The following is a 72,089-nucleotide window of genomic DNA, read 5'->3' as shown; positions in this document are numbered from 1 at the left end:
GGGTTGGCATCATCCCCGACTCCTCCTGATGTCGAGGGTAAATGGGCGAGATTTAGGACTGTGACCCATGCAGCTGCAATGGCTGCTTTGGGTACGCGGTCCAGACCTCCCCAGAGACCCTGGCTCACAGAGGAGATGTTCAGGATGGCTGAGATAAAGCGACAGGCCCAATCTCAATCGGCTACAGCATCCCACGTAAGAGAGCGAGGAGGATCGGAGAGCCGTGAGACGCTGCAAGGATGGGTGGTGGTCGCGTGTTGCTGAGGAGATGGAGTCTGCCTCAATGGCGCATGATCACAAATCCCTAATTAACTATCAAAAAGTTACCTGCAGTGCCACAACTATTACCATTATTATGGGAAAAAACAGTGATCCAATCTCCAACCCCCAGGAACAGGTTGGCAGATTTGATGTGCATTTCTGTGAAGTCCTGGGGAGTGGAAATCCGTGAACATGGAAAACATCGTGGCACAAAGTGGGGATGACCATGCTGAGGCTGTGGTGCCTCAAATATTGGAAGAAGTCACCCCCTGTGAGTGGCTGGCTGAGGTGCCATCCGTTGAGGACGTGTTAAAGGGGATTAGAGTCGGGGACCAGGAAAGGCAGCGGGCAGAGATGATCTTCCAAGCGAAATGCTGAGGGAGGGTGGCGTTTGTGCACAGACTGCCCTACATGACATCATAACAACAGTCTGGACCACTGGACGGGTTCCGCAGGATTGGAAGGATGCCCTGGTGGTCTCCCTCCTTAGGAAGGGGACCGCACAGACTGTAACAACTACAGGGGTATCTCACTCCTCAATGTGCCGGGAAAGTTCCTGGCAAGGATTATTTAACATTGCCTTGCCAGGCACGCTGAGGAGAGGCTTGCGGAGCCCCAATGAGGTTTCAGGAAAGGGCGGTCCTGCACAGATGCCATATTTTCTGTCCGTTTGCTACAGCAAAGATGTAGGGAATTCCAATAAGACCTACATCTCTGCTTTATTGACCTGGTCAAGGCCTATGATAATATCAGTAGGCCTGGGCACTGGGTTGTTCTTCGTGCTTTCGGAGTCCCTGACCATCTGATCACGATCATTAAGGAGCTTCATGATGGTGAGCGGGTACGGGTAAAACTACGTGGCCGGGAGTTGGAGCCATTACCTCTTCACCTTGGGGTGCGACAGGGATGTCCTCTGGCTCCCACATTATTTAACATCTATTTTGACCACGTAGTTCGTGAAGCCTTCAATAGCTGTACAGGGGGAATCTCCATTTGGTACAGATAACATGGGAGGCTGATCGATGCCCGGGTGCGGTCAAGGGATGGCTCCCTATTGCTCAACCACGTTATGTATACCGATGATTTGGTAATAGCTGCTCATTCAGAGGAGGAGTTGGAGACGCTGCTGCTGAGACTGGAGCGTGCCACTAAGAGATTGGTCCTTACCACAAGCCCCACCAAAACTAAGGACCTGCCTGGGTATTTTGTACCATCGGACACTCCACCCCCAGAACTCCCAATCGGAGATGGGGCAATTGTGGAGAGAGTGGAGAGTTTCCCATACCTAGGCAGTGTGCTTATGACCGGCTCTGGTTTGACAGCAGAGGTCTCACTCAGAATCAGTCGAGCGGCAATATCTTTTCATCGGCTGCATAACGCTGTGTGGAAGCTATCTGGTCTGTTCCTCCGCACAAAGCTTCAGGTCTTCTCGGCCACGGTCATTCCCTCCCTTCTCTTCGCTTGCGAAACGTGGACTCCCCTAATGGAACATCTTCGCCGGTTAGAAACATTTAGGCTAGCCTACCTACGATCTATCCTGGGTTTAACCAGGCTGGATCGTGTGAGGAATTCACAAATCTTTGAAAGATGTGGACAAAGTCCCATCGGTGAGCTCTTCCGGCTGGCAAAGCTGCATTGGCTGGGTCATGTAGCCCGCATGCCCCGCCACCGCATGCCGAAACAGATTTTGTTCGGCCGGATTGAGGGGGGTAAACGGGTGTGGCACGGGATACAGAAGAGATGGAGTGATGTGGTACAGGAGGATGTGGAGCTGAGTGGACTTGCCGATGACTGGTACCAGCAGTGTCAAGATTGGCCTCTTTGGAGGAGGCTCGTGAAGGACGCTACTGGGCAGTTGGAGGCAGTCGCCCTCCAACAACAACGGAGGGTGGAGGAGCGACGCTCACAATAACGGGCGGAGCGCCGGGTGGCTAAAGCACAGCAAGTTGGCACAGTAGGGGGCACAGGTGGTGCATCAACCAGTCATCTCAGTCAGTCGACCTGTGGCACCTGGGTCTGCCCCGTGACCTCCTGCCAGCGGGCGTTCGACACCTCATGTGGCCTCAAGGTGCACATAGCCTGGCACAAGCGTCGTGGTGACGTCACCACCACTTAGTGGCGAATGGCGGTTGTTGTTGTTGTTGGTGCTAGCTAACAGCACTTGCCACTGCAGTAGGTTAGAGGCTACACGGGTGATCATTGTCTGTGTCTGTGTGTGAGGTGCTAGCTAACAGCACTTGCTCCAAACAGTCTGTTAGAGGCTACACGGGGGATCTTTGTCTGTGTCTGTGTGTGAGGTGCTAGCTAACAGCACTTGCTCCAAACAGTCTGTTAGAGGCTACACGGGGGATCTTTGTCTGTGTCTGTGTGTGAGGTGCTAGCTAACAGCACTAGCCCCTGCAGCTTGTTAGAGGCTACACGGGGGATCTTTGTCTGTGTCTGTATGTGAAGTGCTAGCTAACAGCACTTGCCCCTACAGTCTGTTAGAGGCTACACGGGTGATCTTTGTCTGTGTCTGTGTGTGAGGTGCTAGCTGACAGCACTTGCCCCTGCAGTCACTTAGAGGCTAAACGGGTGATCTTTGTCTGTGCCTGTGTGTGAGGTGCTAGCTAACAGCACTTGCCCTTGCAGTCACTTAGAGGCTAAACGGGTGATCTTTGTCTGTGTCTGTCTGTGAGGTGCCAGCTAACAGCACTTGCCCCTACAGTCTGTTAGAGGCTACACGGGGGATCTTTGTCTGTGTCTGTGTGTGAGGTGCTAGCTAACATCACTTGCCCCAAACAGTCTGTTAGAGGCTACACGGGGGATCTTTGTCTGTGTCTGTGTGTGAGGTGCTAGCTGACAGCACTTGCCCCTGCAGTCACTTAGAGGCTAAACGGGTGATCTTTGTCTGTGCCTGTGTGTGAGGTGCTAGCTAACAGCACTTGCCCCTGCAGTCTGTTAGAGGCTAAACGGGTGATCTTTGTCTGTGTCTGTCTGTGAGGTGCCAGCTAACAGCACTTGCCCCTACAGTCTGTTAGAGGCTACACGGGGGATCTTTGTCTGTGTCTGTGTGTGAGGTGCTAGCTAACATCACTTGCCCCAAACAGTCTGTTAGAGGCTACACGGGGGATCTTTGTCTGTGTCTGTGTGTGAGGTGCTAGCTAACAGCACTTGCCCCTGTCGTCTGTTAGAGGCTACACGGGGGATCTTTGTCTGTGTCTGTGTGTGAGGTGCTAGCTAACATCACTTGCCCCTGCAGTCTGTTAGAGGCTACACGGGGGATCTTTGTTTGCATTCTGACCATAAGCATTGTGGTTAATGCAGTGACTATGATTCCTCGTTAAAAAAGTTTGGTGTTTTAACACCGCAACACAACGGTTTTGTAGCCAGAAACAAAGGGCAAAACCTATTCTCATTTTCATTACTTTGTATTCACATTAATTTCGATTTTCATCATTTTATTGTACATTTTTTTTCCTATCCCACGCGACTTTTACCGAAAGAGCCAGAGAATGTGAATTTCTGCAGTCGCCAAAGCTTCCAGTGCGAGATTGAACGTCCATCCTGGGCGAGCGAGCACGCCTCAAAGCCACCCAGCTCAGGGGTCTCTCCGGTGTGGCCGTGGCTACATTGACACGCCAATATCTCGCGATACAACGGCCTAGCCAACGTCTTTGTTGTGACATCGATATCTCCCCTTCTCTCAGCCCGCCCACTAAACCCCCTCGGCTTCGCCCATCTCAGGCCTAGATAACACCACCCACCCACCCACCCACCACCCCCCACCCACCCACCACCCCCCCCCCCCCACCACCACCCCCCACCCACCACCCCCACTACCCCCCAATGGTTCAGAAGCTCTCTTGCTGTAACTTTTTCACCCGAGGACGATGGCTGGTGTTGCGATCGAAATGTCGTGATTTCACCTCTTCCCATTCACCTTCAAACCCACTTCGCTTTTTTTTCCTTTGGCTCTTTCGGCAAAGTCACCGCGTATAATGAAAGTAAAATGATAAATTAATAATAATAATAAAAATATAAATAACACGGTAAAATTCTCGCGACGTTTCGGCCACAACACAAGCGGCCTTCATCAGGTGAAGGGGACGAGACTCTCTCGAGGACAGCGCTGGAGTGAAACACAGTCAAGCTTAGATCGCGACCTTTAAGCTGTGTGAGAAGAAACAAAGCGCCTTGACAAAGGAATTAGCGTAGAATTTAGCATTGAAATGGCTGAGTGATTAGCTTGTGACTGGTCACCAAAAAGGCTATGTTAAAGTTAAAGCATACACATCCACAGAGGCACCCCTTGACAAAGGAATTAGCATAGAATTTAGCCTTGAAATAGCTAAGTTAAAGCATACACATCCGCAGAGGCACCCCTTGACAAAGGAATTAGCATAGAATTTAGCATTGAAAAGTCTGAGTGATTAGCTTGTGACTGGTCGCAGAAATGGCTATGTTAAAGTCAAAGCCTACACATCCACAGAGGCACCTAGTACAAATCAAACAGGAGAATTTAGCATTGAAATAACTGCGTGATTAGCTTGTGACTGGTCACAGAAATGGCTATGTTAAAGTCAAAGCCTACACATCCACAGAGGCACCTAGTACAAATCAAACAGGAGAATGTATCATTGGAATAGCTGCGTGATTAGCTTGTGACTGGTCACAGAAATGGCTATGTTAAAGTCAAAGCCTACACATCCACAGAGGCACCTAGTACAAATCAAACAGGAGAATTTATCATTGAAATAGCTGCGTGATTAGCTTGTGACTGGTCACAGAAATGGCTATGTTAAAGTCAAAGCTTACACATCCACAGAGGCACCTAGTACAAATCAAACAGGAGAATTTAGCATTGAAATAACTGAGTGATTAGCTTGTGACTGGTCACAGAAATGGCTATGTTAAAGTCAAAGCCTACACATCCACAGAGGCACCTAGTACAAATCAAACAGGAGAATTTATCATTGGAATAGCTGCGTGATTAGCTTGTGACTGGTCACAGAAATGGCTATGTTAAAGTCAAAGCATGCACATCCACAGAGGCACCTAGTACAAATCAAACAGGAGAATTTAGCATTGAAATAACTGAGTGATTAGCTTGTGACTGGTCACAGAAATAGCTATGTTAAAGTCAAAGCCTACACATCCACAGAGGCACCTAGGACAAATCAAACAGTATAATTTATCATTGGAATAGCTGCGTGATTAGCTTGTGACTGGTCACAGAAATGGCTATGTTAAAGTCAAAGCCTACACATCCACAGAGGCACCTAGTACAAATCAAACAGGAGAATTTAGCATTGAAATAACTGCGTGATTAGCTTGTGACTGGTCACAGAAATAGCTATGTTAAAGTCAAAGCCTACACATCCACAGAGGCACCTAGTACAAATCAAACAGGAGAATGTATCATTGGAATAGCTGCGTGATTAGCTTGTGACTGGTCACAGAAATGGCTATGTTAAAGTCAAAGCCTACACATCCACAGAGGCACCTAGTACAAATCAAACAGGAGAATTTATCATTGAAATAGCTGCGTGATTAGCTTGTGACTGGTCACAGAAATGGCTATGTTAAAGTCAAAGCTTACACATCCACAGAGGCACCTAGTACAAATCAAACAGGAGAATTTAGCATTGAAATAACTGAGTGATTAGCTTGTGACTGGTCACAGAAATGGCTATGTTAAAGTCAAAGCCTACACATCCACAGAGGCACCTAGTACAAATCAAACAGGAGAATGTATCATTGGAATAGCTGCGTGATTAGCTTGTGACTGGTCACAGAAATGGCTATGTTAAAGTCAAAGCCTACACATCCACAGAGGCACCTAGTACAAATCAAACAGGAGAATTTAGCATTGAAATAACTGAGTGCTTAGCTTGTGACTGGTCACAAAAATAGCTATGTTAAAGTCAAAGCCTACACATCCACAGAGGCACCTAGTACAAATCAAACAGGAGAATTTAGCATTGAAATAACTGAGTGATTAGCTTGTGACTGGTCACAGAAATGGCTCTGTTAAAGTCAAAGCCTACACAACCACAGATGCACCTAGCACAAATCAGACAGGAGAATTTATCATTGAAATAACTGAGTGATTAGCTTGTGACTGGTCACAGAAATGGCTCTGTTAAAGTCAAAGCATACACATCCACAGATGCACCTAGCACAAATCAGACAGGAGAATTTATCATTGAAATAACTGAGTGATTAGCTTGTGACTGGTCACAGAAATGGCTCTGTTAAAGTCAAAGCATACACATCCACAGAGGCACCTAGCACAAATCAAACAGGAGAATTTAGCATTGAAATAACTGCGTGATTAGCTTGTGACTGGTCACAGAAATGGCTCTGTTAAAGTCAAAGCCTACACATCCACAGAGGCACCTAGCACAAATCAAACAGGATAATTTAGCATTGAAATAACTGAGAGATTAGCTTGTGACTGGTCACAGAAATGGCTATGTTAAAGTCAAAGCCTACACATCCACAGAGGCACCTAGCACAAATCAAACAGGAGAATTTATCATTGAAATAACTGAGTGATTATCTTGTGACTGGTCACAGAAATGGCTCTGTTAAAGTCAAAGCCTACACATCCACAGAGGCACCTAGCACAAATCAAACAGGAGAATTTAGCATTGAAATAACTGAGTGATTAGCTTGTGACTGGTCACAGAAATGGCTCTGTTAAAGTCAAAGCCTACACATCCACAGAGGCACCTAGTACAAATCAAACAGGAGAATTTAGCATTGAAATAGCTGCGTTATTAGCTTCTGACTGGTCACAGAAATGGCTATGTTAAAGTCAAAGCCTACACATCCACAGAGGCACCTAGTACAAATCAAACAGGAGAATTTATCATTGGAATAGCTGCGTGATTAGCTTGTGACTGGTCACAGAAATGGCTATGTTAAAGTCAAAGCATGCACATCCACAGAGGCACCTAGTACAAATCAAACAGGATAATTTAGCATTGAAATAGCTGAGTGATTAGCTTGTGACTGGTCACAGAAATGGCTCTGTTAAAGTCAAAGCATACACATCCACAGAGGCACCTAGCACAAATCAAACAGGAGAATTTAGCATTGAAATAACTGCGTGATTAGCTTGTGACTGGTCACAGAAATGGCTCTGTTAAAGTCAAAGCCTACACATCCACAGAGGCACCTAGCACAAATCAAACAGGATAATTTAGCATTGAAATAACTGAGAGATTAGCTTGTAACTGGTCACAGAAATGGCTATGTTAAAGTCAAAGCCTACACATCCACAGAGGCACCTAGCACAAATCAAACAGGAGAATTTATCATTGAAATAACTGAGTGATTATCTTGTGACTGGTCACAGAAATGGCTCTGTTAAAGTCAAAGCCTACACATCCACAGAGGCACCTAGCACAAATCAAACAGGATAATTTAGCATTGAAATAACTGAGAGATTAGCTTGTGACTGGTCACAGAAATGGCTATGTTAAAGTCAAAGCCTACACATCCACAGAGGCACCTAGCACAAATCAAACAGGAGAATTTATCATTGAAATAACTGAGTGATTATCTTGTGACTGGTCACAGAAATGGCTCTGTTAAAGTCAAAGCCTACACATCCACAGAGGCACCTAGCACAAATCAAACAGGAGAATTTAGCATTGAAATAACTGAGTGATTAGCTTGTGACTGGTCACAGAAATGGCTCTGTTAAAGTCAAAGCCTACACATCCACAGAGGCACCTAGTACAAATCAAACAGGAGAATTTAGCATTGAAATAGCTGCGTTATTAGCTTCTGACTGGTCACAGAAATGGCTATGTTAAAGTCAAAGCCTACACATCCACAGAGGCACCTAGTACAAATCAAACAGGAGAATTTATCATTGGAATAGCTGCGTGATTAGCTTGTGACTGGTCACAGAAATGGCTCTGTTAAAGTCAAAGCCTACACATCCACAGAGGCACCTAGTACAAATCAAACAGGAGAATTTAGCATTGAAATAGCTGCGTTATTAGCTTCTGACTGGTCACAGAAATGGCTATGTTAAAGTCAAAGCCTACACATCCACAGAGGCACCTAGTACAAATCAAACAGGAGAATGTATCATTGGAATAGCTGCGCGATTAGCTTGTGACTAGTCACAGAAATGGCTATGTTAAAGTCAAAGCCTACACATCCACAGAGGCACCTAGCACAAATCAAACAGGATAATTTAGCATTGAAATAGCTGCGTTATTAGCTTCTGACTGGTCACAGAAATGGCTATGTTAAAGTCAAAGCCTGCACATCCGCAGAGGCACCTAGCACAAATCAGACAGGAGAATTTATCATTGGAATAGCTGAGTGATTAGCTTGTGACTGGTCACAGAAATGGCTCTGTAAAAGTCAAAGCCTACACATCCACAGATGCACCTAGCACAAATCAAACAGGAGAATTTATCATTGAAATAACTGAGTGATTAGCTTGTGACTGGTCACAGAAATGGCTATGTTAAAGTCAAAGCATGCACATCCACAGAGGCACCTAGCACAAATCAAACAGGAGAATTTAGCATTGAAATAACTGAGTGATTAGCTTGTGACTGGTCACAGAAATAGCTCTGTTAAAGTCAAAGCCTACACATCCACAGAGGCACCTAGCACAAATCAAACAGGAGAATTTATCATTGAAATAACTGAGTGATTAGCTTGTGACTGGTCACAGAAATGGCTCTGTTAAAGTCAAAGCATACACATCCACAGAGGCACCTAGCACAAATCAAACAGGAGAATTTATCATTCAAAATAACTGAGTGATTAGCTTGTGTCTTTACCGAAAGACCCGCTGAGAGTTTATCACATTCACAGCAACAGCACCGGCATCGTGGCAGGGGGGGGGTGGTGTGGGTGGTGGGTGTGTGGGGGGCACAGCTCACGGAATGACCCAGGGGAGGGAGAGAGAGAGAGGGTGGGTGGATGGGTGGGTGGGTGCAGCTTCTAAGATCTGGACCGGAAGAATCCGCACGGCCCAAAAGGTCAAATTCCACCGTCGACAAAGGTCAAATTCCACCGTCGACAAAGGATGAGGTCGCGCGAACGGTAGACGCTCGGAGGGCGACCATTGCCCCCCGCGGTGATGGCGTGGAGCCTCGTTTGGGAGGTCATCCGAGCTCGAGGGATAGCACCACGGGAGGAGGTGGAGGAGGAGGTGGTGGTGTAGGGAACGGGATGATGATGATGATGATGTGGTGGTGGTGGTGGTGGAGTGATAGCGAAGGCACTCCCAAGCCTCTGGCAGATATTTTAGAGCGATGAGTTGCTGCTGGCTGGGGGTGTCCAATTAGTTTGGGTGGGTGGCAGGGGTGGAGGGGAGTGGTCGCGGTGGTGGGAAGTGGGTGGGTGGGTGGGTGAGTGGGTGGGTGGGTGGGTGAGTGGGTGGGTGAGTGGGTGGGTGAGTGGGTGGGTGGGTGGGTGAGTGGGTGGGTGAGTGGGTGGGTGGGTGAGTGGGTGGGTGAGTGGGTGGGTGGGTGAGTGGGTGGGTGGGTGGGTGATTGGGTGGGTGGGTGGGCGAGTGGCTGGGTGAGTGGGTGAGTGGATGGGGAGTGGGTGAGTGGCTGGGTGAGTGGGTGGGTGAGTGGGTGGGTGGGTGATTGGGTGGGTGAGTGGGGGGGTGAGTGGGTGGGTGGGTGGGCGAGTGAGTAATTGGGTGAGTGGGTGGGTGAGTGAGTGGCTGGGTGGGTGGGTGAGTGGGTGGGTGGGTGAGTGGTGTGGGGGGTGGGTGAGTGGGTGGGTGAGTGGGTGAGTGGGTGGGTGAGTGGTGTGTGGGGTGGGTGAGTGGCTGGGTGAGTGGGTGGGTGAGTGGGTGGGTGGGTGATTGGGTGGGTGAGTGGGGGGGTGGGTGGGGGTGGGTGGGTGAGTGGCTGGGTGAGTGGGTGAGTGGGTGAGTGAGTGGGTGAGTGGGTGGGTGGGTGGGGGGTGGGTGGGTGAGTGGCTGGGTGAGTGGGTTAGTGGCTGGGTGAGTGGGTGAGTGGGTGAGTGGGTGGGGGGTGGGTGAGTGGCTGGGTGAGTGGGTGGGTGAGTGGGTGGGTGGGTGATTGGGTGGGTGAGTGGGGGGGTGAGTGGGTGGGTGAGTGGGTGGGTGGGTGAGTGGGTGGGTGGGTGAGTGGCTCGGTGAGTGAGTGGGTGGGTGATTAGGAGGGTGGGTGAGTGGGTGAGTGGGTGGGTGGGCGAGTGAGTAATTGGGTGAGTGGGTGGGTGAGTGGGTGAGTGGGTGAGTGAGTGAGTAGGTGGGTGGGTGAGTGGGTGGGTGAGTGATTGGCTGGGTGGGTGGGTGGGTGAGTGTGTGGGTGGGTGGGTTTGGGTGGGTGAATGGGTGGGTGGCTGGGTGAGTGGGTGGGTGGGTATGTTGGAGGGTGAGTGAGTGGGTGGGTGAGTGGCTGGGTAAGTGATTGGGTGGGTGAGTGGGTGAGTGAGTCGGTGGATGAGTGAGTGAGTGGGTGAGTGAGTGGGTGGGTGGCTGGGTGAGTGGCTGGGTGAGTGAGTGGGTGAGTGAGTGAGTGAGTGGGTGAGTGGGTGGGTGGGTGGGTGAGTGGGTGGGTGAGTGAGTGAGTGAGTGGGTGGGTGGGTGGGAAAGTGGGTGGGTGAGTGAGTGAGTGGGTGGGTGGGTTGGAGGGTGAGTGAGTGGGTGGGTGAGTGGGTGAGTGGCTGGGTGAGTGTCTGGGTGAGTGGGTGGGTGGGTGAGTGTCTGGGTGAGTGGCTGGTTGAGTGGGTGATTGGGTGGGTGGGTAATTGAGTGAGTCGGTGGGTGAGTGGGTGCGTGATTGAGTTAGTGAGTGGCTGGGTGAATGGGTGAGTGAGTGGGTGAAAGAGTGGGTGAGTGGATGAGTGGGTGGGTGGGTGAGTGGCTGGGTGAGTGGCTGGGTGAGTGGCTGGGTGAGTGGGTGAGTGGCTGGGTGAATGAGTGGGTGAGTCAGTGAGTGAGTGAGTGCGTGAGTGGGTGGGTGAGTGGCTGGGTGAGTGGGTGAGTGAGTGGGTGAGTGGCTGGGTGAGTGTCTGGGTGAGTGGGTGAGTTGCTGAGTTAATGAGTGGGTGAGTCAGTGAGTGAGTGGGTGGGTGAGTGGCTGGGTGAGTGGCTGGGTGAGTCAGTGAGTGAGTGAGTGCGTGAGTGGGTGGGTGAGTGAGTCGGTGAGTGAGTTAGGTGAGTGGCTGGGTGAGTGGCTGGGTGAATGAGTGGGTGAGTGGCTGGGTGAGTGTCTGTGTGAGTGGGTGAGTTGCTGAGTTAATGAGTGGGTGAGTCAGTGAGTGAGTGGGTGGGTGAGTGGGTGGGTGAGTGGCTGGGTGAGTGGGTGGGTGAGTGGGTGAGTGAGTCGTTGGATGAGTGAGTGAGTGAGTGGGTGAGTGAGTGGGTGAGTAGGTGGGTGGCTGGGTGAGTGGGTGCGTGATTGAGTGAGTGAGTGGCTGGGTGAATGGGTGAGTGAGTGGGTGAGTGGGTGGGTGAGTGGATGAGTGGGTGGGTGGGTGAGTCAGTGAGTGAGTGAGTGCGTGAGTGGGTGGATGAGTGGCTGGGTGAGTGGGTGAGTGAGTGGGTGAGTGGCTGGGTGAGTGTCTGGGTGAGTGGCTGGGTGAGTGGGTGAGTGGCTTGGTGAATGAGTGGGTGAGTCAGTGAGTGAGTGAGTGCGTGGGTGGGTGAGTGGCTGGGTGAGTGGGTGAGTGAGTGGGTGAGTGGCTGGGTGAGTGTCTGTGTGAGTGGGTGAGTTGCTGAGTTAATGAGTGGGTGAGTCGGTGAGTGAGTGGGTGGGTGAGTGGCTGGGTGAGTGGCTGGGTGAGTCAGTAGGTGAGTGAGTGCGTGAGTGGCTGTTTGAGTGGGTGGGTGTTAATGTTGACTTTAGAGACATTCCACGACCCAGCTACTCCGCGCGGGTTTTAATTCGGACCGTGCGCACCTCCGTACCTGCAAGCCGGACAAAACCAACCATGAAATAGTTTACATATTTTACTTGTCCACACTGGAGGTCTATTTGGCGGCTTAGATCGCGTAAATGTATAAATGTTGAGTCGTTAAAACCCGCCACCAGCCGACACAGCCAGCGAGTAAAACGGTTTGTCACGTGAACAGAACGTGGCCAATTCGTCACTAGTACAGCACTAGTGTAGTGTGTAGTGTATAGTAGTGTAGTGTGTAGTGTATAGTGTAGTGTATAGTGTAGTGTATAGTAGTGTAGTAGTGTAGTGTATAGTAGCGTATAGTGTAGTGTATAGTGTAGTGTAGTGTGTAGTAGTGGTGTGTATAGTAGTGTAGTGTGTAGTGTATAGTGTAGTGTATAGTGTAGTGTATAGTAGTGTAGTAGTGTAGTGTATAGTAGTGTATAGTGTAGTGTGTAGTGTAGTGTATAGTGTAGTGTATAGTGTAGTGTATAGGAGTGTAGTGTGTAGTAGTGTAGTGTATAGTAGTGTAGTGTGTAGTGTATAGTGTAGTGTATAGTGTAGTGTATAGTAGTGTAGTGTGTAGTAGTGTAGTGTGTAGTGTATAGTGTAGTGATTAGTGTAGTGTATAGTAGTGTATAGTAGTGTATAGTGTAGTGTATAGTGTAGTGTATAGTAGTGTAGTAGTGTAGTGTATAGTAGTGTATAGTGTAGTGTGTAGTGTAGTGTATAGTGTAGTGTATAGTGTAGTGTATAGTGTAGTATATAGTGTAGCGTATAGGGTAGTGTATTGTGCGGTGTATAGTGTAGAGTTTAGTAGTGTATAGTAGTGTATAGTGTAGCGTATGGTAATGTATAGTGTAGTGTATAGAGTAGTGTATAGTGTAGTGTATAGGAGTGTATAGTGTAGTGTATAGTGTAGTGTGTAGTGTAGTGTATAGTGTAGTATATAGTGTAGTGTATAGTGTAGTGTTTAGTCGTGTATAGTAGCGTATGGTAATGTATAGTGTAGTGTATAGTATAGTGTATAGTGTAGTGTATAGTAGTGTATAGTAGTGTAGTGTATATGGTAGTGTATAGTAGTGTATCGTGTAGTGTATAGTGTAGTGTATAGTGTAGTGTATAGTAGTGTACAGTGTAGTGTATTGTGTAGTGTATAGTGTAGTGAATAGTAGTGTATAGTGTAGTGTATAGTAGTGTATAGTATAGTGTAGTGTAAAGTGATATGTATAGTGTAGTGTATGGTAGTGTAGTATGAAGTGTAGTGTATAGTGTAGTGTGCAGTGTAGTATAGGATTGTGTACTGTATATTGTAGTGTATAGTTTAGTGTATGGTAGTGTAGTGTAAAGTGTAGTGCATAGTGTAGTGTACAGTGTAGTATAGGGTTGTGTAGTGTAGAGTGTAGTGTATAGTGTAGTGTATGGTAGTGTAGTGTAAAGTCTAGTGTATAGTGTAGTGTAGAGTGTAGTATAGGGATGTGTAGTGTAAAGTGTAGTGTATAGTGTAGTGTATAGTGTAGTGTATAGTGTAGTGTATGGTAGTGTAGTATAAAGAGTAGTGTATAGTGTAGTGTATAGTGTAGTGTATGGTAGTGTAGTGTAAAGTGTAGTGTATAGTGTAGTGTACAGTGTAGTATAGGGTTGTGTAGCGTAAAGTGTAGTGTATATTGCATCTCAAAGCGCGCGATGCGGTTACTGCTATTACTAAACAGGGTGGCCCAGAAGTCAGGACACATAGTGGGTGTTGTACCACAGCGTGTTGCCCAAAAGTCAGGGCACATAGGAGTACCGTATAATAATCACAGGCGAGTTATCGGACAACCAGACATCTAGGCCTCCAGTGGCAGAGTGAGCGGGGGGGGGGGGCTGGGGGGGGGGGATGACTCAGCCAATCATCACCTCCCCTCCCTCGGGGAGACGATAAATTCAGGATCACTCTGTGTGAGGTGTTATGTTGCCCCGTTCAGATCCACGTTTTTCGCTGTCATAGTATAGGGAGACGGGGTGAGGAGTAGTTGGCTAGACCACACTATTCACCTGGTACACAGTGCGGTCAGCCCTGTCAGTGAATAGAGAGACAGGGTGAGGAGTAGGCGGCTAGACCACACTATTCACCTGGTACACAGTGCGATCAGCCCTGTCAGTGAATAGAGAGACAGGGTGATGAGTAGCTGGCTAGACCACACTATTCACCTGGTACACAGTGCGATCAGCCCTGTCAGTGAATAGAGAGACAGGGTGATGAGAAGTTGGCTAGACCACACATTCACCTGGTACACAGCCGTCGACCCTGTCAGTGAATAGAGAGACAGGGTGATGAGTAGCTGGCTAGACCACACTATTCACCTGGTACACAGTGCGATCAGCCCTGTCAGTGAATAGAGAGACAGGGTGAGGAGTAGCTGGCTAGACCACACTATTCACCTGGTACACAGTGCGGTCAGCCCCGTCAGTGAATAGAGAGACAGGGTGAGGAGTAGCTGGCTAGACCACACTATTCACCTGGTACACAGTGCGATCAGCCCTGTCAGTGAATAGAGAGACAGGGTGAGGAGTAGCTGGCTAGACCACACTATTCACCTGGTACACAGTGCGATCAGCCCTGTCAGTGAATAGAGAGACAGGGTGAGGACTAGTTGGCTAGACCACACTATTCACCTGGTACACAGCGGTCGGCCCCGTCAGTGAATAGAGAGACAGGGTTAGGAGTAGGCGGCTAGACCACACTATTCACCAGCTACACAGCGATCAGCCCTGACTGTGAATAGAGAGACAGGGTGAGGAGTAGCTGGCTAGACCACACTATTCACCTGGTACACAGCGATCAGCCCTGTCAGTGAATAGAGAGACAGGGTGAGGAGTAGCTGGCTAGACCACACTATTCACCTGGTACACAGCCGTCGACCCTGTCAGTGAATAGAGAGACAGGGTGATGACTAGTTGGCTAGACCACACTATTCACCTGGTACACAGCGATCAGCCCTGTCAGTGAATAGAGAGACAGGGTGATGAGTAGATGGCTAGACCACACTATTCACCTGGTACACAGTGCGGTCAACCCTGTCAGTGAATAGAGAGACAGGGTGAGGAGTAGATGGCTAGACCACACTATTCATCAGCTACACAGCAGTCAGCCCCGTCAGTGAATAGAGAGACAGGGTGAGGAGTAGCTGGCTAGACCACACTATTCACCTGGTACACAGTGCGGTCAACCCTGTCAGTGAATAGAGAGACAGGGTGAGGACTAGATGGCTAGACCACACTATTCACCAGCTACACAGCGATCAGCCCCGTCAGTGAATAGAGAGACAGGGTGATGAGTAGCTGGCTAGACCACACTATTCACCTGTTACAGAGCTATCAGCCCCGTCAGTGAATAGAGAGACAGGGTGATGAGTAGCTGGCTAGACCACACTATTCACCTGGTACACAGCGGTCAGCCCTGTCAGTGAATAGAGAGACAGGGTGATGAGTAGCTGGCTAGACCACACTATTCACCAGCTACACAGCGGTCAGCCCCGTCAGTGAATAGAGAGACAGGATGAGGAGTAGCTGGCTAGACCACACTATTCACCTGGTACACAGAGATCAGCCCCGTCAGTGAATAGAGACACAGGGTGAGGAGTAGCTGGCTAGACCACACTATTCACCAGCTACACAGCAATCAGCCCCGTCAGTGAATAGAGACACAGGGTGAGGAGTAGCTGGCTAGACCACACTATTCACCTGGTACACAGTGCGGTCAGCCCTGTCAGTGAATAGAGAGACAGGGTGAGGAGTAGCTGGCTAGACCACACTATTCACCTGGTACACAGCGATCAGCCCTGTCAGTGAATAGAGACACAGGGTAAAGAGTAGCTGGCTAGACCACACTATTCACCAGCTACACAGCGATCAGCCCCGTCAGTGAATAGAGAGACAGGGTGAGGAGTAGCTGGCTAGACCACACTATTCACCTGGTACACAGCCGTCGACCCCGTCAGTGAATAGAGAGACAGGGTGAGGAGTAGCTGGCTAGACCACACTATTCACCTGGTACACAGCCGTCGACCCCGTCAGTGAATAGAGAGACAGGGTGATGAGTAGCTGGCTAGACCACACTATTCACCTGGTACACAGTGCGATCAGCCCTGTCAGTGAATAGAGAGACAGGGTGATGAGAAGTTGGCTAGACCACACTATTCACCAGCTACACAGCGATCAGCCCCGTCAGTGAATAGAGAGACAGGGTGATGAGAAGTTGGCTAGACCACACTATTCACCTGGTACACAGCGATCAGCCCTGTCAGTGAATAGGGAGACAGGTTGAGGAGTAGCTGGCTAGACCACACTATTCACCAGCTACACAGAGATCAGCCCTGTCAGTGAATAGAGAGACAGGGTGATGAGTAGCTGGCTAGACCACACTATTCACCAGCTACACAGCAATCAGCCCCGTCAGTGAATAGAGAGACAGGGTGATGAGTAGATGGCTAGACCACACTATTCACCTGGTACACAGAGCGGTCAGCCCTGTCAGTGAATAGAGAGACAGGGTGAGGAGTAGGCTGGCTAGACCACACTATTCACCTGATACACAGCGATCAGCCCCGTCAGTGAATAGAGAGACAGGGTGATGAGTAGTTGGCTAGACCACACTATTCACCTGGTACACAACGATCAGCCCCGTCAGTGAATAGAGAGACAGGGTGAGGAGTAGCTGGCTAGACCACACTATTCACCTGGTACACAGCGATCAGCCCTGACAGTGAATAGGGAGACAGGATGAGGAGTAGGCTGGCTAGACCACACTATTCACCTGGTACACAGCCGTCGACCCCGTCAGTGAATAGAGAGACAGGGTGAGGAGTAGCTGGCTAGACCACACTATTCACCAGCTACACAGCGATCAGCCCTGTCAGTGAATAGAGAGACAGGGTGAGGAGTAGTTGGCTAGACCACACTATTCACCTGGTACACAGTGCGATCATCCCCGTCAGTGAATAGAGAGACAGGGTGAGGAGTAGCTGGCTAGACCACACTATTCACCTGGTACACAGCAATCAGCCCCGTCAGTGAATAGAGAGACAGGGTGAGGACCAGTTGGCTAGACCACACTATTCACCTGGTACACAGCCGTCGACCCTGTCAGTGAATAGAGAGACAGGGTGAGGACTAGTTGGCTAGACCACACTATTCACCTGGTACACAGCCGTCGACCCTGTCAGTGAATAGAGAGACAGGGTGATGGGTAGTTGGCTAGACCACACTATTCACCTGGTACACAGCGATCAGCCCTGTCAGTGAATAGAGAGACAGCGTGAGGAGTAGCTGGCTAGACCTCACTATTCACCTGGTACACAGCGATCAGCCCCGTCAGTGAATAGAGAGACAAGTTGAGGAGTAGCTGGCTAGACCACACTATTCACCTGGTACACAGCCGTCGACCCCGTCAGTGAATAGAAAGACAGGGTGATGAGTAGATGGCTAGACCACACTATTCACCAGCTACACAGCGATCAGCCCTGTCAGTGAATAGAGAGACAGGGTGAGGACTAGATGGCTAGACCACACTATTCACCAGCTACACAGTGATCAGCCCTGTCAGTGAATAGAGAGACAGGGTGAGGACTAGATGGCTAGACCACACTATTCACCTGGTGCACAGAGCGATCAGCCCCGTCAGTGAATAGAGAGACAGGGTGATGAGTAGCTGGCTAGACCACACTATTCACCTGGTACACAGTGCGGTCATCCCTGTCAGTGAATAGAGAGACAGGTTGAGGAATAGCTGGCTAGACCACACTATTCACCTGGTACACAGCGATCAGCCCCGTCAGTGAATAGAGAGACAGGGTGAGGAGTAGATGGCTAGACCACACTATTCACCTGCTACACAGCGATCAGCCCTGTCAGTGAATAGAGAGACAGGGTGAGGAGTAGCTGGCTAGACCACACTATTCACCTGGTACACAGCGATCAGCCCTGTCAGTGAATAGAGAGACAGGGTGAGGAGTAGCTGGCCAGACCACACTATTCACCTGGTACACAGTGCGGTCAGCCCTGTCAGTGAATAGAGAGACAGGGTGATGAGTAGTTGGCTAGACCACACTATTCACCTGGTACACAGCAATCAGCCCCGTCAGTGAATAGAGAGACAGGGTGAGGAGTAGCTGGCTAGACCACACTATTCACCTGGTACACAGCCGTCGACCCCGTCAGTGAATAGAGAGACAGGGTGAGGACTAGTTGGCTAGACCACACTATTCACCTGGTACACAGCGATCAGCCCTGTCAGTGAATAGAGAGACAGGATGAGGAGTAGCTGGCTAGACCACACTATTCACCTGGTACACAGAGATCAGCCCTGTCAGTGAATAGAGAGACAGGATGAGGAGTAGATGGCTAGACCACACTATTCACCTGGTACACAGCGATCAGCCCTGTCAGTGAATAGAGAGACAGGGTGAGGAGAAGATGGCTAGACCACACTATTCACCTGGTACACAGTGCGGTCAGCCTCGTCAGTGAATAGAGAGACAGGGTGAGGACTAGTTGGCTAGACCACACTATTCACCAGCTACACAGCGATCGGCCCCGTCAGTGAATAGAGAGACAGGGTGATGAGAAGTTGGCTAGACCACACTATTCACCTGGTACACAGCGATCAGCCCTGTCAGTGAATAGAGAGACAGGGTGAGGAGTAGCTGGCTAGACCACACTATTCACCAGCTACACAGCCCGGTCAGCCCCGTCAGTGAATAGAGAGACAGGGTGAGGAGTAGTTGGCTAGACCACACTATTCACCTGGTACACAGCGATCAGCCCTGTCAGTGAATAGAGAGACAGGGTGAGGAGTAGTTGTCTAGACCACACTATTCACCTGGTACACAGCGATCAGCCCCGTCAGTGAATAGAGAGACAGGGTGATGAGTAGCTGGCTAGACCACACTATTCACCTAGTACACAGCGATCAGCCCTGTCAGTGAATAGAAGCCCCGTCAGTGAATAGAGAGACAGGATGAGGAGTAGCTGGCTAGACCACACTATTCACCAGCTACACATCGATCAGCCCCGTCAGTGAATAGAAGCCCCGTCAGTGAATAGAGAGACGGCGTGAGGAGTAGGCTGGCTAGACCACACTATTCACCTGGTACACAGCCGTCGACCCTGTCAGTGAATAGAGACACAGGGTAAGGACTAGTTGGCTAGACCACACTATTCACCTGGTACACAGCGATCAGCCCCGTCAGTGAATAGAGAGACGGGGTGAGGAGTAGCTGGCTAGACCACACTATTCACCTGGTACACAGCGATCAGCCCTGACAGTGAATAGAGAGACAGGGTGAGGAGTAGCTGGCTAGACCACACTATTCACCTGGTACACAGCCGTCGACCCCGTCAGTGAATAGAGAGACAGGGTGAGGAGTAGCTGGCTAGACCACACTATTCACCTGGTACACAGCGATCAGCCCTGTCAGTGAATAGAGAGACAGGATAAGGAGTAGCTGGCTAGACCACACTATTCACCTGATACACAGCGATCAGCCCTGTCAGTGAATAGAGAGACAAGGTGATGAGTAGCTGGCTAGACCACACTATTCACCTGGTACACAGTGCGATCAGCCCTGTCAGTGAATAGAGAGACAGGGTGATGAGTAGCTGGCTATACCACACTATTCACCTGGTACACAGCGATCAGCCCTGACAGTGAATAGAGAGACAGGGTGAGGAGTAGCTGGCTAGACCACACTATTCACCTGGTACACAGCGATCAGCCCCGTCAGTGAATAGAGAGACGGGGTGAGGACTAGTTGGCTAGACCACACTATTCACCTGGTACACAGCGATCAGCCCTGTCAGTGAATAGAGAGACAGGGTGAGGAGTAGATGGCTAGACCACACTATTCACCTGGTACACAGCGATCAGCCCTGTCAGTGAATAGAGAGACAGGGTGAGGACTAGTTGGCTAGACCACACTATTCACCTGATACACAGTGCGGTCAGCCCTGTCAGTGAATAGAGAGACAGGGTGAGGACTAGTTGGCTAGACCACACTATTCACCAGCTACACAGCGGTCAGCCCCGTCAGTGAATAGAGAGACAGGGTGAGGAGTAGCTGGCTAGACCACACTATTCACCTGGTACACAGTGCGGTCAGCCCTGTCAGTGAATAGAGAGACAGGGTGAGTTGTAGTTGGCTAGACCACACTATTCACCAGCTACACAGCGATCAGCCCCGTCAGTGAATAGAGAGACAGGGTGAGGAGTAGGCTGGCTAGACCACACTATTCACCTGGTACACAGCCGTCGACCCTGTCAGTGAATAGAGACACAGGGTAAGGAGTAGTTGGCTAGACCACACTAGTCACCTGTTACAGAGCTATCAGCCCCGTCAATGAATAGAGAGACAGGGTGAGGACTAGTTGGCTAGACCACACTATTCACCTGTTACAGAGCTATCAGCCCCGTCAATGAATAGAGAGACAGGGTGATGAGTAGATGGCTAGACCACACTATTCACCAGCTACAAAGCGATCAGCCCCGTCAGTGAATAGAGAGAGGCGGTGAGGAGCGGGCGGTGTTGGGTGGTGCAATCGACAGCTGCCAGGTGTAGTGAGCACGGCAGTTGCAGGGGCTGCGCCTTTATCCCCACACGTCGCGTTTTACGTGAGCGCGTTGGAATGGCGCAGAGAGGGGGGCTGGAATCTCGCCACGGCAGAGACCTCGCCGAGATAACAATCACGGGGCAAAGACAAAGCGGTCCCGTGTAGCCTGCAGGAGGCTGCAGGGGCAAGTGCTGTTAGCTGGCGCCTCACACACAGACACAGACAAAGGTCCACCGTGTAGACTCTAACAGGCTGCAGGGGCAAGTGCTGTTAGCTAGCACCTCACACACAGACACAGACAAAGGTTCACCATGTAGACTCTAACAGGCTGCAGGGGCAAGTGCTGTTAGCTAGCACCTCACACACAGACACAGACAAAGATCCCCCGTGTAGCCTCTGACAGGCTGCAGGGGCAAGTGCTGTTAGCTGGCACCTCACACACAGAAACAGACAAAGATCCCCCGGGTAGCCTCTAACAGGCTGCAGGGGCAAGTGCTGTTAGCTAGCACCTCACACACAGATACAGACAAAGATCCCCCGTGTAGCCTCTAACAGACTGCAGGGGCAAGTGCTGTTAGATAGCACCTCAAACACAGACACAGACAAAGGTCCCCTGTGTAGCCTCTGACAGACTGCAAGGGCAAGTGCTGTTAGCGAGCACCTCACACGCAGACACAGACAAAGATCCCCCGTGTAGCCTCTAACAGACTGAAGGGGCAAGTGCTGTTAGCTAGCACCTGAAAAACAGACAAAGGTCCCCCGTGTAGCCTCTAACAGAATGCAGGGACAAGTGCTGTTAGCGAGCACCTCACACAGACACAGACAAAGATCCCCCGTGTAGCCTCTACCAGGCTGCAGGGGCAAGTGCTGTTAGCTAGCACCTCACACACAGACACAGACAAAGGTCCCCCGTGTAGCCTCTACCAGGCTGCAGGGGCAAGTACTCTTAGCTAGCTCCTCACACACAGACACAGACAAAGATCCCCCGTGTAGCCTCTAACAGGCTGCAGGGGCAAGTGCTGTTAGCTGGCACCTCACACACAGACACAGACAAAGGTCCACCGTGTAGACTCTAACAGGCTGCAGGGGCAAGTGCTGTTAGCTGGCAACTCCCACACAGACACAGACAAAGATCCCCCGTGTAGCCTCTAACAGACTGCAGGGGCAAGTGCTTTTAGCTGGCACCTCACACACAGACACAGGCAAAGATCCCCCGTGTAGCCTCAAACAGACTGCAGGGGCAAGTGCTGTTAGCTAGCACCTCACACACAGAAACAGACAAAGATCCCCCGTGTAGCCTCTAACAGACTGCAGGGGCAAGTGCTGTTAGCTGGCACCTCACACACAGACACAGACAAAGATCCCCCGTGTAGCCTCTAACAGGCTGCAGGGGCAAGTGCTGTTAGCTAGCACCTCACACACATACACAGACAAAGGTACCCCGGGTAGCCTCTCACAGACTGCAGGGGCAAGTGCTATTCGCTAGCACCTCACACACAGACACAGACAAAGGTCCCCCGGGTAGCCTCTAACAGACTGCAGGGGGCAAGTGCTGTTAGCTAGCACCTCACACACAGACACAGACAAAGATCCCCCGTGTAGCCTCTAACTGACTGCAGGGGCAAGTGCTGTTAGCTAGCACCTCACACACAGACACAGACAAAGATCCCCCGTGTAGCCTCTAGCAGACTGCAGGGGGCAAGTGCTGTTAGCTAGCACCTCACACACAGACACAGACAAAGGTCCCCCGGGTAGCTTCTCACAGACTGCAGGGGCAAGTGCTGTTAGCTAGCACCTCACACACAGACACAGACAAAGATCCCCCGTGTAGCCTCTAACAGACTGCAGGGGCAAGTGCTGTTAGGTAACACCTCACACACAGACACAGACAAAGATCCCCGTATAGCCTCTGACAGACTGCAAGGGCAAGTGCTGTTAGCGAGCACCTCACACACAGACACAGACAAAGGTCCCCCGTGTAGCCTCTAACAGGCTGCAGGGGCAAGTGCTGTTAGCTAGCACCTCACACACACAGACACAGACAAAGATCCCCCGTGTAGCCTCTAACAGACTGCAGGGGAAAGTGCTGTTAGCTAGCACCTCACACACAGACACAGACAAAGGTCCCCCGTGTAGCCTCTAACAGGCTGCTGGGGCAAGTGCTGTTAGCTGGCACCTCACAAACAGACACAGACAAAGGTCCCCCGTGTAGCCTCTAACAGGCTGCTGGGGCAAGTGCTGTTAGCTGGCACCTCACACACAGACACAGACAAAGATCCCCCGTGTAGCCTCTGACAGACTGCAAGGGCAAGTGCTGTTAGCGAGCACCTCACACACAGACAAAGGTCCCCCGTGTAGCCTCTAACAGGCTGCAGGGGCAAGTGTTGTTAGCTAGCAACTCACACACTGACACAGACAAAGATCCCCCGTGTAGCCTCTAACAGACTGCAGGGGCAAGTGCTGTTAGCTTGCACCTCACACACTGACACAGACAAAGATCCCCCGTGTAGCCTCTAACAGACTGCAGGGGCAAGTGCTGTTAGCTAGCACCTCACACACAGACACAGACAAAGATCCCCCGTGTAGCCTCTAGCAGACTGCAGGGGGCAAGTGCTGTTAGCTGGCACCTCACACACAGACACAGACAAAGATCCCCCATGTAGCCTCTAACAGGCTGCAGGGGCAAGTGCTGTTAGCTAGCACCTCACACACAGACACAGACAAAGATCCCCCGTGTAGCCTCTCACAGACTGCAGGGGGCAAGTGCTGTTAGCTAGCACCTCACACACAGACACAGACAAAGATCCCCCGTGTAGCCTCTATCAGACTGCAGGGGCAAGTGCTCTCCTTAGTAGCGTCAACTGCGCCACACAAATTTGTGGTGGTGGTGGTGGTGGCCGGAACCACGCCCGTCCAGTAAACATCGCAGCGCTTTCCTCCAGACGATCTCGTCCCTTCACCTGATGAAGGCCGCTTGTGTTGTGGCCGAAACGTCGTGAGAATTTCATCGTGTTTTTTTGTTTTATTAATTTATTATTTTATTCTCATTCCACGTGGTGGTGACTTTGCCGAAAGAACCAAAGAAGATGAATCCTTGCAGTCACGAAAGCTTTAAATCGAAACAACAATCAAGTGGCGGTGACGTCACCACGGCGCTTGTGCCAGGCTAGGTGCACGCTGAGGCCACGTGAAGTGTCGAACGCCCGCCGGCAGTAGGTCACGGGGCAGACCCAGCAGGTGCCATGGGTTGACTGCTGTGCCAGGCTAGGTGCAGGAGGAGGTCACGTGACAAACCCAGCAGGCGCCATGGGTTGACTGCTGTGCCAGGCTAGGTGCAGGAGGTCACGGGACAGACCCAGCAGGTGACACGGGTCGACTGACTGAGATGAGTGGCTGATGCACCACCTGTGCCCGCCACTGTGCCAACTTGCTGCGTTTTAGCCACCCGGCGCTCCGCTCGTTGTTGTGAGCGTCGCTCCTCCGCCCTCCGCTGTTGCTGGAGGGCGACGGCCTCCAACTGCCCAGTAGCCTCGTCGTGCACCTAGCCTGGCACTGCCCAGTAGCCGCATGGTGCACCTAGCCTGGCACTGCCCAGCAGCAGCGTCCTTCACGAGCCTCCTACTCCACAGAGGCCGGTCTTGACACCGCTGGTACCGCGTCCTCCGTGTACCGCATCAGCTCCATGTCTTCTCTAGCACGTGTCACTCACTCACTCATCCACACACTCACCCACACACTCACCCACTCACTCACTCACTCATCCACAAACTCACCCACACACTCACCCACTCACTCACTCACTCATCCACACACTCACCCACACACTCACCCACTCACTCACACACTCACTCACTCACTCATCCACACACTCACCCACTCACTCACTCACTCACACACTCACTCACTCACTCATCCACACACTCACCCACACACTCACCCACTCACTCACACACTCACTCATCCACACTCACTCACTCACTCATCCACACACTCACCCACTCACTCACACACTCAGCCACTCATCCACACACTCACCCACTCATCCATCACTCCATCTCTTCTCTAGCCCGTGTCACTCACTCACTCACACACTCATCCACACACTCACTTACACACTCACTCACTCACCCACACACTCACTCACTCACCCATCGCTCCATCTCTTCTCTAGCCCGTGCCACTCACTCACCCACTCACTCACCCACCCACCCACTCACCCATCGCTCCATCTCTTCTCTAGCCCGTGCCACTCACTCACTAACTCACCCACTCACTCACCCACCCACCCCTCCCACTCAGACACCCACTCACCCACTCACTCACTCACCCACTTACTCACTCACCCACCCACCCACTCACTCATCCACTCACTCACCCACTCACTCACTCACACACTCTTCCACACACTCACCCACTCACTCATCACTCCATCTCTTCTCTAGCCCGTGTCACTCACTCACCCACACACTCACCCTCTCACTCGCCCACACACTAACCCACCCACCCACACACTCACCCATAACTCCATCTCTTCTCTAGCCCGTATCACTCACTCACCCACTCACCCATAACTCCATCTCTTCTCTAGCCCGTGCCACTCGTTCACCCACACTCACCCACACACCTACACACTCACCCACTCACCCATCGCTCCATCTCTTCTCTAGCCCGTGTCACTTACTCACCAACTCACCTACACACTCACCCACTCACTCACTCATACACTCAGCCACCCATCCACACACTCACCCACTTACCCATCACTCCATCTCTTCTCCAGCCCGTGTCACTCACTTACCCACTCACCTACACACTCACCCACTCACCCACACACTCACCCACTCATCCACACACTCATCCACACACTCACTCACTCACCCACTCACCCATCACTCCATCACTTCTCGAGCCCGTGCCACGCCCGCTTAGCTCCCTCTATCCTCCGTACAAGACGCAGACACGCACACACACACACACACGCACACACACAGACACACATACCGCACACACGCACACACGCACACACACACACACGCACACACACACGCACACACAAACGCACACACACAGACACACACACACGTTCACACACACGCACACCAACATGCAGACACACACACGCACACACGCACACACACACACACACACGCACACACGCACACACACACACACACGCACACACAAGCGCACACACACAGACACACACACACGCACACACAAACGCACACACACAGACACACACACGTTCACACACGCGCACACACACACACACATGCACACACACAGACACACACACACGTTCACACACACACACGCACACACGCACCTACGGAGGCGTGTAACCAGGCAACGAACAGTGGACACAAAACAGATACCCGCATAGGCAAATACACACAGACACAGACAAAGATCCCCCGTGTAGCCTCTAACAGGCTGCAGGGGCAAGTGCTGTTAGCTAGCACCTCACACACAGACACAGACAAAGATCCCCCGTGTAGCCTCTAACAGGCAGCAGGGGCAAGTGCTGTTAGCTAGCACCTCACACACAGACACAGACAAAGATCCCCCGTGTAGCCTCTAACAGGCTGCAGGGGCAAGTGCTGTTAGCTAGCACCTCACACACAGACACAGACAAAGGTCCCCCGTGTAGCCTCTAACAGACTGCAGGGGCAAGTGCTGTTAGCTGGCACCTCACACACAGACACAGACAAAGGCCCCCCGTGTAGCCTCTAACAGACTGCAGGGGCAAGTGCTGTTAGCGAGCACCTCACACACAGACACAAACAAAGATCCAGCGTGTAGCCTCTAACAGACTGTAGGGCAAGTGCTGTTAGCTAGCACCTCACACACAGACACAGACAAAGATCCCCCGTGTAGCCTCTAACAGACTGCAGGGGCAAGTGCTGTTAGCGAGCACCTCACACACAGACACAGACAAAGATCCCCCGTGTAGCCTCTAACAGACTGCAGGGGCAAGTGCTGTTAGCTAGCACCTCACACATACACACAGACAAAGGATCCCCGTGTAGCCTCTAACAGACTGCAGGGGCAAGTGCTGTTAGCGAGCACCTCACACACAGACACAGACAAAGATCCCCCGTGTAGCCTCTAACAGACTGCAGGGGCAAGTGCTGTTAGCGAGCACCTCACACACAGACACAGACAAAGATCCCCCGTGTAGCCTCTAACAGACTGCAGGGGCAAGTGCTGTTAGCTAGCACCTCACACACAGACACAGACAAAGGTCCCCCGTGTAGCCTCTAACAGACTACAGGGGCAAGTGGTGTTAGCTAGCACCTCACACACAGACACAGACAAAGATCCCCCGTGTAGCCTCTAACAGGCTGCAGGGGCAAGTGCTGTTGGTAGCGAGTAGCAGCAGCAACCTATGAAGGCTACCGGCACTGTGGCACACACAGAGGGGGTGGGTGACCAGCACCACGCCCGGCCGCCTTTGTCTCTCCCCCAGTGCTAGCGATGTTCACTGCCCACCCGCTACACCAGCTACTCAGTTGAGGCTGAGTCGACCTAGGGGAGAGAGGGAGTGAGGAGGTGGGGAGGGGAGGGAGGGGAGGGAGGGGAGGGAGGGAGGGGAGGGAGGGAGGGGAGGGATGGAGGGAGGGAAGGAGGGAGGGACGGGAGGGAGGGAGGGGAGAGACCGCCACTGATGATAGCCGAATCGAGTTCTCCCCGCCGCGCTAACCGCTGCACCACCGCTCCCCACCCACGGGAATTCTCCACCGGGCGTGGCGGATATTCGAGCATCCCGAGCGATTCTCCTTATCGGCACCATCACGCCTCTTGATCTATCACACACACACACTGGAATTCGCCACACCTGCAAACACCACCACCACCACTACCACCACCACTGCCACTACCACCACCACTACCATCACCACCACTACCACCATTACCACCACCACCACTACCACCACTACCACCACCACAACCACCACCACTACCACCACTACCACCATCACTACCACCACCACTACCACCACTACCACTACCACCACCACCACTACCACCACCACCACTACCACCACTACCACCACCACTACCACCACTACCACCATCACTACCACCACTACCACCACTACCACCAATACCACCATCACTACCACCACCACCACTACCACCACTACCACCACCACTCCCACCACTACCACCACCACCACCACTACCACCACTACCACCACCACCACTACCACCACTACCACCACTACCACCACCACCACTACCACCACTCCCACCACTACAACCATCACTACCACCACCACTACCACCACTACCACTACCACCACCACCACTACCACCACCACCACTACCACCACTACCACTACAACCACTACCACCACCACCACTACCACCACTACCGCTACCACCACCACTTCCACCGCCACCACCACTACCACCACCACCATCACCACCACTACCACCACCACTACCATTACCACCACCACCATTACCACCACCACCACTACCACCATTACCACCACCACTACCACCACTACCACCACCAACCATCATCATTCACTCACTCGTATCAAACAAAAAGTTCCCCGTGTAGCCTCTAACAGGCTGCAGGGGCAAGTGCTGTTAGTAGCGAGTATCAGCAGCAACCTCTGAAGGCTACCGGCACTGTGGCACACACAGAGGGGGTGGGTGGCCATCACCACGCCCGGCCGCCTTTGTCTCTCCCCCAGTGCTAGCGATGTTCACTGCCCACCGCAACACCAGCTACTCAGTTGAGGCTGAGTCGGCCTAGGTGAGAGAGGGAGTGAGGAGATGGGGAGGGGAGGGAGGGAGGGAGGGAGGGGAGGGAGGGAGGGGAGGGAGGGGAGGGATGGAGGGAGGGAGGGAGGGAGGGGAGAGACCGCCACTGATGATAGCCGAGTCGAGTTCTCCCGGCCGCGCTAACCGCTGCACCACCGCTCCCCACCCACGGGAATTCTCCACCGGGCGTGGCGGATATTCGAGCATCCCGAGCGATTCTCCTTATCGGCACCATCACGCCTCTTGATCTATCACACACACACACACACTGGAATTCGCCACACCTGCAAACACCACCACCACTGCCACTACCACCACCACTACCATCACCACCACTACCACCATTACCACCACCACCACTACCACCACTACCACAAACACTACCACCACTACCACCACCACTACCACCACTACCACCACTACCACCACGACCACCATCATCATTCACTCACTCGTATCAAACAAAAAGATCCCCCGTGTAGCCTCTAACAGGCTGCAGGGGCAAGTGCTGTCAGCGAGCACCTCACACACAGACACAGACAAAGATCCCCCGTGTAGCCTCTAACAGACTGCAGGGCAAGTGCTGTTAGCTAGCACCTCACACACAGACACAGACAAAGATCCTCCGTGTAGCCTCTAACAGACTGCAGGGGCAAGTGCTGTTAGCTGGCACCTCACACACATACACAGACACAGGTCCCCCGTGTAGCCTCTAACAGGCTGCAGGGGCAAGTGCTGTTAGTAGCGAGTAGCAGCAGCAACCTATGAAGGCTACCGGCACTGTGGCACACACAGAGGGGGTGGGTGGCCAGCACCACGCCCGGCCGCCTTTGTCTCCCCAGTGGCGATGTTCACTGCACACCGCTACACCAGGCTCTCAGTTGAGGCTGAGTCGACCTAGGGGAGGCCCAGGACCCGCTCAGATAATCATCACTGGGTGGTGTTGTTGGTGCCGTGAGCGGGAATCGAACTCATGCCGCAGGGTTCATAGCTCAGTGCGCTAACCGCTGCGCCACCACTCCCCACACACTCGTACAGACACAGACGCACATTGCACCACCACCACCATCATCACCACCACCATCATCACCACCATCATCATCATCACCACCATCATCACCACCACCACCATCACCACCATCATCATCATCACCACCACCATTACTCCCTCCATCATCATCATCACCCCTTCAACCATCATCACCACCACCATAATCACCATCATCATCGTCATCCTTTCAAACATCATCACCATCACCACCACCACCACCACTACCCCCTCTTTTACCACCACCATCACCACCACCACTACCATCACCACCACCATCACCACCACCATCATCACCATCATCATCCTTTCAAACATCATCATCACCATCACCACCATCACCACTACCCCCTCTTCTACCACCACCATCACCACCACCACCATCACCACCATCACCACCACCACCATCATCACCATCATCATCGTCACCCATTCAAACATCATCATCACCATCACCACCACCACCACTACCCCCTCTTTTACCACCACCATCACCACCACCATCACCACCACCATCACCACCACCACCATCATCACCATCATCATCGTCATCCTTTCATACATCATCATCACCATCACCACCACCACTACCCGCTCTTCTACCACCACCATCACCACCACCACCATCATCACCACCACCATCATCACCATCATCATCGTCATCCTTTCAAACATCATCACCATCACCACCACCACCATCACCACCACGACCATCATCACCACCACCATCACCACCACCACCACCACCATCACCACCACCACCATCATCACCATCATCATCGTCATCCTTTCAAACATCATCATCACCATCACCACCACCACCACTACCCGCTCTTCTACCACCACCATCACCACCATCATCACCACCACCATCATCACCATCGTCATCCTTTCAAACATCATCACCATCACCACCACCACCACTACCCCCTCTTTTACCACCACCACGATCACCACCACCACCATCACCACCACCACCATCATCACCACCACCACCATCACCACCACCACCACCATCATCACCATCATCATCGTCATCCTTTCAAACATCATCACCACCACCACCACTACCCCCTCTTTTACCACCACCATCACCACCACCATCACCACCACCACCATCATCACCATCATCATCGTCATCCTTTCAAACATCATCACCATCACCACCACCACTACCCTCTCTTCTACCACCATCATCACCACCACCACCATCATCACCACCACCATCATCACCACCACCACCATCATCACCACCACCACCACCATCATCACCACCACCACCATCACCACCACCACCATCATCACCATCATCATCGTCATCCTTTCAAACATCATAATCACCATCACCACCACCACCACTACCCCCTCTTCTACCACCACCATCACCACCACCATCATCACCACCCCCACGCATCTCCGCATTCCGGTCCTGCCAGATCAACCTCCCTCTCCCCCCTACCTCTCCTCCCCCCCTCCCTCTCACTCCCCACTTCCACACACACCTTCACACACACCTACACACCCACACACACCTACACACACCCACACACACACACACCTACACCCACCCACACCCCACCCAGGAGTATAAAACCACCACATAGCTCCGGTTACAACGCACTGCGCAGACCGTCAAATCGACCTTCTGATCATCATCATCATCATCAGCACCACCACCTCCACCTCCACTCATCTCGCACTATCCTCTCTCTCTCTCTCTCTACCTGCCCCATCGCTGTGTTGTTCTTTCCTTTGGCAAAGCACCGCCACCTCTGACCCACCACCACCACCACCACCAACCACCACCAACCACCACCACCACCACCCACAACTAAGCGATGTCTCGCCGAAGCTACTCGTCAGCCAGCGCTTACGGCAGCGGCAGCGTCTCCCGCATCTCCTACTCCAGCGTGGGCAGCGGTTATGGGGGCAGCGGATTCGGGGGGGCCAGCGGCGGAGGTTTCGGGGGGGGCTCCTCGTCGGTGGGGTTCAGCAACTTCAACGTGAGCGGTCTCAGCGGCGGGGACGAGAAGCTCGAGATGCAGGGGCTCAACGATCGCCTGGCCGGGTACATCGAGAAGGTGAGCGGCGGTGGTGGTGGTGATGGTGGTGCAGTGGTGGTGGTGGTGCTGGTGCAGTGGTGGTGCAGTGGTGGTGGTGGTAGTGGTGGTGGTGGTGGTAGTGGTGCAGTGGTGGTGCAGTGGTGGTGCAGTGGTGGTAGTGGTGGTGCAGTGGTGGTGGTGGTGGTGATGGTGGTGGTTGTGATGGTGGAGGAGGTGGTGGTGGAGGAGGAGATGGAGGTGATGGAGGTGATGGTGGAGGAGGAGGTGATGGAGGTGATGGAGGTGATGGAGGTGATGGAGGTGATGGAGGTGATGGTGGAGGTGGTGGTGGTGGTGGAGGTGGAGGTTGTGATGGTGGAGGTAGTGATGATGGAGGTGGTGATGATGGAGGTGGCGGTGGTGGAGGAGGAGGTGATGGAGTTGGTGGAGGTGATGGAGTTGGTGGAGGTGATGGAGTTGGTGGAGGTGATGGAGTTGATGGAGGTGGTGGAGTTGATGGAGTTGGTGGAGTTGGTGGAGATGATGGAGGTGATGGCGTTGATGGAGGTGGTGGAGGTTATGGAGTTGGTGGAGGTGATGGAGTTGGTGGTGGTGATGGAGTTGGTGGAGGTGATGGAGTTGATGGAGGTGATGGAGTTGGTGGAGGTGATGGAGTTGGTGGAGGTTATAGAGTTGGTGGAGGTTATAGAGTTGGTGGAGGTGATGGAGTTGGTGGTGGTGATGGAGTTGGTGGAGGTGATGGAGGTGATGGAGGTGGTGGAGTTGATGGAGTTGATGGAGTTGGTGGAGTTGATGGAGTTGGTGGAGTTGATGGAGTTGGTGGAGGTGATGGAGTTGGTGGAGGTGATGGAGTTGGTGGAGGTGATGGAGTTGGTGGAGGTGATGGAGTTGGTGGAGGTGATGGAGTTGGTGGAGGTGATGGAGTTGGTGGACGTGATGGAGGTGATGGAGTTGATGATGTTGGTGTTCATGATGATGATGTTGATGACGTTGAAGATGTTGATGATGGTGTTGATGATTCAGGTGGTGATGACTGGGAGCTGTAGTGCTCTTCGAAACCAGATACCCGAGTTCGATTCCCGCTCACGGCCAACACCGGTGACGATTATCTGAACCGGACCTGGGCCTCCCCCTAGGTCGACTCAGCCTCAACTGAGTAGCTGGTGTAGCGGTGTGCAGTAAACATCGTCATAGGGGAGACAAAGGCGGCCGGGCGTGGTGCTGGCCACCCACCCCCTCTGTGTGTGCCACAGTGCCGGTAGCCTTCATAGGCTGCTGCTGCTACTCGCTACTAACAGCACTTGCACCTGCAGTCTGTTAGAGGCTACACGGGGGATCTTTGTCTGTGTGTGAGGTGCCAGCTAACAGCACTTGCCCCCTGCAGCCTGTTAGAGGCTACACGGGGGATCTTTGTCTTTGTTGCCTTGTGCGTGACCTATTGTCCTGCAGCTTACTGTATAGGCTTGCGGTTTATATCATATATCCAATGCTCGTAGAGACAGCTTAAGGCAGCTGCCGTGTTAACACCTTTGACTCGATGAGCCAGACTCTACTATAAACTACTCTTCAAATTTCATTTCGCCAGGTTATGCGCCCCACACAGCTATATAGCTAAAGAGGTGAGCTGCTATCATCAGCTCACCCGAGTGGCTTATCCTCCTCCTCCTCCTCCTCATGATGATGATCATCATCATCATCATCTACAACAGCAGCCAAATTCTCTACGACGCGTGGGTGATGTTGATGCTAAACGTGGATGGGGGGGAATAAGAATCCGAGGAGGGCCCGGAGAGAGACACAGACTTCAAATTTACAGCAGCAGCAGCAGGCATCGTCAGGGTCGGTATCGAACCCACGACCTCCTGCACATCAGGCGAGGTAGTCAACATCTCATAGCCACCCTGATGATGATAATGAGAGAGAGAGGCAGACTCCAGATATACAGCAGCAGCGGGCATTTAGGAGTCGGGATCGAACCCACGACCTCCTGTACACCAGGCGAGGTAGTCAACATCTCTTAGTCCACCGTGATGATGATGATGAGAGAGAGACGCAGACTCCAAATACACAGCAGCAGCAGCAGGCATCGTCAGGGTCTTGATCGAACCCACGATCTCCTGCATACCAGGCGAGGTAGTCAACATCTCCTAGCCAACGTGATGATGATGAGAGAGAGACGCAGACTCCAAATATACAGCAGCAGTAGCAGCAGCAGGCATAGTCAGGGTCGGGATCGAACCCACGACCTCCTGCACACCAGGCGAGGTAGTCAACATCTCCTATCCACCCTGATGATGATGAGAGAGAGAGAGACACAGACTCCAAATATACAGCAGCAGCAGGCATAGTCAGGGTGTCGGGCTAGACCCCACGATCTCCTGCGTACCAGGCGAGGTAGTCAACATCTCCTAGTCCACCGTGATGATAATGATGATGATGAGAGAGAGAGAGACACGCAGACTCCACAAATACACAGCAGTAGCAGCAGCAGGCATAGTCAGGGTGTCCGGCTAGACCCCACGATCTCCTGCGTACCAGGCGAGGTAGTCAACATCTCTTAGCCACCGTGATGATGATGATGAGAGAGAGAGAGAGAGGCACAGACTCCAAATCTACAGCAGCACCAGGCATAGTCAGGGTGTCGGGCTAGACCCCACGATCTCCTGCGTACCAGGCGAGGTAGTCAACATCTCCTAGTCCACCGTGATGATGAGAGAGAGAGAGACGCAGACTCCAAATATACAGCAGCAGCAGGAGGCATAGTCGGGGTCGGGCTAGACCCCACGATCTCCTGCGTACCAGGCGAGGTAGTCAACATCTCCTAGTCCACCGTGATGATGATGATGAGAGAGAGAGAGAGACGCAGACTCCACAAATACACAGCAGTAGCAGCAGCAGGCATGGTCAGGGTTGGCATCGAACCCACGATCTCCTGCGTACCAGGCGAGGTAGTCAACATCTCCTAGTCCACCGTGATGATGATGATGAGAGAGAGACGCAGACTCCACAAATACACAGCAGTAGCAGCAGCAGGCATAGTCAGGGTGTCCGGCTAGACCCCACGATCTCCTGCGTACCAGGCGAGGTAGTCAACATCTCCTAGTCCACCGTGATAATGATGATGATGAGAGAGAGACACAGACCTCCTGCACACCAGGCGAGGTAGTCAACATCTCCTAGTCCACCGTGATAATGATGAGAGAGAGAGACGCAGACTCCAGATATACAGCAGCACCAGGCATAGTCAGGGTGTCGGGCTAGACCCCACGATCTCCTGTGTACCAGGCGAGGTAGTCAACATCTCCTAGTCCACCGTGATGATGATGATGATGATGAGAGAGAGACACACAGACTCCAAATATACAGCAGCAGCAGCAGGCATAGTCAGGGTGTCCGGCTAGACCCCACTATCTCCTGCGTACCAGGCGAGGTAGTCAACATCTCCTAGTCCACCGTGATGATGATGAGAGAGAGACGCAGACTCCAAATATACAGCAGCAGCAGGCATCGTCAGGGTCGAGATCGAACCCACGACCCTCCTGCGTACCAGGCGAGGTAGTCAACATCTCCTCCAAGCCGACGCCTACCTAAAGCCACGGGCGGTGTTGCTCTTCGGCCCACAGGTGCGCTTCCTGGAGGGAGCCAACCAGGAGCTGGAGCTGAAGATCAAGGAGCTGCTGAAGGGCAAGGGGGGCTCCTCCAAGGACTACAGCGCCTACTACCCCATCATCGAGGACCTGCGGGCAAAGGTGAAATCGCTCTGCATCACCCACCCACCACCTCCGTCAAGCCGTGGAGATGTTGACTACCTCGCCCGGTGTGCAGGAGGTCGTGGGTTCGATGCCGACCCTGGCGATGCCTGCTGCTGCTGCTGTAGATTTGTGGAGTCTGCGTCTCTCTCTCTCTCATCATCATCATCATCACGTTGGCTAGGAGATGTTGACTACCTCGCCTGGTGTGCAGGAGGTTCGCGGAGTCTCACGTTGAGAGTCTCCGTTGAGAGTCTCCGCTGAGAGTCTCACGCTGAGAGTCTCACTCTGAGAGTCTCCGTTGAGAGTCTCACTCTGAGAGTCTCACTCTGAGAGTCTCACGCTGAGAGTCTCTCACTGAGAGTCTCACGTTGAGAGTCTCTCACTGAGAGTCTCACGCTGAGAGTCTCACGCTGAGAGTCTCACTCTGAGAGTCTCTCACTGAGAGTCTCACGTTGAGGGTCTCAGGCTGAGGGTCTCACGTTGAGAGTCTCTGTGGAGTCTCACGTTGAGAGTCTCACCCTGAGAGTCTCACTCTGAGAGTCTCACACTGAGAGTCTCACGTTGAGAGTCTCACGTTGAGAGTCTCACTCTGAGAGTCTCACTCTGAGAGTCTCACGTTGAGAGTCTCACGCTGAGAGTCTCACGCTGAGAGTCTCACGCTGAGAGTCTCACTCTGAGAGTCTCACTCTGAGAGTCTCACGTTGAGAGTCTCACGCTGAGAGTCTCACGTTGAGAGTCTCACGTTGAGAGTCTCACGCTGAGAGTCTCACTCTGAGAGTCCCTCACTGAGAGTCTCACTCTGAGAGTCTCCGTTGAGAGTCTCACGCTGAGAGTCTCACGCTGAGAGTCTCACGTTGAGAGTCTCACGCTGAGAGTCTCACGCTGAGAGTCTCACGCTGAGAGTCTCACGCTGAGAGTCTCACGCTGAGAGTCTCACGCTGAGAGTCTCACGCTGAGAGTCTCACGCTGAGAGTCTCACTCTGAGAGTCTCACTCTGAGAGTCTCACTCTGAGAGTCTCCGTTGAGAGTCTCACGCTGAGAGTCTCACTCTGAGAGTCTCACTCTGAGAGTCTCACGCTGAGAGTCTCACGTTGAGAGTCTCACGCTGAGAGTCTCACTCTGAGAGTCTCACGCTGAGAGTCTCACTCTGAGAGTCTCACTCTGAGAGTCTCACGCTGAGAGTCTCACGCTGAGAGTCTCACGCTGAGAGTCTCACGCTGAGAGTCTCCCCTGAGAGTCTCAGGCTGAGAGTCTCACGCTGAGAGTCTCACGCTGAGAGTCTCAGGCTGAGAGTCTCACGTTGAGAGTCTCACGCTGAGAGTCTCACTCTGAGAGTCTCACGCTGAGAGTCTCACGCTGAGAGTCTCACTCTGAGAGTCTCACGCTGAGAGTCTCACGTTGAGAGTCTCACGCTGAGAGTCTCACGCTGAGAGTCTCCGTTGAGAGTCTCCGTTGAGAGTCTCACGTTGAGAGTCTCACGCTGAGAGTCTCACGCTGAGAGTCTCACGCTGAGAGTCTCACGTTGAGAGTCTCCGTTGAGAGTCTCACGCTGAGAGTCTCACGCTGAGAGTCTCACGCTGAGAGTCTCAGGCTGAGAGTCTCAGGCTGAGAGTCTCACGCTGAGAGTCTCACGCTGAGAGTCTCACGCTGAGAGTCTCACGTTGAGAGTCTCACGTTGAGAGTCTCACGCTGAGAGTCTCACGCTGAGAGTCTCACGCGGAGAGTCTCACGTTGAGAGTCTCACGTTGAGAGTCTCACACTGAGAGTCTCACTGGGAGACTCTCAGGCTGAGAGTCTCACTCTGAGAGTCTCACGCTGGGAGTCTCCGTTGAGAGTCTCCGTTGAGAGTCTCACGCTGAGAGTCTCACGCTGAGAGTCTCACGCTGAGAGTCTCACTCTGAGAGTCTCACTCTGAGAGTCTCACTCTGAGAGTCTCACTCTGAGAGTCTCACGCTGGGAGTCTCACTCTGAGAGTCTCACGTTGAGAGTCTCCGTTGAGAGTCTCACTCTGAGAGTCTCACTCTGAGAGTCTCACGCTGAGAGTCTCACGCTGAGAGTCTCACGCTGAGAGTCTCACGTTGAGAGTCTCACGTTGAGAGTCTCACTCTGAGAGTCTCAGCTGAGAGTCTCACTCTGAGAGTCTCACTCTGAGAGTCTCACTCTGAGAGTCTCACTCTGAGAGTCTCACTCTGAGAGTCTAACTCTGAGAGTCTCACGCTGAGAGTCTCACGCTGAGAGTCTCACTCTGAGAGTCTCACTCTGAGAGTCTCACTCTGAGAGTCTCACGCTGAGAGTCTCACTCTGAGAGTCTCACTCTGAGAGTCTCACGTTGAGAGTCTCACGTTGAGAGTCTCCGTTGAGAGTCTCACGCTGAGAGTCTCACGCTGAGAGTCTCACTCTGAGAGTCTCACGCTGAGAGTCTCACTCTGAGAGTCTCACGCTGAGAGTCTCAGGCTGAGAGTCTCACGCTGAGAGTCTCACTCTGAGAGTCTCAGGTTGAGAGTCTCACTCTGAGAGTCTCACTCTGAGAGTCTCACTCTGAGAGTCTCCGTTGAGAGTCTCCGTTGAGAGTCTCCGTTGAGAGTCTCCGTTGAGAGTCTCACTCTGAGAGTCTCACGTTGAGAGTCTCACTCTGAGAGTCTCCGTTGAGAGTCTCCGTTGAGAGTCTCCGTTGAGAGTCTCCGTTGAGAGTCTCACTCTGAGAGTCTCACGTTGAGAGTCTCACGCTGAGAGTCTCACGTTGAGAGTCTCACTCTGAGAGTCTCACGCTGAGAGTCTCACGTTGAGAGTCTCACTCTGAGAGTCTCACGCTGAGAGTCTCACGTTGAGAGTCTCACGTTGAGAGTCTCACGCTGAGAGTCTCACTCTGAGAGTCTCACGCTGAGAGTCTCACGCTGAGAGTCTCACTCTGAGAGTCTCACGCTGAGAGTCTCACGTTGAGAGTCTCACGTTGAGAGTCTCCGTTGAGAGTCTCACTCTGAGAGTCTCACGCTGAGAGTCTCACGCTGAGAGTCTCCGTTGAGAGTCTCACGCTGAGAGTCTCTGTGGAGTCTCTGTGGAGTCTCCGTTGAGAGTCTCCTCTGAGAGTCTCACGTTGAGAGTCTCACGTTGAGAGTCTCTGTGGAGTCTCAGCTGAGAGTCTCACTCTGAGAGTCCCCGTGGAGTCTCCACGGAGTCTCCGCGGAGTCTCCGTGGAGTCCCCGCTGAGGGTCTCACGCTGAGAGACCCACGCTGACTAAAATAAAATAAATAAAAACTAATTCCATTGTCACCAGCTGTGAGGGCCCCTCTACCGGGCTACTGGGGGGGTCGTGGGGGTGGCTTCTTTGTTTCAGAATCGCAGGCCACCCCCAGGGCTGTCTCGACTGCAAGCATCTCGAGCGATTGGCGGCTTGTCGCCATGGCCGTAGCCACGTAGGGGGATGTCTAGCGGCAGGCAAAGTACCCTGAACGCGTGCCGACCGCCACAGGGGAGGAGAGAGAGAGACAGAGAGAGACACGCACACGCACAGAGAGATCAAATATACAGCAGCAGCAGCAGAAGGCATCGTCAGTGGTCGGGATTGAACCCACGGCCTCCTATATACAAGGCGAGGTAGTCAACATCTCCTAGTCCACCGTGATGATGATGATGAGAGAGAGAGACACAGACCTCCTGTACACCAGGCGAGGTAGTCAACATCTCCTAGTCAACCGTGGTGATGATGATGATGAGAGAGAGAGATGCAGACTCCAAATATACAGCAGCAGCAGCAGACGTCGTCAGGGTCGGGATCAAACTCACGACCTCCTGCACACCAGGCGAGGTAGTCAACATCTCATAGCCACCGTGATGATGATGAGAGAGGGACACAGACCTCCTGTAGCCAGGCGAGGTAGTCAACATCTCATAGCCACCGTGATGATGATGAGAGACTCAGACCTCCTGTATACCAGGCGAGGTAGTCAACATCTCACAGCCACCGTGATGATGATGATGATGATGAGAGAGCGAGAGACACAGACCTCCTATACACCAGGCGAGGTAGTTAACATCTCATAGCCACTGTGATGATGATGAGAGAGAGACACAGACCTCCTGTATACCAGGCGAGGTAGTTAACATCTCATAGCCACTGTGATGATGATGATGATGAGAGAGACACAGACCTCCTGTATACCAGGCGAGGTAGTCAACATCTCATAGCCACTGTGATGATGATGGGAGAGAGACACAGACCTCCTGTATACCAGGCGAGGTAGTCAACATCTCACAGCCACCGTGATGATGATGATGAGAGAGCGAGAGACACAGACCTCCTATACACCAGGCGAGGTAGTTAACATCTCATAGCCACTGTGATGATGATGAGAGAGAGACACAGACCTCCTGTATACCAGGCGAGGTAGTTAACATCTCATAGCCACTGTGATGATGATGATGATGAGAGAGACACAGACCTCCTGTATACCAGGCGAGGTAGTCAACATCTCATAGCCACTGTGATGATGATGGGAGAGAGACACAGACCTCCTGTATACCAGGCGAGGTAGTCAACATCTCACAGCCACCGTGATGATGATGATGAGAGAGCGAGAGACACAGACCTCCTGTATACCAGGCGAGGTAGTTAACATCTCATAGCCACTGTGATCATGATGAGAGGGAGACACAGACCTCCTGTACACCAGGCGAGGTAGTTAACATCTCATAGCCACTGTGATGATGATGATGAGAGAGACACAGACCTCCTGCACACCAGACGAGGTCGTCAACATCTCCTCGTCCACCGTGATGATGATGAGAAAGAGAGACACAGACCTCCTGTACACCAGGCGAGGTAGTTCACATCTCAGCTACTGTGATGATGATGAGAGAGAGAGACACAGACCTCCTGTAGACCAGGCGAGGTAGTTAACATCTCCTAGTCCACCGTGATGATGATGAGAGACACAGACCTCCTGTACACCAGGCGAGGTAGTTAACATCTCATAGCCACCGTGATGATGATGATGAGAGAGAGAGACACAGACCTCCTGTAGACCAGGCGAGGTAGTTAACATCTCATTGTCACTGTGATGATGATGATGAGAGAGACACAGACCTCCTGTACACCAGGCGAGGTAGTCAACATCTCATAGCCACTGTGATGATGATGATGATGAGAGACACAGACCACCTGTACACCAGGCGAGGTAGTCAACATCTCATAGCCACTATGATGATGATGAGAGACACAGACCACCTGTACACCAGGCGAGGTAGTCAACATCTCATAGCCACTGTGATGATGATGATGAGAGAGAGACACAGACCTCCTGTAGACCAGGCGAGGTAGTCAACATCTCATAGCCACCGTGATGATGATGATGAGAGAGAGACACAGACCTCCTGTAGACCAGGCGAGGTAGTCAACATCTCATAGCCACTGTGATGATGATGATGAGAGAGAGACACAGACCTCCTGTAGACCAGGCGAGGTAGGCAACATCTAATAGCCACTGTGATGATGATGATGAGAGAGAGACACAGACCTCCTGTAGACCAGGCGAGGTAGTTAACATCTCAGCCACTGTGATGATGATGATGAGAGAGACACAGACCTCCTGTAGACCAGGCGAGGTAGTCAACATCTCCCTAGCCACTGTGATGATGATGAGAGAGAGACACAGACCTTCTGTAGACCAGGCGAGGTAGTCAACATCTCATAGCCACTGTGATGATGATGATGAGAGAGACACAGACCTCCTGTACACCAAGCGAGGTAGTCAACATCTCATAGCCACTGTGATGATGATGATGAGAGAGACACAGACCTCCTGTACACCAGGCGAGGTAGTCAACATCTCATAGCCACTGTGATGATGATGAGAGAGACACAGACCTCCTGTACACCAGGCGAGGTAGTCAACATCTCATAGCCACTATGATGATGATGATGAGAGAGAGACACAGACCTCCTGTAGACCAGGCGAGGTAGTCAACATCTCTTAGCCACCGTGATGATGATGATGATGAGAGACACAGACCTCCTGTAGACCAGGCGAGGTAGTTAACATCTCATAGCCACTGTGATGATGATGAGAGACACAGACCTCCTGTGCACCAGGCGAGGTAGTCAACATCTCAGCCACTGTGATGATGAGAGAGAGAGACACAGACCTCCTGTAGGCCAGGCGAGGTAGTCAACATCTCATAGCCACCGTGATGATGATGATGAGAGACACAGACCTCCTGTACACCAGGCGAGGTAGTTAACATCTCAGCCACTATGATGATGATAATGATGAGAGAGACACAGACCTCCTGTACACCAGGCGAGGTAGTCAACATCTCATAGGCACCGTGGCACCTGGGGGCCAACGTAACTCATCATCACCATCGTCATCATCATCGTCACCAGTGGGCGTGGTCTATCCACTGCTGGATGAGGGCCTTCTCCAGCCTCAAGCTGACGTCACCTCTCACCATCCTGCTCTGGGGGGGGGGGGGGTCAAGGGGGGAAGTGCTGTAGGGGGGTCGAGGGGGAGGGGCTATGGGGGTTCAAGAGGGGGAGGGGCTATGGAGGTTCAAGAGGGGGAGGGGCTGTGGGGGTTCAAGAGGGGGAGGAGCTAATGGGGGGTCAAGGGGGAGGGGTCGTGGGGGATCACGGAGAAGGGGCTGCGGGGGATCAAGGGGGTGGGGCTGTGGGGATCAAGGGGGTGGGGCTGTGGGGGATCAAGGGGGTGGGGCTGTGGGGGATCAAGGGGGTGGGGCTGTGGGGGATCAAGGGGGTGGGGTTGTCTGAATGTCTCTCTGTGTGTGTCTCTGTGTCTCTCTGTGTGTCTCTCTGTGTGTCTCTCTGTGTCTCTCGGTGTGTCTCTCTGTGTCTCTGTGTGTGTCTCTGTGTGTGTCTGTGTGTGTCTCTCTGTGTGTGTCTCTCTGTGTGTGTCTCTGTGTGTGTCTCTCTCTGTGTCTCTCTCTGTGTCTCTCGGTGTGTCTCTCTGTGTGTCTCTCTCTCCGTGTGTCTCTCTGTGTGTCTCTCTGTGTGTCTCTGTGCGTCTCTCTGTGTGTGTCTCTGTGTGTGTCTCTCTCTCCGTGTGTCTCTCTCTCTGTGTCTCTCTCTGTTTCTCTGTGTGTCTCTCTCTATGTCTCTGTGTGTCTCTCTCTGTCTTTCTCTGTGTCTCTCTGTGTGTCTCTGTGTGTGTCTCTCTCTGTGTGTCTCTCTGTGTGTCTCTCTCTGTGTCTCTCTGGCTTTCTCTCTATAAGTCTTTCTCTCTGTATCTCTCTCTGTGGCTGTGTCTCTGACTCTGTGTGTGTCTCTCTCTCTGTGTCTCTCTCTCTGTCTCTCTCTCTATGTGTTTCTCTCTCCGTGTGTCTCTCTGTGTGTCTCTGTGTGTCTCTCTGTGTCTCTCTGTCTCTCTCTCTGTGTCTCTCTCTCTGACTTTGTGTCTCTCTGTGGCTGTGTCTCTGACTCTGTGTGTGTGTCTCTCTCTCTCTGTGTCTCTGTCTCCTTGACTCTCTCAATGTCTCTCTCTCTGGCTTTCTCTCTGTGTGTCTCTGACTCTCTCTGTGTCTCTCTGTGTGTCTCTCTCTGTGTCTCTCTGACTCTCTGTGTGTCTCTCTCTGTGTCTCTCTCTGTGTGTCTCTCTGTAAGTCTTTCTCTCTGACTTTGTCTCTCTCTGTGCCTCTGTCTCCTTGACTCTCTCAATGTCTCTCTCTCTGGCTTTCTCTCTGTGTCTCTCTTCTGTGTCTCTCTGACTCTCTCCGTGCGTCTCTGTGTCTCTCTGACTCTCTCTGTGTCTCTCTCTGTGTCTCTCTGACTCTCTCTGTGTCTCTCTCTGTGTCTCTCTGTGTCTCTCTGTCTCTCGCTCTGTGTCTCTCTCTGTGTCTGTCTCTCTGTGTCTCTCTCTCTGTGTCTCTCTGACTCTCTCCGTGCGTCTCTGTGTTCTCTGACTCTCTCTGTGTCTCTCTCTGTGTCTCTCTGACTCTCTCTGTGTCTCTCTCTGTGTCTCTCTGTGTCTCTCTGTCTCTCGCTCTGTGTCTCTCTCTGTGTCTGTCTCTCTGTGTCCTCTCTTGTGTCTCTCTGACTCTCACTGTGCGTCTCTGTGTCTCTCTGACTCTCTCTCTGTGTCTCTCTCTGTATCTCTCTGCCTCTCGCTCTGTGTCTGTCTCTCTGTGTCTCTCTCTGACTCTCTCTGTGTGTCTCTCTGTGTCTCTCTCTGTGTGTCTCTCTGTGTCTCTCTCTGTGTCTGTCTCTCTGTGTCTGTCTCTCTGTGTCTCTCTCTGTGTCTGTCTCTCTGTGTCCTCTCTGTGTCTGTCTCTCTGTGTCTCTCTCTGTGTCTCTCTGACTCTCTCTGTGTCTCTCTCTGTGTCTCTCTGACTCTCTCTGTGTCTCTCTCTGTGTCTCTCTGACTCTCTCTGTGTGTGTCTCTCTGTGTCTCTCTGACTCTCTCTGTGTGTGTCTCTGTGTCTCTCTCTGACTCTCTCTGTGTGTGTCTCTCTGTGTCTCTCTGACTCTCTCTCTGTGTGTCTCTGACTCTCTCTGTGTCTCTCTCTGTGTCTCTCTCTCTGTGTCTCTCTGACTCTCTCTGTGTCTCTCTCCGTGCGTCTCTCCGTAGATCCTGGCTCAGATCCTGGAGAATGCTCGAATCAGGCCTAGATTGACAACGCGAGGCTGGCAGCTGATGACTTTCGCAGCAAGTGGGTCAACAGCCTCCACCACTCGCCCTCCACACTCGCCCTCCACCACTCGCCCTCCGCCAGTCGCCCTCCACCACTCGCCCTCCGCCACTCGCCCTCCACCACTCGCCCTCCGCCACTCGCCCTCCACCACTCGCCCTCCGCCACTCGCCCTCCGCCACTCGCCCTCCGCCACTCGCCCTCCGCCACTCGCCCTCCACCACTCGCCCTCCGCCAGTCGCCCTCCACCACTCGCCCTCCACCACTCGCCCTCCGCCACTCGCCCTCCACCACTCGCCCTCCACCACTCGCCCTCCGCCACTCGCCCTCCACCACTCGCCCTCCGCCAGTCGCCCTCCACCACTCGCCCTCCACCACTCGCCCTCCGCCAGTCGCCCTCCACCACTCGCCCTCCACCACTCGCCCTCCGCCACTCGCCCTCCGCCACTCGCCCTCCGCCACTCGCCCTCCACCCCTCGCCCTCCGCCACTTGCCCTCCACCCCTCGCCCTCCACCACTCGCCCTCCGCCACTCGCCCTCCACCACTTGCCCTCCGCCACTCGCCCTCCACCCCTCGCCCTCCGCCACTCGCCCTCCACCACTCGCCCTCCACCACTCGCCCTCCGCCAGTCACCCTCCACCACTCGCCCTCCACCCCTCGCCCTCCACCACTCGCCCTCCACCCCTCGCCCTCCACCAGTCGCCCTCCACCAGTCGCCCTCCGCCACTCGCCCTCCACCACTCGCCCTCCGCCACTCGCCCTCCGCCACTCGCCCTACACCCCTCGCCCTCCGCCACTCGCCCTCCACCACTCGCCCTCCACCACTCGCCCTCCACCAGTCGCCCTCCGCCAGTCGCCCTCCACCACTCGCCCTCCACCACTCGCCCTCCACCACTCGCCCTCCACCCCTCGCCCTCCGCCACTCGCCCTCCGCCACTCGCCCTCCACCACTCGCCCTCCGCCACTCGCCCTCCACCACTCGCCTTCCGCCACTCGCCCTCCGCCCCTCGCCCTCCGCCACTCGCCCTCCGCCACTCGCCCTCCACCCCTCGTCCTCCACCACTCGCCCTCCACCCTCCACCATTAGTTAATCTGACAACTATGCTACCGATGCGTTGAGTGTCCCAGTGATGTAACGAGGTGAACCCCCTCCCTCCCTCCCTCCCCTCCCCCTCCCTCCCTCCCCTCCCCCTCCCCCCGTGATGATGATGCAGGTGGGAGACGGAGCTGGCTCTGCGCAGCTCCGTGGAGGCTGACATCAACAACCTGCGTGGACTGCTGGACGAGTACAACATGGCGCGCATGGGCCTCGAGGGCGAGATCGAGAGCCTGAGGGAGGAGCTGATCTTCCTCAAGAAGAACCACGAGGAGGTGAGGAGGAGGAGGTGGAGGAGGAGGGGGAGGGGGTGGAGAGGGAGGGGGAGGGGGTGGAGGTGGAGGAGAGGGAGGAGGAGGTGGAGGAGGAGGTGGAGGAGGAGGTGGAGGTGGAGGAGGAGGTGGAGGAGGAGGTGGAGGAGGGGGTGGAGGAGGAGGTGGAGGAGGAGGAGGTGGAGGAGGTGTAGGGGGAGGGGAGGAGGAGGAGAAGGTGGAGGAGGAGGAGGTGGAGGAGGTGGAGGAGGAGGTGGAGGAGAGGTGGAGGAGGAGGAGGAGGAGGTGGAGGAGGAGGTGGAGGAGGAGGTGGAGGAGGAGGTGGAGGAGGAGGAGGTGGAGGAGGAGGTGGAGGGAGGAGGTGGAGGAGGAGGTGGAGGAGGAGGTGGAGGAGGAGGTGGAGGAGGAGGTGGAGGAGGAGGTGGAGGAGGAGGTGGAGGAGGAGGTGGAGGAGGAGGTGGAGGAGGTGGTGGTGGGTTCATAACGGCCGTGTCTTCACTCTCTCTCCCACACTCTCACACACACTCCACCTACACACACACACACTCCACCTACACACACACACTCCACCTACACACACACACTCCACCTACACACACACACTCCACCTACACACACACACACACTCACACACACACACACTCCACCTACCTACACACACACACTGCACCTACATACACACACACACTCGACCTACACACACACACACTCCACCTACCTACACACACTCCACCTACACACACACACACTCCACCTACACACACACACACTCCACCTACCTACACACACTCCACCTACACACACACACACTCCACCTACATACACACACACTCCACCTACCTACACACACACACTCCACCTACACACACACACACTCCACCTACATACACACACACTCCACCTACCTACACACACACACTCCACCTACACACACACACACTCCACCTACATACACACACACACTCCACCTACCTACACACACACACTCCACCTACACACACACACACTCCACCTACACACACACACACTCCACCTACACACACACACACTCCACCTACCTACACACACACACTCCACCTACCTACACACACACTCCACCTACCTACACACACATACTTCACCTACATACACACACACATTCCACCTACCTACACACACACACTCCACCTACACACACACACACTCCACCTACCTACACACACACACACTCCACGTACACACACACACACTGCACCTACACACACTGCACCTACACACACACACACTCCACCTACACACACACACACTCCACCTACCTACACACACACACTCCACCTACCTACACACACACACACTCCACCTACATACACACACACACTCCACCTACCTACACACACACACTCCACCTACCTACACACACACTCCACCTACATACACACACACTCCACCTACCTACACACACACACACTCCACCTACCTACACACACATACTTCACCTACATACACACACACATTCCACCTACCTACACACACACACTCCACCTACCTACATACACACACACTCCACCTACATACACACACACACACTCCACCTACCTACACACACACACACCACCTACCTACACACACACACTCCACCTACACACACACACACTCCACCTACACACACACACACTCCACCTACACACACACACACTACACCTACCTACACACACACACACTACATCTACCTACACACACACACACACTCCACCTACCTACACACACACACACACTCCACCTACCTACACACACACACACACTCCACCTACCTACACACACACGCACACTCCACCTACCTACACACACACACACACTCCACCTACCTACACACACACACTCCACCTACACACACTCCACCTACCTACACACACACACTACACCTACCTACACACACACACTACACCTACCTACACACACACACTCCACCTACACACACACACACTCCACCTACCTACACACACACACTCCACCTACACACACTCCACCTACCTACACACACACACTACACCTACCTACACACACACACTACACCTACCTACACACACACACTACACCTACCTACACACACACACTACACCTACCTACACACACACACTCCACCTACCTACACACACACACTCCACCTACACACACACACACTCCACCTACCTACACACACACACTCCACCTACCTACACACACACACTCCACCTACACACACTCCACCTACCTACACACACACACTACACCTACCTACACACACACACTACACCTACCTACACACACACACTCCACCTACCTACACACACACACACTCTACCTACCTACACACACACACACACCACCTACCTACACACACACACACACACTACACACACACACACACACCCACCTACCTACACAACACACTCCACCTACCTACACACACACTCCACCTACATACACTCAACTCACCTACCTACACACACACACACTAACTCCAACTACCTACACACACATACTTCACCTACATACACACACACATTCCACCTACCTACACACACACACCTCCACACCTACATACACACACACTCCACCATACACACACACACACTCACCTACACACACACACCCCACCTACCTACACACACACACACTCTCACACAACACACACTCCACCTACAACACACACACACTCCACCTACAACACACACACACACCTACATACACACACACACACTCCTCCCTACACACACACACACTCCACCTACCTACACACACACACACTCCACCTACCTACACACACACACACTCCCACCTACCTACACACACACACACACTCCACCTACCTACACACACACACACACCTACACACACACACCTACACACACTCACACACACACACACATACCTACACACACACACTACACCTACCTAACACACACACACTCCACCTACACACACACACACTCCACCTACCTACACACACACACTCCACCTACACACACTCCACCTACCTACACACACACACTACACCTACCTACACACACACACTACACCTACCTACACACACACACTACACCTACCTACACACACACACTACACCTACCTACACACACACACTCACCTACCACACACACACACTCCACCTACCTACACACACCACTCCACCTACCTACACACACACACTCCACCTACACAACTCCACCTACCTACACACACACACTACACCTACCTACACACACACACTACACCTACCTACACACACACACTCCACCTACCTACACACACACACTCTACCTACCTAACACACACACACTCCACCTACCTACACACACACACTCCACCTACCTACACACACACACTCCACCTACCTACACACACACACTCCACCTACCTACCACACACACACACTCCACCTACCTACACACACACACTCCACCTACCTACACACAAACACTCCACCTACCTACACCCACACACACACACACCTCACCTACCTACACACACACACTCTCCACCTACCTACACACACACACTCTACCTACCTACACACACACACCACCTACCTACACACACACACTCCACCTACCTACACACACACTCTCACCTACCTACACACACACACTCCACCCTACACACACACACACTCCACCTACCTACACACACACACTCCACCTACCTACACACCAAACACTCCACCTACCTACACACACAGACACTCCACCTACCTACACACACACACTCCACCTACCTACACACACACACTCGCCTTTCCATCCACTCGCCCATCGATAAAACAAAGACAGAGCTCCCACACCAACACAGACAGACACACATACAACAACAACCAACCGCCATTCGCCACTAAGTGGCGGTGACGTCACCACGACGCTTGTGCCAGGCTATGTGCACCCTGAGGCCACGTGAAGTGTCGAACGCCCGCTGGCAGGAGGTCACGGGGCAGACCCAGCAGGTGCCACGGGTCGACTGACTGAGATGACTGGCTGATGCACCACCTGTGCCCCCTACTGTGCCACCCTGCTGTGCTTTAGCCACCCGGCGCTCCGCTCGTTGTTGTGAGCGTCGCTCCTCCGCCCTCCGTTGTTGTTGGAGGGCGACTGCCTCCAACTGCCCAGTAGCGTCCTTCACGAGCCTCCTCCACACACACACACACCAACCCACCAACATGGGCACACACTCGCCCACACACACTCACACTCGCCCACACACACACACTCGCCCACACACACTCACTCACACTCGCCCACACACTCGCCCACACACACTCGCCCACACACTCGCCCACACACACACACACGCTCACACTCTCTCGCACACCTCACAAAGACCACACTCAGCCCACCTACACGCACACGGACCCATCCACTAACAGCCACCTACACGCTTGCCTCCACGCGCACTCTCTCTCACAATCTCTCACAAAGACTCTCCACACACACACTCTCTCACCCTCTCTCACAATCTCTCTCACAATCTCTCACAAAGACTCTCCACACACACACACTCTCTCCCTCTCTCTCTCACAATCTCTCACAAAGACTCTCCACACACACACACTCTCACCCTCTCTCTCCCTCTCACTCTCTCTCTCTCACAAAGACGCTCCACACACACACACTCTCTCCCTCCCTCTCTCCCTCCCTCTCTCTCTCACAATCTCTCACAAAGACTCTCCACACACACACACTCTCACTCTCTCTCTCTCCCTCTCTCACAATCTCTCACAAAGACTCTCCACACACACACTCTCACCCTCTCTCCCTCTCTCACAATCTCTCACAAAGACTCTCCACACACACGCACTCTCTCCCTCTCTCTCACAATCTCTCACAAAGACTCTCCACACACACACACACACTCTCACTCTCTCACCCTCTCTCACAATCTCTCTCACAATCTCTCACAAAGACTCTCCACACACACACTCTCACCCTCTCTCCCTCTCTCACAATCTCTCACAAAGACTCTCCACACACACACTCTCACCCTCTCTCCCTCTCTCACAATCTCTCACAAAGACTCTCCACACACACGCTCACACGCACTCTCTCTCGCACACCTCACAAAGACGACACGCAACCCAATCTGCACTCGCACGGGGACCCCATCCACACACAGCCGCCTACACGGCACTCTCTCTCCCTCTCTCCCTCTCTCTCACAATCTCTCACAAAGACTCTCCACACACACACACTCTCACCCTCCCTCTCTCCCTCTCTCTCCCTCTCTCACAATCTCTCACAAAGACTCTCCACACACACACACTCTCTCCCTCTCTCACCCTCTCTCACAATCTCTCACAAAGACTCTCCACACACTCACACTCTCCCTCTCTCTCACAATCTCTCACAAAGACTCTCCACACACTCTCACCCTCTCTCCCTCTCTCTCCCTCCCTCTCCCTCTCTCACAATCTCTCACAAAGACTCTCCACACACACACACTCTCTCACCCTCTCTCTCACAATCTCTCACAAAGACTCTCCACACACACACACACTCTCTCCCTCTCTCTCCCTCTCTCACAATCTCTCACAAAGACTCTCCACACACACACACTCTCTCACCCTCTCTCTCACAATCTCTCACAAAGACTCTCCACACACACACACTCTCTCCCTCTCTCCCTCTCTCACAATCTCTCACAAAGACGCTCCACACACACACACTCTCACCCACTCTCTCTCACCCACTCTCACAATCTCTCACAAAGACTCTCCACACACACACACTCTCACTCTCTCCCTCCCTCTCTCTCTCCCTCTCCCTCTCTCACAATCTCTCACAAAGACGCTCCACACACACACACACTCTCACCCTCTCTCACAATCTCTCTCACAATCTCTCACAAAGACTCTCCACACACACACACACTCCCTCTCCCTCCCTCCCTCACAATCTCTCACAAAGACTCTCCACACACACACACTCTCACCCTCTCTCCCTCTCACCCTCTCTCACAATCTCTCACAAAGACTCTCCACACACACACGCACTCTCTCCCTCTCACCCTCTCTCACAATCTCTCACAAAGACTCTCCACACACACACACTCTCACCCTCTCTCCCCCTCTCTCCCACAATCTCTCACAAAGACTCTCCACACAGACACACACACACACACTCTCTCTCCCTCTCTCCCTCTCTCACAATCTCTCACAAAGACTCTCCACACAGACACACACTCTCTCACAATCTCTCTCACAATCTCTCACAAAGACTCTCCACACACACACGCACACCCTCTCCCTCTCACCCTCTCTCACAATCTCTCACAAAGACTCTCCACACACACACACACTCTCACCCTCTCTCTCTCTCCCTCTCTCACAATCTCTCACAAAGACTCTCCACACACACACACGCACTCACACGAACTCTCACCCTCTCTCACAATCTCTCACAAAGACTCTCCACACACACACACTCTCACCCTCTCTCTCTCTCTCTCACCCTCTCTCACAATCTCTCACAAAGACTCTCCACACACACACACACTCTCACCCTCTCTCCCTCTCTGTCCCCCTCTCTCTCTCTGTCACAACCTCTCACAAAGACTCTCCACACACACACACCACGCACTCTCTCCCTCTCTCTCCCTCTCTCACAATCTCTCACAAAGACTCTCCACACACCCTCTCTCACCCTCTCTCCCTCTCTCACAACCTCTCACAATCTCTCACAAAGACTCTCCACACACTCACACTCTCTCCCTCTCTCTCACAATCTCTCACAAAGACTCTCCACACACACACGCACTCTCTCCCTCTCACCCTCTCTCACAATCTCTCACAAAGACTCTCCACACACACACACTCTCACCCTCTCTCCCCCTCTCTCCCACAATCTCTCACAAAGACTCTCCACACACACACACTCTCTCCCTCTCTCTCCCTCTCTCACAATCTCTCACAAAGACTCTCCACTCTCACCCTCTCTCCCTCTCCCTCTCTCACAACCTCTCACAAAGACTCTCGCCCCACACAATTGGGGAAAGCGTTCGCGGTCGGTCGGCAAAGACTCTCGCCGCGCGGCCGAGGCGAAAAAACAGTTCTCACTGACACCCGAGCCAACATCGCAAACCTGCCGCTGTTGACGGGTCAATCTCCTGCCTCCACCCACTCCACCCACTCCACCCACTCCTCCACCCTACCGCACCCTAACCCCCGCTGATAGTTGAGCCGCGCCTCCCAACGGCGGCGGTGGCGGTGAGTTGCCAGCGGAACTCGACGCCCCGTGTGGTGTGGCGCTAACAAAGGGCTCCAGGTGTCCGCGTCTCACCCGGCGACCAGCGCCACTGCCCCGGGCGGCAAGGAACAAACGAACGATAGTTGCCCCCCCCTCCCCCCGATCCCAAGCCCCCCCTTGTCACCCGACTCTCCGTGCCCACAATAAATAAATAATCAGGGCTGGGTTTGGGTTGGGGGGGGGGGGGCTGGGGTGGGGCTCGGGAGGGAGGGGGGAGGGGGTGGAAACTGACGGGGGCCTCGTGGGGCAAATGTACCGCACGGTGGGCTAGAGATGTTGACTACCTCGCCCGGTGTGCAGGAGGTCGTGGGTTCAATGCCGACCCTGACGATGCCTGCTGCTGTAGATTTGGAGTCTGTGTCTCTCTCTCTCATCATCATCATCACGTTGGCTAGGAGATGTTGACTACCTCGCCTGGTGTGCAGGAGGTCGTGGCTTGCGATTGCAGCCCTGGCATGAATGATGTTTCATCCATCCTCGTGTTTCGTCAGCAGTAGCAGCTCAGACTGAGACGTTATCTCCCTTGGCCCGGTGTGCAGGAGGTCGTGGGTTCGATCCCGACCCCTGACGATGCCTGCTGCTGCTGCTGTAGATTTGGAGTCTGCGTTTCTCTCTCATCATCATCATCACGGTGGCTATGAGATGTTGACTACATCGCCTGGTGTGCAGGAGGTCGTGGGTTTGACCCCGACCCTGACGATGCCTGCTGCTGCTGCTGTAGATTTGTAGTCTGCGTCTCTCTCTCTCTCTCATCATCATCATCATCACGGTGGCTAGGGAGATGTTGACTACCTCGCCTGGTGTGCAGGAGGTCGTGGGTTCCATCTCGACGCCTGACGATTCCTGCTACTGCTGCATATTTGTAGCTTGTGTCTCTCTCTCTCGCTCTCTCTCCCCGTGGCCGCGTGGATTTTTCTCTGGGCTCTGCTCTGGGGGTTTTAAGTTTTTTGTTTTTCCCCTCCACATTTCGACTCGACGTCACGACGCCTTCGCGGTATTTTGGCTGCTGTTATAAATGTCCGCACGATGATGGAAAAGTCACTTAGTCGAGCAATCATTTGTGTTTTGCCAGGTTCGCTTCTGAGAAGGGAGGCTACATAGCTCAGTAATGGGCCTTACCTGGAAAGAAGGCATTTAATTTAGATACGGCATCTCTCTCCCATGCAGCCTGTACGCCTGATATGGCCTCAGTCTACACGGCCCGTGGGCCAATCGCGGCCCGCGACTGCAATATAAAACCACCAAAAGCGTGAAGTCGTGAGCATGAGGATGCATGTCTCCCTCCTTTTATGAGGTTCGCGGTGGCCATATCGATGGATTGGAACCAGTAGCATTGAGGCTCTGCGTCCAAAGCCCTGGGTCTATGTCTCTGTCTTTCTCTCCGAACCTCACGCGGTTCAACGTGTCCATGACGGACACGCTCCTGAACCAGCATTCGCTGTGATCTTAGCTGCCCTTGTACGAACCGCGCGCGGTTTGGGTGGTGCGTGGTGGTGTGCGTTGGTGTGCGTCTAACGCCTGACCTCTGTCCTCTGCAGGAGCTGGCCGCTCTTCGGGCTCAGCTGGAGGGCTCCTCGATGTCTGTGGAGGTGGACAGCGCCAAGGGCAAGGACCTCAGCAAGATCCTGGCAGAGATCCGGGCTCAGTACGAGGCCATGATCGCCAGGAACCGCGTCGATCAGGAGGAGGCCTTCAAGAAGCAGGTGGGTGGGTGTGGGCGGCCGGGGAGGGGAGGTGGGAGAGATGAAGCAAAACGCGGCTCGAGTAAAAAAAAAACAACAACAAACGAAAGCAACCCAAAAGGCCCTAGCAAAAGTAATCCATGGCGTTCCAGATTAGCAGGGGGAGGCACTGGACAGATGAGGCTCGCTCTCAAAACGTCCGGGACAGTTTCGAAACGAAGCAACTTTAATCGGTTTCGTGCGGCTAGTTGGGACTCGGGAGGGCAATGGCGCAGAAACTGAGCCCAGGCCGCGAGAGCCTACGCCGCCCGGTACGAGGAATTATCACGGCCTCCATTTTAAAATGAGAACTTGCGGCCATTTTTTTGTTTATCACGGCGGCCGCCATTTTGAAATTACAACGGCGGCCATTTTAAAATATTGAACCAATGCTGCCCTCTGCTGGTATGAAAATGTAATAGTAATAGGTTTCACCCTTCTGACTGGCACAAAAACTGACAACTTTATTCAAGGCATCGTGTTTGCAATGACCCACAACACAAGCAGTCAAAATGCAAACAAATGAGACAACTCTGATAATGATAATATTGGCACTGTCCTTGAATTTGATTGGTCCACACCCGAGACGGCTTTTCTTAGAGCCTAGTCTCCACTATTACTATATCTTGTTACTGGCAAAGGAGGTCTCATAATGTAAATGCTCACCCCGAGCCCTCAATACTCTGATAGTGCATTGTTTTTTAGTTGTACGCCTTTTGGCGTCTTCTGGTCCAACACCAGTGGAGACTAAAGGGCTCTTAGAAAAGCCGTCTCGGGTGTGGACCAATCAAATTCAAGGACAGTGCCAATATTATTATCAGAGTTGTCTTTTTTTGTTTGCATTTTGACTGCTTGTGCTGTGGTTATTGCAAACACGATGCCTTGAATACAGGTGTCAGTTTTTGTGCCAGTCAAAAGGGTAAAAACCTATTACTATATCTTGTTACTGGCAAAGGAGAGCTCATAATGACAATGTAAGTTGGGTGATTAATTATACACTCGTTTATCTTATATTAGACTTTAAAAAAAGTTGCATAAGTGTTGCATCCATACAGACACCCCGACGCATCTTTCTCCGCTTCTCTAAAACCCAGAGAGGACGAGATGTTTGACATTTTCGCCTAGGTTTGACGTTTCCTGCTATGCGTGTTCAGGGCTATTGCCCTTAAATGTCGACCGCAACACGGAGGGTTGTTTAAAAAAAAAAAAAACGTTTAACAACGCCACGAGAAATTCGCTGCCTCCGGCCTCTAGAGACCACCTGGACAGGATGCCAGGCGATGTGTTGACAATGGTGGCGAACAAGGGGGGAGACTCTCCGAAGCTACTGACGTGCATTTTGTTATCGCGTTGCGGTGTATTCTCCGTTCTTTTCCCATCGAAAACGACGGCCTTGTGGAAGTGTCCTTGGCTCTTTCGGCAAAGTGGCGTTGAAGGGGAAACAATAAAATAATAAAATACATATCTATATATAAAACGATGACAAAAAAATTCTCGCGACGTTTCGACCATAACACAAACGGTCGTCGTCAGGTGTGAAAAACCCAACGGCAAGAAACATTTAAAAGAAGTGGCGCTTCGCATTTGTTTATTTTTAAACGGTGTTTTATTTTTTAATTTATTTAAAAAAAAACGTTAGCACCACGGACAGCGATTTGGCAGTTTGTTTAGAAGGACGAGTCCATCTATGTTCTTAGCTCTTTCGGTAAAGTCACGTTGAAGGGAAACAATAAAGTAATAAAATATATATATATAAAACGATAAAAATTCTCACGACGTTTCGACCATAACACAAACGGTCGTCATCAGGTGTGTCGGTTTGCATTAATTTATTTATTTTAAAACGGTGTATTTATTTATAAAAACGTTAGCACCACGGGCAGCGATTTGGCAGTTTGTTTAGAAGGACTAGTCCATCTATGTTCTGAAACAGAGGAAGGGGGAGACGAAAAATTAATGTATCCTGTCTGAAAGCCACGGTAAGCGTGAACAATCAATTAAGACCCGAAATGGTTTTTCAAATCCTTCCAATGATTGCTAAGCCAGAATCCATCTTCTCGGTTGGAATTGTCTCTGTGCTTTGTTATATGTGGATAGCCTCATGAACGAATCTCTCATGGTAGCCAGATGGCGTAGAAGTGCTAACATTTTTGCGATTTAAAGCTTTCGTGACTGCAGGGAATTCCTATCATTGGTTCTTTCGGTAAAGTCACCGCGTAGAAGGGAAACAATAAAATAATACAAGCAACACAAACTAAAATCAAAATTCTCACGACGTTTCCATCGCAACACACCTGATGATGATGATGATTGCTTGTGTTGCAATCGAAACGTCGTGAGAATTTTAATTGTTTTAATTGTATTGTTTAATTTAGTTCCCCTTCTACGTGACCTTTTATACCTGAGAGAACCAAGAATGTGTTAACATTTTGTTGAAGCACCCTGCACTTTCCCACTTTCCTGCCACGGTGATATTGACAAATGTGAGTTTGTCACCTACCACCGTGAATGCACATTGTTACGCATGGCGAGATGGTGGCTAGGAGATGTTAACTACTTCGACTGGTATGCAGGAGGTCGTGGGTTTGACCCCGACCCTGACGATGCTTTCTGCTGCTGTAGATTTGGAGTCTGTGTCTCTCTCTCTCATCATCTTCATCATCACTGTGGCTAGGAGATGTTGACTACCTCGCCTGGTGTACAGGAGGTCGTCGGGTCTATCCAAACCCTGACGATGCCTGCTGCTGCTGCTGCTGAATATTTGGAGCTTGCATCTCTCTCTCTCTCTGTGGCTGTTGGGATTTTCTCCCGGGGTCCTCCGATTTTTTTTTCCTTCCACATTTTAGAATCAACATGGCATGTTTTAGAGTATTTGGCTGATTGTAAATTCCCACTTGATGAGCCACTTTGTTGAGCTATTAGTTGTGGATAAGCCAGGTCGTTTCCAAAAAATGGCTACAGAGCCCAGAGTGCCTTACATGGGTAAACAAACAATAATTGTTTATGTTCTGGGTTCTTTCGGTAAAGTCACCACGTAGAAGGGAAACAATAAAACAAAAAATATACAAAACAATAATTTTTGTTTTATTGTTTCCCTTCTACGTTAGTGACTTTACCGAAAGAACCAAGAATATTAATCCCTGCAGTCACGGAAGCTTTAAATAAAAAACAGTTTAATATATATGTATTATTCTAACCCAGAGTGCATCTCTTCGTTGCCACCAACAGCGATCTAACAATGTCCATCTTCTTTTTTTTCCCCCCTCTCCCTGCCAATCCAGGTGGACACGGTGAAGGTGGCCTCCGTTCAACAGAACCAGGCAGCCCAGTCGGCCAAGAACGAGGTGGTGGAGACTCGACGCTCCATGCAGTCGCTCCAGGCTGAGCTAGACTCCCTGCGCGGGCTGGTGAGTGAGTGAGTGAGTGGGTGGATGGGGAGGCGTCGCCACCACCAGCACTACACAAACCAAGCAACTACCGCACAATTTTCTGGCCACAACCCCGTCGCCATCGCTTCTGAACTGGTTGAATGCCATTGTGGTTAAAAGGTGGAACGTCAGTATCTTTTGTATCATTCAAAGGCCCCCCACCCCACCCATCTTCATGCTAGGCCCTGAAGCTATAGCTCACTCGGCTTGTGCATTATGTCCGGCCCTGGCACAACCGCACGCTCCACTTAACTCGCCCTCCGGACCCCCCTCTCCAGATCCGCTCGCTGGAGCAGCAGCTGCAGGACACGGAGGAGCGCAACGCGCGGGAGCTCTCCGGCTACACCAACGTGATCCAGCGCCTCGAGGGGGAGCTCAACAACATGCGTGGAGACATCAACAGGCAGCTCAAGGACTACTCGGACCTCCTCAACATGAAGATGAAGCTCGAGGAGGAGATCGCCACCTACAGACGCCTGCTGGAAGGGGAGGACAGCCGGTACGGTGGTGGTGGTGGTGGTGGTGTTGGGGGTGGTGGTGGTGGTGATGGTGATGATGGTGTGGGTGGTGGTGATGGTGATGATGGTGTGGGTGGTGGTGATGGTGATGGTGATGATGGTGTGGGTGGTGGTGATGGTGATGATGGTGTGGGTGGTGGTGATGGTGATGATGGTGTGGGTGGTGATGGTGATGATGGTGTGGGTGGTGATGGTGATGATGGTGTGGGTGGTGATGGTGATGATGGTGTGGGTGGTGGTGGTGGTGATGATGGTGGTGGTGATGATGGTGGTGGTGATGATGGTGTGGGTGGTGGTGATGATGGTGGTGATGGTGTGGGTGGTGGTGGTGGTGATGGTGGTGGTGATGATGGTGTGGGTGGTGGTGGTGATGATGGTGGTGATGGTGGTGATGGTGGTGGTGGTGGTGATGATGGTGGTGGTGATGGTGATGTGGGTGGTGGTGGTGGTGGTGATGATGGTGGTGGTGATGATGGTGGTGGTGATGATGGTGTGGGTGGTGGTGGTGGGGTGGAACTGGGGGAGGTGTAATTGTGCCAAAGTGGGAGCCAGTGAAGGACCTCGCCGACCATGCCTATCGGTTCCCTAACCGTGCGAGCCAAGCCCCCCAAGCCCCCCAAGCCCCCCAAGCCCCCCAAGCCCCCCAAGCCCCCCAAGCCCCCCAAGCCCCCCGTCTCAACCTCGAACAGCAACCTTCATCGCTTCACCCTAGCCTCGTGATATTTCCAACAGCCTGCCGTAGGCCCACGTGCGTCGGTCCAATTCCCTCGCTCCCCATCTGGGAACAGGTTCTTAACCCCTTGCCATGTTTGGCATCGGTGACTCATCCTTACGATACTAGGAAGGCCGCTGAAACTATGCACTTTGAAAAAAAAAAGTCTATATTGATAAATGTATTCGATTTTTCGAACTGCCTTTTTTTGCGTGTTCTGTTTTTTTTTATAATTTGTATTAACGTTGCTGTTATTTTGATTTAAAGCTTTCGTGACTGCAGTAATTCATATTCTTAGTTTTTTCGGTAAAGTCACGTTGAAGAGAAACAACAAAATAATAAAATATATATATAAAACAATAAAAAAAATTCTCACGACGTTTCGACCATAACTCAAACGGTCATCTTCAGGTGTGTTGGTTTGCATGAATTTATTTTTAAACGGCGCATTTATTTATTTATAAATAAAGTCTGAGGTTATGGTCGAAACGTCGTGAGAATTTTTTTATTGTTTTATATATATATTTTATTATTTTGTTGTTTCTCTTCAACGTGACTTTACCGAAAAAACTAAGAATATGTTTTGATTTATAGCTTTCGTGACTGCAGTAATTCATATTCTTAGTTTTTTCGGTAAAGTCACGTTGTTTCTCTTCAACGTGACTTTACCGAAAAAACTAAGAATATGTTGTTGTTATTATTTCCCTTTCCACCTTTGTCTTCTCCCTTGTCTGTGTGTTTCACTCACTCCCCACCCCCCCTCTCCTCCCCCATCCCTCTCGCCCCATTTTCTCCGTCCAGACTGAACGTCAGCCAGAGCTCCAGCGGAGGGGTCAAAATGTAATGGGTGAGTCTCCCGTTCATCGGCCCGCGCGGAGAAGGCCGTAGCCTCGCGCGGATGAGCAGAGCCAGGCGCAAGGTGCCGATGTCCTCGCACGGAGTCTCATAGGGCCCCCACCGTGCAGATGTAGCAATGGACTGGGGAAGGGGGCGATTGCATTGGAGGAATGGGAGCACTGTCGTTGGTGCGACAATGATCTAAACATGCGGTGGATAGACCACGGCTGGTGGTGGTGGTGGTTGGGGTTGGGGGTGGTTAGGACGGTGGTGGTGGTGTTGGGGGTGGTGGTTAGGGTGTTGGTGGTGGTGGTGGTTGTTAGGGTGTTGGTGGTGGTAGTGGTTAGGGTGGTGGTGGTGGTGGTTAGGGTGGTGGTGGTGGTAGTGATTAGGGTGGTGGTGGTGATTAGGGTGGTGGTAGTGGTTAGTGTGGTGGTGGTGGTGGTGGTGGTTAAGGTGGTGGTGGTGGTGGTTGTGGTGGTGGTTAGGGTGGTGGTTAGGGTGGTGGTGGTTAGGGCGGTGGTTAGGGTGGTGGTGGTTAGGGTGGTGGTTATGGTGTTGGTGTTGGTGGTGGTTATGGTGGTGGTGCTTGGTGGTGGTTATGGTGGTGGTGGTGGTGGTGCTTGGCGTGCTGCGAGATGAACCCGGCAACCCGAGCTCCATTCCCGCTCACGACCAATGATGGTGACGAATATTTGAACCGGTCCTGGGCTTCCCTATGGTCGACTCGGCCTCAAATGATTGCCTGGTGTGCCGTGTGTGTGTGTGTAGTAGTAGTAGTAGTAAACATCGCCACTGGGGAGACAAAGGCGGTCCGGGCAGTGGTGCTGGCCACCTACCCCCTCGTGTACCTTTCTGGCCTTCATAGGTGCTCGCTAACAGCACTTGCCCCTGCAGTCTGTTAGAGGCTACACGGGGGATCGTTGTCTGTGTCTGTGTGTGAGGTGCTAGCTGACAGCACTTGCCCCTGCAGCCTGTTAGAGGCTACACGGGGGATCTTTGTCTGTGTCTGTGTTTGAGGTTCTAGCTAACAGCACTTGCCCCTGCAGCCTGTTAGAGGCTACACGGGGGATCTTTGTCTGTGTCTGTGTGCGAGGTGCTAGCTAACAGCACTTGCCCCTGCAGCCTGTTAGAGGCTACACGGGGGATCTTTGTCTGTGTCTGTGTGTGAGGTGTTAGCTAACAGCACTTGCCCCTGCAGCCTGTTAGAGGCTACACGGGGGATCTTTGTCTGTGTCTGTGTGTGAGGTGCTAGCTAACAGCACTTGCCCCCTACAGTCTGTTAGAGGCTACACGGGGGATCTTTGTCTGTGTCTGTGTGTGAGGTGCTAGCTAACAGCACTTGCCCCTGCAGCCTGTTAGAGGCTACACGGGGGATCTTTGTCTGTGTCTGTGTGTGAGGTGTTAGCTAACAGCACTTGCCCCTGCAGCCTGTTAGAGGCTACACGGGGGATCTTTGTCTGTGTCTGTGTGTGAGGTGCTAGCTAACAGCACTTGCCCCCTACAGTCTGTTAGAGGCTACACGGGGGATCTTTGTCTGTGTCTGTGTGTGAGGTGCTAGCTAACAGCACTTGCCCCTGCAGCCTGTTAGAGGCTACACGGGGGATCTTTGTCTGTGTCTGTGTGAGGTGCTCGCTAACTGCACTTGCCCCTGCAGTCTGTTAGAGGTTACATGGGGGATCTTTGTCTGTCTGTGTGTGAGGTGCTAGCTAACAGCACTTGCCCCTGCAGCCTGTTAGAGGCTACACGGGGGATCTTTGTCTGTGTGTGAGGTGCTAGCTAACAGCACTTGCCCCCTACAGCCTGTTAGAGGCTACACGGGGGATCTTTGTCTGTGTCTGTGTGTGAGGTGCCAGCTAACAGCACTTGCCCCCTACAGTCTGTTAGAGGCTACACGGGGGATCTTTGTCTGTGTCTGTGTGTGAGGTGCTAGCTAACAGCACTTGCCCCCTACAGTCTGTTAGAGGCTGCACGGGGGATCTTTGTCTGTGTCTGTGTGTGAGGTGCTAGCTAACAGCACTTGCCCCCTACAGTCTGTTAGAGGCTACACGGGGGATCTTTGTCTGTGTCTGTGTGTGAGGTGCTAGCTAACAGCACTTGCCCCCTACAGTCTGTTAGAGGCTACACGGGGGATCTTTGTCTGTGTCTGTGTGTGAGGTGCTAGCTGACAGCACTTGCCCCTGCAGCCTGTTAGAGGCTACACGGGGGATCTTTGTCTGTGTCTGTGTGTGAGGTGCTAGCTAACAGCACTTGCCCCTGCAGCCTGTTAGAGGCTACACGGGGGATCTTTGTCTGTGTCTGTGTGTGAGGTGCTAGCTAACAGCACTTGCCCCCTACAGCTTGTTAGAGGCTACACGGGGGATCTTTGTCTGTGTCTGTGTGTGAGGTGCTAGCTAACAGCACTTGCCCCCTACAGTCTGTTAGAGGCTACACGGGGGATCTTTGTCTGTGTCTGTGTGTGAGGTGCTAGCTAACAGCACTTGCCCCTGCAGCCTGTTAGAGGCTACACGGGGGATCTTTGTCTGTGTCTGTGTGTGAGGTGCTAGCTAACAGCACTTGCCCCTGCAGTCTGTTAGAGGCTACACGGGGGATCTTTGTCTGTGTCTGTGTGTGAGGTGCTAGCTAACAGCACTTGCCCCCTACAGTCTGTTACAGGCTACACGGGGGATCTTTGTCTGTGTCTGTGTGTGAGGTGCTAGCTAACAGCACTTGCCCCTGCAGTCTGTTAGAGGCTACACGGGGGATCTTTGTCTGTGTCTGTGTGTGAGGTGCTAGCTAACAGCACTTGCCCCCTACAGTCTGTTACAGGCTACACGGGGGATCTTTGTCTGTGTCTGTGTGTGAGGTGCTAGCTGACAGCACTTGCCCCCTACAGCCTGTTAGAGGCTACACGGGGGATCTTTGTCTGTGTCTGTGTGTGAGGTGCTAGCTGACAGCACTTGCCCCCTACAGCCTGTTAGAGGCTACACTGGAGGATCTTTGGCTTTCTGTTAACCAATTCTGGCCCTTTGTGTCGTCGTCCCCCCCACCACCCCCCCCCCCCTCCTCCTCCTTTTCCCACAGGTGGAAGAAGAAGAACCCCCAAAGAGCTCCACGCAGCTCGGGGGAGAACGAGGGGATGGACCCCAGGGAGGGAGGGAGGGATTTTCTCGGCATAGCCTCACCACCACCACCACCACCACCCTAACCACCACCACCACCCTAACCACCACCCTAACCACCACCCTAACCACCACCCTAACCACCACCACCACCACCCTAACCACCACCACCACCCTAACCACCACCCTAACCACCACCCTAACCACCACCACCCTAACCACCACCACCCTAACCACCACCACCCTAACCACCACCACCACCACCCTAACCAACCACCACCACCACCCTAACCACCACCACCCTAACCAACCACCACCACCACCCTAACCACCACCACCCTAACCAACCACCACCACCCTAACCAACCACCACCACCCTAACCACCACCACCCTAACCACCACCCCACCGCACCAACCACCACCACCACCCTAACCACCACCACCACCCTAACCACCACCACCACCCTAACCAACCACCACCACCACCCTAACCAACCACCACCACCACCCTAACCACCACCACCCTAACCACCACCACCACCACCACACTAACCACCACCACCCTAACCAACCACCACCCTAACCACCACCCTAACCACCACCACCACCACCCTAACCACCACCACCACCGCACCAACCACCACCACCCTAACCACCACCCTAACCACCACCACCCCACCGCACCAACCACCACCCTAACCACCACCCTAACCACCACCCTAACCACCACCCTAACCACCACCACCCTAACCACCACCACCCTAACCACCACCACCCTAACCACCACCCTAACCACCACCCTAACCACCACCACCACCACCCTAACCACCACCACCACCACCACCCTAACCACCACCACCACCCTAACCACCACCACCCTAACCACCACCACCCTAACCACCACCACCCTAACCACCACCACCACCCTAACCACCACCACCACCACCACCCTAACCACCACCACCACCCTAACCACCACCACCACCATGCACGCCACGACCCACACGCCCAGCACCAAGGTGCGTGTCCTGCGGCGTCTGCTTGTTGCAAGATGCTGATATGAACCGAATTTTTGTTTTAATTTCACCAGGATAAACCCACCTCCACCTCCTCCACCACCACCACCACCACCCCCCCCCCCCCAGTTCAGCCACTGAGCTGCATGGCTCTTATTGATAGCGCAACGAATTTGGATTTATCATCGTCGTGCGGAAATTCTAAGGACGCCGAATCCCGTGGACGCCTATCGATTCCGAATGTGGAAGAGGGGGGGGGGTGGTGGTAGGAACCGGAGGGCCTGGCGAGAAATCCACGCGACCACTGGCAGAGAGTGAGAGGCAGAGAGAGAGGCAGAGAGAGAGAGGCAGAGGGAGAGGCAGAGAGAGAGGCAGAGAGAGAGAGGCAGAGAGAGATACAGAAAGATACAGAGAGATACAGAGAGAGATACAGAGAGAGATACACAGAGAGAGAGGCAGAGAGATACAGAGAGAGAGAGAGACAGAGAGAGAGAGATATAGATACAGAGAGAGAGAGGCAGAGACTGAGAGAGATATAGAGACAGATATATAGAGAGAGATATACAGAGACAGAGAGATACAGAGAGAGACAGAGAGAGATATATAGATACAGAGAGAGAGGCAGAGACTGAGAGAGATATAGAGACAGATATATAGAGAGATATACAGAGACAGAGAGATACAGAGAGAGACAGAGAGAGATATATAGATACAGAGAGAGAGGCAGAGACTGAGAGAGATATAGAGACAGATATATAGAGAGATATATACAGAGACAGAGAGATACAGAGAGAGAGAGATATAGAGACAGAGAGATACAGAGAGAGAGAGATATAGAGACAGAGAGATACAGAGAGAGAGATACAGAGAGAGACGCAAACTGCAAAACGTAACAAACTCTAACACGCAGCTCCATCGGCCAAGCGTTAACCATTCTCTTTAGACCTGGAACTCTCTCCTCGGAGCTCCAGTGCAGAGACCGCTCCAGCGCCCGTCCGCCCGCCCGTCCGTCCGTCTATCCCGGCGGAAAGATCTCGGAGTGGTGTTGGTGGTTGTCTTTTGGGGGTGGGTGGGGAGGAGATGGATAACCAGCACCGGTTCAGGCTTTCTGGCCTGGGTGAGGTTTTTGGTTCGTGGTTTGTGGGTGCCGAGGAAATATCCACGTTTCCCTTCTTTCTATCACTATCGGGGGGGCGATGGTGGGGTTTGTTTTGTGAATCGCCACCTACCCCCACCGCCCTCTACCCCAAACTCCCTCCTCACAATAAATGTAACTGCAAGTTTAAAAGAACCCTCTTGTAGTCTCTGTTGTTTTCACGGGGTTTTTTTTTTGGGGGGACAATTCTACTCAGGTCAGGCCTTTTTGGACTCGTCTCTATTGAACTGTTGAATGTCAAATGTTGATTTGAAGCTTTCGTGACTGCAGTGATTGATTCATAGTCTTGGCTCTTTCGGGTGAAGTCGCCACCGCGTAGAAGGAGGAAATCAACAGGTCCCGGCAGGGTGGGCTGGTAGGACAAGTCTCTGCGCTGTCTATTGCTGATTTTTACACGCCAACAGCACGAGATTTCACTTCGTTAAAGTGTTGAAAGGGGACGGACGGACGTACGGACACATTCATCTATTGCAGGCTGGTACACTCAGTTCACAATCTTCGCTCCTACCAGTATAAAGGATGTCGGTGACAAGAGTGTGACTCTCAATGACGTCAATCACGTGGTTAAATAAAGGATTCGGTGGCAAGAGTGACTCTCAATGACGTCACTCACGTGGTTAAATAAAGGATGACAGTCACACGAGATTTCACTTCGTTAAAGTATTGAAAGGGGACGGACGGACGGACACATTAATCTATTGCAGGCTGGTACACTCAGTTTACAATCTTCGTGCCTACCAGTATAAAGGATGTCAGTGACGAGAGAGTGACTCTCAATGACGTCACTCACGTGGTTAAATAAAGGATGTCAGTGACAAGAGAGTGACTCTCAATGACGTCACTCACGTGGTTAAATAAAGGATGTCAGTGACAAGAGAGTGACTCTCAATGACGTCGCTCACGCGGTTAAATAAAGGATGTCAGTGACAAGAGAGTGACTCTCAATGACGTCACTCACGTAGTTAAATAAAGGATGTCGGTGACAAGAGAGTGACTCTCAATGACGTCACTCACGTGGTTAAATAAAGGATGTCGGTGACAGGAGAGTGACTCTCAATGACGTCACTCACGTGGTTACATAAAGGATGACAGTCACACGAGATTTCACTTCGTTAAAGTATTGAAAGGGGACGGACGGACGGACACATTAATCTATTGCAGGCTGGTACACTCAGTTCACAATCTTCGCTCCTACCAGTATAAGATATGTATAAAACAATAAAATTCTCACGACGTTTCGACTGCCGTTGGTTTTCACACCTTGATGATGATGATGTCTGCTGCTTGTGTTGCAGTCGAAACGTCGTGAGAATTGTATTGTTTTATATATATTTTATTATTTTATTGTGTCCCCCCCTTCAACGTGGTGACTTTACCTGTTGTTGTTGTTGTGTTCGTTGTACTTACAACCCCCACCCCAATGCATTTCCAATTAGCACGGTTGGCTATGCATGGTGGTGAAAAAGGAGCTCAACATAGACACTACACTGCTAGACACAATACACTATATACCATATCGAGTTTTGTCAGTACTGCTGCTTGTTGTGGTGGTTAGCTTGTTATTACACTACACCACCATGCTACATTTAGAACTAATTTCGAGAGAACTGTTTGCTACGTACAGTGTAAAATTAGTTCAACACACACGCACGCTGCTGTAAGTACGCCTATTGATCTCGCAAGTCGATCCGTGCTGAGACCATCAACCCGCCACACTTGGCGGCCTGGTTTCATCGCAACTCGGCCGATGCGAGACTGCGGGCCTCCACGTGGGCTATATATGGGCCTCCCTGTGAGTCCACGTGCCTCCCTGGGAGTCTATCATAGCTCATATTTACAAGGCGCCTTCATCCAAGGCGCCTTGCAAGGGTTATGAATGGTACAATCGGTTACATTATGAGACCTCCTTTTGCCAGTAAGACGATATAGTAATAGGTTTTACCCTTTTAACTGGCACAAAAACTGACACCTTTATTCAAGGCATCGTGTTTGCAATGACCACAGCACAAGCAGTCAAAAGGCAAACAAAAAATGACAACTCTGATAATGATAATATTGGCACTGTCCTTGAATTTGATTGGTCCACACCCGAGACGGCTTTTCTTAGAGCCCAGTCTCCAAGCCTTTTGGCGTCTTCTGGTCCAACACCAGTGGAGAGACTAAAGGGCTCTAAGAAAAGCCGTCTCTGGTGTGGACCAATCAAATTCAAGGACAGTGCCAATATTATTATTATCAGAGTTGTCTCTTTTTATAGGAATAGGTTTTACCCTTTTAACTGGCACAAAAAACTGACACCTTTATACAAGGCATCGTGTTTGCAATAACCACAACACAAGCAGTCAAAATGCAAACAAAAAAAGACAACTCTGATAATAATATTGGCACTGTCCTTGAATTTGATTGGTCCACACCCGAGACGGCTTTTGCTGTGCAAGTTAAACATTTGTGCGCGTTTTTCTAATCTTCTTTCGGTAAAGTCACCACCACGTAGAATGAGAATAAAATAATAAATTGATAAAATAAAATAACACGATAATATTCTCACGACGTTTCAGCCACAACACAAGCGGCCTTCATCAGGTGAAGGGACGAGACTGTCTGGAGGACAGCGCTGGAGTGAGAAAGCCACGCTGAGATCACGACCTTTAAGCTGTGTGAGAAGAAACAAAGCGCCTTGACAAAGGAATTAGCATAGAATTTAGCATTGAAATGGCTGAGTGATTAGCTTGTGACTGGTCACAAAAAGGCTATGTTAAAGTTAAAGCATACACATCCGCAGAGGCACCCCTTGACAAAGGAATTAGCATATAATTTAGCGTTGATTTAGTTAAGTTAAAGCGTACACATCCGCAGAGGCACCCCTTGACAAAGGAATTAGCGTAGAATTTAGCATTGAAATAGCTAAGTTAAAGTATACACATCCTTAGAGGCACCCCTTGACAAAGGAATTAGCATAGAATTTAGCCTTGAAATAGCTGAGTGATTAGCTTGTAACTGGTCACAGAAATAGCTATGTTAAGGTCAGAGCATATACATTCACCGAGGCACCTAGTACAAATCAAACAGGAGAATTAAGCATTGTTTAAGTGGTTTTTTTGCTGCTTATTTAGGGTCGCTTTAATAACATCATAAGCTACAGGCCTCGCACTAACTCCATCCGGCACTTGGGGGTGGGTGTGTGGAGTGCTTCTCGTTTCGTGACTTGTGGATTGTGACTTGTGGATTGTGACTTGTGGATTGTGGATTGTGACTTGTGGATTGTGGATTGTGACTTGTGGATTGTGACTTGTGGATTGTGACTTGTGGATTGTGGATTGTGACTTGGGGATTGTGACTTGTGGATTGTGGATTGTGACTTGTGGATTGTGGATTGTGACTTGTGGATTGTGACTTGTGGATTTTGGATTGTGACTTGTGGATTGTGACTTGTGGATTGTGGATTGTGACTTGGGGATTGTGACTTGTGACTTGTGGATTGTGGATTGTGACTTGTGGATTGTGACTTGTGGATTGTGGATTGTGACTTGTGACTTATGGATTGTGGATTGTGACTTGTGGATTGTGACTTGTGGATTGTGACTTGTGGATTGTGACTTGTGGATTGTGGATTGAATTGTGACTTGTGGATTGTGACTTGTGACTTATGGATTGTGACTTGTGGATTGTGGATTGTGACTAGTGGATTGTGGATTGTGACTTGTGGATTGTGACTTGTGGATTGTGGATTGTGACTTGTGGATTGTGGATTGTGACTTGTGGATTGTGGATTGTGACTTGTGGATTGTGACTTGTGGATTGTGACTTGTGGATTGTGGATTGTGACTTGTGGATTGTTACTTGTGGATTGTGACTTGTGGATTGTGGATTGTGACTTGTGGATTGTGACTTGTGGATTGTGGATTGTGACTTGTGGATTGTGACTTGTGGATTGTGGATTGTGACTTGTGGATTGTGACTTGTGGATTGTGGATTGTGACTTGTGACTTATGGATTGTGGATTGTGACTTGTGGATTGTGACTTGTGTATTGTGACTTGTGACTTGTGGATTGTGGATTGTGACTTGTGGATTGTGACTTGTGGATTGTGGATTGTGGATTGTGACTGGTGGATTGTGACTTGTGACTTGTGGATTGTGGATTGTCGATTGTGACTTGTGACTTGTGGATTGTGACTTGTGACTTGTGGATTGTGACTTGTGGATTGTGACTTGTGGATTGTGACTTGTGACTTGTGGATTGTGGATTGTGACTTGTGGATTGCGGATTGTGGATTGCGGATTGCGGATTGTGGATTGTGACTTGTGGATTGTGACTTGTGGATTGTGGATTGTGACTTGTGGATTGTGACTTGTGGATTGTGAAGTGTGGATTGCGGATTGTGACTTGTGGATTGTCACTTGTGGATTGTGGATTGTGGATCGTGGATTGTGGAAGTCTACGGTCTCTGTGTGAGTCTACGGCTCTCTGTGTGAGTCTACGGGTCTCTGTGTGAGTCTACGGCTTTCTGGTGGTGAGTCTACGGCTCTCTGGAGGTGAATCTGTGTATCTCTGCAGTGAGTCTACGGCTCTCTGTACGAGTCTACGGGTCTCTATGGTGAGTCTACGGGTCTCTATGGTGAGTCTACGGCTCTCTGTCCCAGTCTACGGCTCTCTGTGTGATTCTACGGGTCTTTGTGTGAGTCTGAGTATCTCTATGTGAGTCTATAGGTCTCTGTGGGAGTCTATGGCTCTCTGGAGGTGAATCTGTCTATCTCTATGTTAGTCTACGGGTCTCTATGGTGAGTCTACTGCTCTCTGTGCGAGTCTACGGCTCTCTGGAGGTGAGTCTATGTATCTCTATGGTGAGTCTACGGGTCTCTGTGGGAGTCTACGGGTCTCTGGAGGTGAGTCTACGGGTCTCTGTGCGAGTCTACGGGTCTCTATGTGAGTCTACGGGTCTCTGTGTGAGTCTATGGGTCTCTATGGTGAGTCTACGGGTCTCTATGGTGAGTCTACGGGTCTCTGTGTGAGTCTACGGGTCTCTGTGCTGAGTCTACGGGTCTCTGTGTGAGTCTACGGGTCTCTATGGTGAGTCTACGGGTCTCTGTGTGAGTCTACGGGTCTCTATGGTGAGTCTACGGGTCTCTATGGTGAGTCTATGGCTCTCTGCAGGTAAGTCTACGGGTCTCTGTGTGAGTCTACGGGTCTCTATGTCAGTCTATGGGTCTCTGTGTGAGACTATGGGTCTCTATGGTGAGTCTACGGGTCTCTATGGTGAGTCTACGGGTCTCTATGTCAGTCTACGGGTCTCTGCAGGTGAGTCTACGGGTCTCTGTGCGAGTCTACGGGTCTCTATGTCAGTCTACGGGTCTCTATGGTGAGCCTATGGCTCTCTGCAGGTGAATCTACGGGTCTCTGTGTGAGTCTACGGGTCTCTATGATGAGTCTACGGGTCTCTATGGTGAGTCTACGGGTCTCTGTGTGAGTCTACGGGTCTCTATGGTGAGTCTACGGGCCTCTGTGTGAGTCTACGGGTCTCTGTGTGAGTCTACGGGTCTCTATGGTGAGTCTACGGGTCTCTGTGTGAGTCTACGGGTCTCTGTGTGAGTCTACGGGTCTCTGTGTGAGTCTATGGGTCTCTGTGTGAGTCTATGGGTCTCTATGGTGAGTCTACGGGTCTCTATGAGAGTCTACGGGTCTCTGTGTGAGTCTACGGGTCTCTGTGTGAGTCTACGGGTCTCTGTGTGAGTCTATGGGTCTCTATGGTGAGTCTACGGGTCTCTATGGTGAGTCTATGGGTCTCTGTGTGAGTCTATGGGTCTCTGTGTGAGTCTACGGGTCTCTATGGTGAGTCTACGGGTCTCTATGTGAGTCTACGGGTCTCTGTTTGAGTCTACGGGTCTCTGTGTGAGTCTACGGGTCTCTGTGTGAGTCTACGGGTCTCTATGTGAGTCTATGGGTTCTCTGTGTGAGTCTACGGGTCTCTGTGCGAGTCTACGGGTCTCAATGGTGAGTCTATGGGTCTCTGTGTGAGTATATGGGTCTCTGTGGTGAGTCTACGGGTCCCTGTGCGAGTCTACGGGTCTCTATGGTGAGTCTATGGGTCTCTGTGTGAGTCTACGGGTCTCTGTGTGAGTCTGTGGGTCTCTATGGTGAGTCTACGGGTCTCTATGGTGAGTCTACGGGTCTCTGTGTGAGTCTGTGGGTCTCTATGATGAGTCTACGGGTCTCTATGGTGAGTCTACGGCTCTCTTCAGGTGAGTCTACGGGTCTCTATGGTGAGTCTACGGGTCTCTGCGTGAGTCTACGGGTCTCTGTGTGAGTCTACAGGTCTCTGTGTGATTCTATGGGTCTCTATGGTAAGTCTACGGGTCTCTATGGTGAGTCTACGGGTCTCTGTGTGAGTCTACGGGTCTCTGTGTGAGTCTACGGGTCTCTGTGTGAGTCTACGGGTCTCTATGGTGAGTCTATGGGTCTCTGTGTGAGTCTACGGGTCTCTATGGTGAGTCTACGGGTCTCTGTGTGAGTCTATGGGTCTCTGTGTGAGTCTACGGGTCTCTGTGTGAGTCTACGAGTCTCTGCAGGTGAGTCTATGGGTCTCTGTGGTGAGTCTACGGGTCTCTATGTCAGTCTATGGGTCTCTGTGTGAGTCTACGAGTCTCTGTGCGAGTCTACAAGTCTCTGTGTGAGTCTACAGGTCTCTGTGTGAGTCTACGGGTCTCTGTGGTGAGTCTATGGGTCTCTGTGGTGAGTCTATGGGTCTCTGTGGTGAGTCTACGGGTCTCTATGGTGAGTCTACGGCTCTCTGGAGGTGAGTCTATGTATCTCTATGGTGAGTCTATGGGTCTCTGTGGTGAGTCTACGGGTCTCTATGGTGAGTCTACGGGTCTCTATGGTGAGTCTACGGGTCTCTATGGTGAGTCTACGGGTCTCTGCGTGAGTCTACGGGTCTCTATGGTGAGTCTATGGGTCTCTGTGTGAG

General features: G+C 52.1%; 1 pseudogene across 1 annotated transcript; it reads left to right on the top strand.

Moving 5' to 3' along the window:
• Positions 1 to 31,401: 31,401 nt before the first annotated feature.
• LOC142908325 (keratin, type 1 cytoskeletal 11-like) lies at positions 31,402 to 65,263 on the top strand (annotated as a pseudogene). The gene is made up of 9 exons (XR_012931688.1): positions 31,402 to 31,644; positions 35,250 to 35,375; positions 43,959 to 44,040; positions 45,235 to 45,391; positions 54,177 to 54,341; positions 57,641 to 57,766; positions 58,066 to 58,286; positions 59,819 to 59,864; positions 62,918 to 65,263. The product of XR_012931688.1 is annotated as a keratin, type 1 cytoskeletal 11-like (transcript).
• Positions 65,264 to 72,089: the final 6,826 nt, after the last annotated feature.

This window comes from Petromyzon marinus, assembly GCF_048934315.1.
Source record: "Petromyzon marinus isolate PM22_M1 ecotype Great Lakes invasive population chromosome 80 unlocalized genomic scaffold, UKy_Petmar_22M1.pri1.0 chr80_unloc.1, whole genome shotgun sequence".
Classification (NCBI taxonomy): Eukaryota; Metazoa; Chordata; class Hyperoartia; order Petromyzontiformes; family Petromyzontidae; genus Petromyzon; species Petromyzon marinus.
The sequence above is the reverse complement of the archived record's forward strand: the minus strand, read 5'-3'. Positions and strand labels throughout refer to the sequence as shown.